Genomic DNA, 72,089 nt, shown 5'->3' with positions numbered 1-72,089 from the left:
ACCATATAGAAAGACTTATGAAAGCAATTATTGAAGAGGGATTTAGGCTCAAACTTCTAAAATGTAATTTTGCAAGAGAAGAGGTTAAATATTTGGGACACATTGTGGGAAACAATTCAGTTCGTCCGTTACATGATAATTTAATATCGATCAGAGATTTTCCAGCACCAGACACGAAAAAAAAAGTACGACAGTTTTTGGGAAAAGTAAATTTTTACCACAAATATATAAAAGATTCAGCTAGGTTATTAGAGCCACTACATAATTTACTTAGAAAAGATATCAAATTCCACTGGTCTTTAAGCTGCCAAACAGCTTTTGATAGGGCAAAGAATATCCTCTGTTCTGAACCTATACTAGCCATTTTTAACCCAAATGCTCCTACAACTATATATACAGATGCTAGTGTTCTAGGAATTGGTGCGGTTCTGAAACAAAAACAAAGAGATGGAGAAATGAAACCCGTAGCATACTTTTCAAAAAAATTGAACAAATATCAAAAAAATAAAAAGGCTATTTTTTTAGAATGCCTGGCAATTAAAGAAGCAATAAAATTTTGGCAATACTGGCTAATGGGAAGAAAATTTCTCGTTATTACTGATCATAAACCCCTTGAGGGAAGAGAACTTCGTACAAGACCAGATGAAGAATTAGGAGATATGACACATTTTCTTTCACAATTTGACTTCGACATTAAATATGAACCTGGAAAAGAAAATGTAGAAGCAGACTGCCTTTCTAGAAACCCAGTTTTGGAAAATATGAAAAATGCAGAAACATTCATAAGAACAGTAAACCTAGTCACATTAACTGAGATAAAACAAGACCAAAATAATAATCGACAAGTTATAGATACAATGAGAGGAACAATTTTGAACCAAGATATATTTTATAAATTAAGGAAGAATGAAAAAAAAATAATTTTATCCAAAGATTTTGGAAAAAAGTTAATAACAAAAGTTCATAAATTTTATGGTCATGTTTGTGCTGGTAAAGTAACAAACAAAATTAGAAATTTTTACTACATTAAGAATATAGATTCATTAGCAAAGGATATCTGTCAAAAATGCGAGATCTGCTGTAAAAATAAAACAAGAATCGGTCCAAAATATGGTCTTTTGTCACAATTGGGTCCAGCAAAAGAACCTTTTGAGATAATGTCCTTAGATACAATAGGAGGATTTGGTGGCAATCGTTCGACAAAAAAATACCTCCACTTACTTGTAGATCACTTCACCAGATATGCGTTTGCAGTTACTTCTAAAAATCAGACCACAGATGATTTCATAAAATTAATCGCCAAAATTCAAGATAAACACCCCATAAAAACATTATTAACAGATCAGTATCCAGGAATTAATTCCAAAATATTTAGAAATCATATGAAACATTTAAATATTCAATTAATTTTTACAGCAGTAGACAGTCCATTCTCGAATGGATTAAATGAAAGACTTAATCAGACCTTAGTTAACAGAATAAGATGTAAACAAAATGAAACTAGAATTCGAGCATGGACAAAAATAGCTGAAGAATGTATAGAGGAATACAATAAAACAGATCATTCTGCAACCGGATATAGCCCAGAATATTTGCTTTTTGGAAAAGCAGATCCGATTGTTCCCGAGGAACTGTGTGAGACAACAAATGTATCAAAAGATAAAGAAATAGCCTATAAAAATTCGGTACGACATCATGAATATAATAAAAAACTGTATGACAAAAATAGAAAATCCTATGAATTTAAAGAGGGAGATTGGGCATATGTAGAAAATAAATCAAAACTAAATAGAAAAAAACTTGACGAAGTAAGAGTAGGTCCATTTCAAATAAAAAAACAAATTTCAAATACATTATATGAAGTAGATATTGGATACAAAAAGAATGATATGAATTATTTCCATATTTCAAAATTGATGCCTTGTGATAAACCATATACTTAGACGGTTTATCATACCTTTTTGGTAGGGGGATGTAAAAGTAAACCTATGTTTATTTTAAGTGAAACAGCAGGGTTTAGTTATTTTTAGTTATTTAAAGTTTTAGGTTGTATGACTGTTTAAGTTTTATTGACATTGACACATTGTGAATTGTATGGTACAATTGTCAAATTACTTAATGGCGTAAGAAATAGCATTGTTCTTGATTCTCTTTTTAGGTTTGTATATTTGTTAAGTTATGTTAGTTATGTTATTATTGTTAATCATTTATATTGTAGAATTTTAACGATAATAAACTCTTTTTAGACGAATTCAAACTGCTATCTCTTCACATGAATAAGGGTATGATATTACACTTATATATATATATATATATATATATATATATATATATATATATATATACAGGGTGGTCCTTAAGTAATTGTACAAAAAGAAACAGTAGATTCTACACCTTAAAATATTACGATTTAAGCCAAATTACTTTAATAAAATGTTGATATTAAGAAAGATACAGGGTGTTAAAGTGCAAAATAAAAGTTTTATTTTTCGCTATAACTTTCATGTTTGTAAACATTTATGTATAAAAATTTACAACTGGGTACTTTTAAATATGAGAAATTATAATTTGATGCACACTTTAATGTAAGTGATAGAGGGCGCCACTTATGCTACATATGTGGTATAAATTTGCCCTTAACTTTTTTCCTCTTTAAGTTACCTGTATTTGGGATAAAAATTATTAAAGATACATTATTTTAACAAAAAAAAGGTATACTTATTAATAACTTCAAATCTCAACAGTTTTCGAGATAATCGCATTTTAAAAATCAGCTGCATAATTCTGATCTAAGGCAATTACTCCAGGCAACGAAGAAAAAATAGACAAAAACATTAATACTTCTGAATTTGGGTACAAAATGCCTTTAACTAAAGTTAATAGTTAACGAAATATTAAATAAAATAAATATATCATCAGGATAATTAATAATAGGATTTGACAAAATAACAGAATAATAGGATTTTACATCAATTATATTACGTTTTACGTTAAATTAAAGTCATAATCAAAACATTTTGTTTACAAACCAAATTAAGAAATAGTTAAACTAAATAACATAATTTTTGGTCAAAGTAAATGTTCGATATGTCCACCATTTTCTTTAATTCTTTTGTCAATATATTCCATAAAAGATCGTCTCATATTAAAGAGTATCATTGGTTCTAAAGAAACTGCTGCAGTATTTATTTCTTCCCATAGTTGGTTGCGAATGTTTATGAGATTCTTATAGACACGTTGTTTTAATGCGCCCCATACACCAAAATCAAGCGGATTAAATTCGGGGCTACGTGGTGGCTATAATGTATAATGGATGAATATATCGATGCCATTAATTATTTATATGATTACGTTACAGCTTACGAGTAACTATAATTACATCTCGAACAAATGGACTATTATGATTTACTAACGAACTAATATCATGCTGAACTAAATTGCCTGTGTGTTTACTATATTTATAACAATATCGGTTATTAGGACAACGATGATGTTTTTGTAAAATTGCTGAGTCTTTTAGGTTAGATTTGTAGGAAAAGTATTATAAAACAGGACACATATGTGTTATTCAATACCTGTGCTCTAGTTTCTATTTGTCCTAATAAAAATGGGTAAACAATGTACAATAAGTAGTCTTATTCAATATCTCACCACATTGCCAAGGAATATGATTACCACGACCAATCCAACGTTCAGAAAAGTTGTATTTAAGTTTGTTCTAACTGCCTTCTCTCTAGAATGTGGTTGTGTACCATCTTGCATAAACCACATGTTTTGGGTTTTTAGCATTTTACAATAGAGAAAAAGTAATACAACGCCATTATAGAAACATAAGAAGCGATAGCAAAGGGAAATTGTAAACATGATGACGGCCAACGTCTGAATACGGATACGGCACCTAAAGAAGAAGATGAAATATCTTTTCTCCAATAAGACATTTAGCACATATAACAAAGCATTTTGTGATGTTACATTATCATCTTTAAGTTGTTTTAATAAGAATAAACTATGAATTATGCTTATCTACAGGTATTCAGTGCTTTACCGCACAAATATCAAACTAAGAATTATTGTGCAGCTGACTCATAAAATACGTTTATCTCGAAAACGGTTGAATTTTCAGATTACTAACAAGTATACCTTTTCTTTGTAAAAATAATGTATCTTTAATATTTTTTAACACAAATAGAGCTATCTTAAAAAGCAAAAAAGTTAAGCGCAAATTTGTGCCACATATGTAGCATATGTGGCGCCCTCTATTAGTTACATTAAAGTAAGTATAAAATTATAATTTATCCTACGCAACAGCATCCAACTGTAAATTTTTGTCCAAAAATATGCACAAACGTAAAAGTTATAGCGAAAAATAAAATTTTAAATTTCCATTTTAACACCCTGTATCTTTCTTAATATCAACATTTTATTAAAGCAAGTTGGCTTAAATCGTAATATTTTAAAGTGCAGAATCTACGGTTTCTGTTTGTACAATTACTTAAGGACCACCCTGTATAGTAAAAAATACGACCGTTGATTAAATTTGGAATATATTCAATGGTTGAATAGCAGAGGTTTTATCGGTCAATAATTGGCAAATAAAAGTCGTCAACTACTTTATTGATTTATTCGAATACGTTTCGCTTTTATTTTTAAAAGCATCATCAGTTCACTACAAATAAAAAAGATTTTTAGAATATAAGTAAACAAACCAACAGGGTTCATACTTACAAATTGTTTTTGTAAGTATGAACCCTGTTGGTTTGTTTACTTATATTCTAAAAATCTTTTTTATTTGTAGTGAACTGATGATGCTTTTAAAAATAAAAGCGAAACGTATTCGAATAAATCAATAAAGTAGTTGACGACTTTTATTTGCCAATTATTGACCGATAAAACCTCTGCTATTCAACCATTGAATATATTCCATATATATATATATATATATATATATATATATATATATATATATATATATATATATATATATATATCTATATATATATATATATATATATATATATATATATATATATATATATCTATAAGAAAAAGGTTAATGCGAGTTAATAGTAAAATAAAGGTAAAAGATATCGGCATAGCTCGCAACAACGAAAAAAAAATATAATAAAATATTAATAATCACTACTTCTGTAGTGATCCTTTCCCAAGTTAATATGCTCCTTGTTCTGAAGCTATTTTCTTGTGGCATTTTAAATTAATTCATATTTAAATGGGAATAAGCCACAATTAAAGGTTAAAATACGTTTATTGACGTTTCAATTTCCACTTCGGAAATTCCGAAGTGGAACCGAAAATACAACCGAGAACGCATGATGGAAGGAGATGGTGCTCCAGAATCGGGGGACATCGATACTTAAGTGGTAAACCAACGGCATCATGGAGCACGGATCGACGACTCTTGGGTGTTCGGGTTGAAAATGGGGCAGACTGCTGCTACTTTTTTCATTGAGCGTAGAGGGGGCGACTTTAGTCCCCATTATCCAAAGGAAAGTTGCAGCAGGTTCCGTCATCCATTTTGATGAATAGCCCACCAAACCTAAATCAACTAGAATTGCAACATGGAATATACAGATTCTGCATCAGGAGTGCACACACAGGGGATCGAGCGGCCATGTTCAGGTGCAAAGATATGCATCATCCACGTCAACATTTTCAGTCTCATTTGAACGACTTCTGCTGAAGGATTCTGCGATAAGATGAAGAGGATTTCCCGCATTTTTATGGAACGTCAGGTATATAGATTAGGTTATTTTTCCAATTCTTAGTAGAGTGCCTACATGACTTTTTAAAGCTCGAATCAGTGACTGCGTTTATCTCTTAAATTAAGGTGAATGATTATTTGCTTTAATAATGATTAGGCGGTATAATTTTGTAAATAGATAGGTTACATATAATTTTTTTTGTGAATAGTTAGGATGCATTTTTTTTATTTATTAGAATCCCCTTTTATTTAATAAATTTTTTTTTTCAAAAAGAGTTTTCTTGCATTTTATAATTTGGCGCAAATCATTAAAAAAATTTTTAATTGCGATCGATAGACCGCACACTGTAATAGAGCACAGGTAATAATATGCACAGGTAGACCGCATCCTCGGGGTAGATTGCATACTATAGTGACACCTTAAAAAGTACAAACGTTCCTTGGAGTTTTCTTTTATTGAATTTAAGAGATATTTTGCCACGGGTTATATCATATCCCATCACATTACTGACCTAAGTTTTAAACACTGCACCGACGAAGGGTTAAAAAGACTATTTTTCTTTTTATTTCTCCTTTGCATTAATGCTTGTCTTTATATATATATTAGCGTTCTAACTTGCCTTTTTTCTAATTTACTAAGATACTCTAAGACCAGTGAAATCGTAACTAAATGTCCTCACAGATACGCATCTATCGTTTAACATGAGATACCTAATACAGAAAACTGTAAGTTTATTACTTATTAAAACGAAATTGCAAATAAATGGAGAGAATGAAAAAATATAATCTTACAAGTTAACCAATGAGTTATGGAAATTAAGTTATAAATCTATATAATAATAATAAAATGTATTAAGTTCAAGCTTCCATAAAAGGTCCGTTCGGCGGCCCAGAAAAAATATCTTCAAAGATTTATACTCTCACCATTCGACCACTTTGTCGTTTCAGTGTATATCCGTATCGTCGAATCGAGCGGCACATGTTAAATGGAGGCATTCACAAAATGTTAAAAGAATAAAATAAAAGAGCATCGGCCCGGTCGACAATCTTCAGTTGTTCATTCTCAGCCTCCTCCTCACTCAGCTTGTTGTGTGTATACATCCACAGCCACCCTAGTTCTGAGAAATTGAAACTTGGCCCAAACCAAACCAGTCATTTTTAGGTTAAGAACCTCACTGACGAAAATTGAGAGAATTTAAATTCGGTCTTTCTTGTAACGAATTCAGATTTATTTACCTTTAACTGTGCACCGAAATACAGGGGCGGAATTAAGGAATGTTCATTATAAAATGGTCTTTTTAGATAAGAAAGTATTTCAATACTGTTTACTGTTATTACTGCTAAGTAAGAAGTCAAACTGCGACGTATAATAACTAAACTATTATGTTTCCATTTGCATGATTTTTCTATTAATGGTTTCTTACGAGCAGCTCATGAAGCTATATGTCTCGCAGAGGGTTTGGTATTATACTTATATCTAGTCATCTAGTGCCTCTATGTTGGTGTTTTTTTTATATCATAGGCTTCCAGTTAACGTTCCCTGGAAGTCTCTTAGTGCACCAATTTGAAGTATATAATATAGAGTTTTATCCTATACCTCATAGAATTTGCATGCTCCCAAATATATTATATTCACTATTTTGCAATTATAAACGTGCTATTAATTTTATTATTGGTCATCATTATATGTTTTTTATATTTACTCTCTTTACTAGGATGTCTAGAGGTGTGAGATCAGGAATTATTTTCATATTAGCCATTAGGCTGCGTCTAATTTCACCTGTAATGCATAGGAATTTTTTTTAACATCAATTTTCCTTTGTCTTTTGACTATTTGGGCTTTTGTAGCTTGCCGATTAGTACTTTTCCATGGTTGTCAATCAAGTCCTTTGCCACACAGTTCTTCCAACTTCTTCCCGATTTTCCTCTACAACTTTTTCCACCAACTATCAACAGCTCTATCGTTCGTCTTATATAGGTACTATTTCTACGTCTGACGTCACCAAAGCATTTTAGTCTTTGTTCTTGGATTCTTTTTGAGACTAATGTTCTATTTTCCATTATGTAGGAGCCAAGGTATTTAAATTCTTCTACTCGTCCTAGCTTTTCGTCTCCAACCATTCCTCTTCCTCCCAACCACATATACTCTGTTTTCGACTTGCTAACCTTAAATCCTTCCTCTTCAATAGCCCTTCTTCAACACCTTAACTTCTCTTCCAACATTTCTTTGTTCTCATCTACTAACACGATATTATCAGCAAAGAGCAATAAACAAAGAACTCTCTCTTTACCTTCTTTGTCAATACATCCATAACTAGATTAAACATGTAGGGACTCAGTTCAAAGCCTTGATGTAAACCATCCGTCACTGGAAATCTTTTGGTCAATCCGACGCACATCCTTACTTTGGTGTACTCTCCCTCACATACAACATTCACGTACCTTACATACTTCTTAAGTTTCTACATTTCTCTCTTATACATCCATAGATCCGTCTAGGAATTGGATCGTACGCCTTCTTAAAATTTATAAATACCAAAAGTAGCTCTCTTTTCTTCTCATCGCATTTCTCTTTTAACTGTCTTAAAGCAAACAAGGCATCCTTTGTCCTCACTTACGGCATAAACCCAAATTGTTCTTCTTCTATCGATGTCTCTACCATTAACCTTCGCTCTATCGTTCTCTCCAAAATTTTTATCGTCTGAAATTATCAAGGATAAAGCCTACATAATATCTAACATGTGTTTTTCACTGAACTGTGCTCCCGTCTATTGTGATGGTTTTAAGTCTGAGAAATTCAGTCCTGTAAGTTTTGTAGGAATAAAATAGATTAATGAAAGAATTAAAAAAAAAATGAAAGGTGCAAAGAACCCATGAATTGTTAAAATCTGCGAGGAAGCAGAACTGCTAGTTTCAAAACATGACTCTTTCAATTTTCATAAAGAAATTAGGAAAATATTTTTGAGAAAAATAATTGTTACAAAAATAATTCAAAATAACTGAGTTGTAACGGATCATTTGTTTTTCATTTAAGTCGTGAATTCTTACAGTGCTGCAGTTTTATTTCGCTTACAAGATCATAACCGATAGAGCTATATGCTAAGTATTTGTACTACAGCCATCTGTTGTAAACCGGTACTGTACTGTAATGTACTGTAGCTATTTGACTTATTGTACATCTTTAATGCTGTCATGATACCTATTCTGGGATTCTGAAACCCTCTGTCAGCTTATACAGGTCTAGTGGATGGGACCATATATTTGGAGCCATCTGGTTACCTCCTCATGTAAAATACTATTTTAGTTTCTCTGCTACAGAGTTTGCAGTTTAGGTCTTTATGAAACAATCCGGTTGTATGTAGGTGTCCCTTGATTAGGCATATCCAGTAAGAATGGCTGTTATCGCTTTGAGCAGATTTACTTGTTTTCCGTAGTAATTCAGCCCTATTAGCACATGTCTATCCGATATAAATTTTGTCATGTATTTGGCCGGGTATGTTATCCCAGTAAGAGTTATGTTACCTTTGGATCCATGCTTTTTTCTGGTCGCGGACGGTGCTTTTTGTACGAAAATGGCCATCACCCAGCCAAAGTTACCAATATATACTTATTTAATAGTTAATAGAAGATGTGTGATACATCGATTGGCTTGAGTCCGATCAGTGTAAAACTGAAGAACTCTTACAGCTTCCATAAGATGACAAAAAAATGTATAAGATGACATCGAAGTATTCTTAGTGAAAATCTAGGTTTGTTCAATTGTATAGAAATTCAACTAGTAGACTGCACATAAGTGGAGATGTAATTTCCTCTCGTAGACAGCCTCTAGTAGTTACGATGATGAAAATTATTTTGCTCTATTTCGATCTTTACCAGTTCTGTACGAAGTAGCTGTGCCATTTACTTGGATGTTGTAATGTGTATGCATCTTTCATGCAGCTCTCTTATGCACACTTCATGTAGATCGTTGTCAAATGTCCATTCTGTGTCAAAAACGGCATATGCGACTATTGTTTTTTTGCACATATTATTTTTTATTTCATTCACTAATTGCATCAATGAGGTTTCTGTCAACTTTACCGCTTGCTACGCATGCTGTTCTACCGTGCACAAACCTATACGACAGTTAGCTGTCTTAACAGAACTGTCACGAATGTTCATACGAAAATATTAGAACTAACTCCTAGTAGGCTTTGTAAATACAAATCTTAGATTCGTATAGACGTAAAAGACTCGTAAAATCAAAGTACACCAAATTAATAAAGGACTTTCTTTATCATCACACAGGATAGACAGGGATACACAGGATACATAAGATAACCATACGTAAAACGCATTGACTATTTTAGAAAGTTGTTAAAGCTGAATAACTTCCCAAATCCAAACGTGTGCTGATGTACCTTCTAGAGACCAAAAGTAGGGATCTGAAAGTGACATGAACCTTTTTGAGAAACCAAGTAAACTATTTAGGGTAAAGAACTGGAAAATCTTCGGCTCCAAATTACTTGTCGATGGAGGACTGTAAAATTATGTGAGCTTCTGAATCGACAAAAAATTTGAGGTAACAGTAAACAGGTTCCATTGAAACGAAACACTAGATTTATGCAGTTAGATGAAAAGAAACCTAAGCAAGTTGGGGACACTAATTAATTAAAGCCTACAACAATCAATTTCACATAAGCAAGCCAAATGAAATATATGCAAACGAGAAAAAAACTCAGTAAGGACAGTAAGTTGAAAATTCAAAATATTACTAAATTTTAGGGGACGGAAGCTAGTTATATGTACACGAGACACTAAAATTAGAACCAGTGTCTTTTTTAGAATAGATCTATGTGCTAAAACAAATCCTTAAACTCTATCTATAAGAAAGTTAACACGAAGGAGAAAAAAAAATTCAATATATCTGTCGACCGCCTATTTCTTGTTCTGTTTCCCTCTTTATATTAAACAAATCGTGTATTCTTCTTTGGTTGCTTATAAAGGTATATTTAATTATATTATCCGAAAAACCTTTATTAAAACAGTTTTTAAATATATGATTAAAATAAAATATTATTTGTTTAATTCAATATTTATATTTTGGGGTAGCTACGAAATGCATTTGCAAAGTAATTAATGAATTAATTTGTATAACAATTTTTTAATATGCTTAATGTTGATTGTTTCCCAATAAATTGCCCTTTCCGTATTTATTTAGTCTATTGAAGGTGAAAAGCAAAACGGCTTCGTAGACCCTTGTTTAAAATTCCATCGACATACCGGACATTTCTCACGTTCACCTTTTTCAAACATGTTCCACAGCCGCCTTTTGTATTTTATACACAACCATCGACGAAATTTTGGGAAAATTGAATGGACCATTTTGACGATATGAAGGACCCTCGTTTTTTACCTAGACAAAACTACCCACAAAAACACTTTTTTGTACGATTTTGCTTCTACTTCTTGTATAATAAACACACAAAAAACGTTTATAAGGGCAATAGCTTGAAATGTATTGTGTTATATGGTATTATATTAAAAAATGACCTGAAAAAGATGTTCTATATATTAAAAGAAGTTTTGATTATATACGTCATGTTAATTGAACTGTAGTTTTTTTTCAATATTTTTAAGAAATCAGTCTAAAATATAGAATACTACAAATTTCTATAGTTTTAGAGGACTAAGATATTTGTTTGTAAAACAAAGAGAATAGCAGAAGGGCAACAGAATATAAAAAACTTAACTAAACTAACTCAAATATTTTTTTCAAAATGTTAAATGTTTTTAAAATTAAAAAGAAAGAAAAAGTTAATATGTAGTAGGTATATTGTATATCAAAATAAGCGAAACTGAAAACTAAGCTTTGATAAATACAATGAACTACTTAAGTAATTAAAATTTAGAATTATCGGCGTTTGGTTCTGAATGGTTCAGGTTAGATCCCCGCTACAAAAGTAGCTAGTTCAGTCTACATATCTATAAAAAAAATGGTCGAATTCATCTTAAAATCCTACATATATAGGCATTTAAAAGTTCTAAACGGTATATGACAAATCCGTGAAGACGTAAAGTTAGTTTGCTTTTTTTTAATAATCGCACAAAGTGAAAAAATTATTTTTTGCCCATAAACCGTTTCTTATACATTTTAGAGAAAAAATATTAAAATAAAAGTTGTAAATCTTAAAAAGTTCTTTAATATGTCTATTTTTTAAATAAGAAACCGAGAAAGTGTGCTAGATTTTAGTTAGATGAACCAATTAGTTTATAAGTTATTTAATTTGTTTATCTCGAAGATCTATTATTTAAACAATTGCACTTTGCAATTGACAAGCGTTATAGAAATCAGAGCAGTTAAAACATATCCCGGGACGGATATCGGTTCCGACCACAATTCTGTTATTGGTAAAATCTCAATTAAACTTAAGAAAATCAAACGCAGAGAGAAGATAAAACCTAGCCTCGAAAAACTTAAAGATCCAGCAGTACAGGCAAATATAGAGAAAATACTCAATGATACACTCAAAGAAATATTCAGTGAAGCATCCGCGGTAGCAGAAGAATCAGTAGAAAGTATTTGGTACACCTTAAAAACAACAATCACAACTATACAAACAGAACAACTACAAGACAATATAAGAAAACCAAAGAATACATGGATGACAGAAGAAACCCTAGAACTGATGGACGTAAGAAGAAAACCGCAATGAAGTAAAATATAAAGAAACCCAGAGAACCATCCGAAACAAAATCAGGAAAGCCAAAGAAAAATGGATGAACAGCAGATGTGAGGAACTGGCATACAAAAAGATTAAGGAAGTCACAAATATGAAGAAAAAATTTACTACAACTTTAGTAGATGATAACAACGATGACGGTACAGAATCTAAGCTTCAGTTGATTGTACCTAAAAGTAAAGTGTCAGAAGTACTGCGTCAATTGCATGACGGTGCATCAGGTGGACTCTGCAAAAGGTTCGAGAACGGTTCTATTGGGTAAACTGTAAAGATGATGTAAGAAGATGGTGCCGGAAATGTGAACTGTGTGCAACCAGTAATGGTCCAGTTGGTAAAAAGAGGGCACCCATGAGACAGTACAATGTTGGTAGTCCTATGGAAAGAGTAGCAATCGACATTGCAGGTCCACTTCCAGAGACAAATGATGGAAATAAATATATCCTGGTAGCCATGGATTATTTTACGAAATGGACTGAGGCCTATTCGATACCAAATCAAGAAGCTGCTACCGTTGCAGAGGTACTTGTTAAAGAATTCTTTAGCCGATTTGGTGTTCCTTTGGAGATCCACTCCGACCAAGGGAGAAACTTCGAGTCAACCATTTTCCAAAACGTTTGTAAATTGATTGGTGTCAATAAGACCAGAACGACACCCCTGCATCCTCAATCAGATGGAATGGTCGAGAGGATGAACCGAACGATGAGTAAACACCTGTCCAAAGTTGTAGCAGAACATCAAAGAGATTCGGACCGGCATATTCTTTTATTCCTAATGGCCTACCGCTCGGCCGTCAATGAAACTACAGGCCAGACTCCAACCTGCCTGATGTTAGGTCGTGAAGTTCGTTTGCCCTGCGACCTAGAGTTTGGCTGCAGACCTTCTGAAGAAGATGTTGCAAGCGAAGATTATGTCGACCTCCTGAAGTTAAGAATGAATAACATTCATGAACTTGCCCGACAACACATACAGTTAGCCAGTGACAGAATGAAAGATCAATATGATTCTCGATGCAAGAATGAAAGCTATGAAGTAGGTGATCTTGTTTGGCTTTATAATCCACAACGTCGTCGAGGCTTGTCTCCCAAACTGCAAAGACAATGGGAAGGTCCGTATGAAATTAAAAAGAGAATAAATGACGTAATATACCGAATTAAGAAGTTGCCGAAAGGTAAACCAAAACTAGTTCACATAAATCGTCTTGCACCATATGCTGGCTCAAATGAAACACAAGAAGCATGAACCCTTTAACATGAGATCAAAGATGACCGGCGACAAAGCTTTAATGAATTTATGTCAAATTACGCAGAGAGAAAGAGTGATAGATTCGGCGTGACCACAGAAGTTCAGCAGCATCTTTTTAGTGTTCCACATAACGTCTCTCCAGACCACTGTGTTGCCCAAGATATTGAGATGACTAAAGGAATCTCATCCGTATTTTATAAGAAATTCGGTCGTTTGGACGAGTTAAAAAACCAGCAGCCTAAAGTTGGAAGAGTACTGAGATTAGAAGATGGTTCTCGATCTTTGCTGTATATGGTGACCAGGAAGTCGTATACAGACAGGGCCAGGCTACGAGGATATATGGCGTGCTCTAACTAATTTGAAGAAAATCGTGTGCAATTATGACATCAAGAATTTGGCCTTGCCCAAGATAGGCCATGCACTAGATAATCTGGATTGGAAGATTGTCAGAAGCATGCTTGAAGTGATCTTCCGAGAAACCGGCGTAAGAATTACTGTGTGTTGCATTATTCCGAAGAGATCGTGTCCTCCAAAGACAGTGGACTGTTATTTCTTTCTGAAGGGTTCATGCAGAGCTGGAGAGTCCTGTAGATTCCGCCATCCTGGGCCTATATATAGAGTTACTGATCGGGACGCTCAGATTTAAGAGGGGAGCAGTGTTACGAACATGCTTTCGGCATGGCCCATGTAACGGTTGCAACTCTAAAAAGGCATTAAGAATATTCGCGATGTATCGAGTGCAAGGTAGAACAACACGTCACGTAGGCGAATTAGAGGTGGGACTACTCCAGAATATTCTCGAACATAAAACTTTTGGTATATATATGTAACGATGTTATGAGTTAGTTAGTTGATAAGAGAGTACCGAACTGTAAACTTATAAGTAAATATATTTATATAAATTCAAACCGCTCGTTTTATTTAATCTCGATACAGTATTTTATAGAGGTAACAACTAATTTTTGGATAGATATTTTACTAAAATTTATTTTTAGAAATGTTTTTCAGAGACATCTTGTTGGATATTCTAAAACTAGATGACTATTTGTTCGCAATAGTTATCACTGTAACTTAACAACCAGTACAGCCGTAAGAAATTAAAATGATTGCTGTCCTAAAAATAAGTATACTTTTTTGTACCAACAATGAGTATGGTTTCTTTATCAAACACGTACATTGTAAATTAGTGATCAAAAAAACTAATGCTCATTATTTTTTCCATATAATGTTTTTGTTTGTGTATAGGACGATATCTAAAGATACTGATTAAGTTGTGAACAAAAATATGTTCTAATTTTAAAAATTTTCCGAATACTTCAGAAACGGACGATCTTATAAATAGAGAACAACAAACATTTTTGAAATATCTAATACCGCAAACCAAACATTTACTAACTTAATCTGTTTTCAACATTGGCAATCTTAATTATATAAGTAATTATACAATTTAATTGTAATTAAAGGCTCTGACATTTTAGTTTGCAAATTGAGATGTTAATTTCTTTGAGAGGTATTTATAGTTGCTGTCCATAATAATTATTTTAATAATGTTAATACAAATAATTATTATTGATCGGTTTGAATAAATATATTTATACTTCTGAACGATACTAAAGGGATGGGGATTTAGAAAATTCAAAGGTTTTAATCGTCATGTGTTACATCAATAAAATCTCAACAACTAGTTGAGGCTATTGATAATATTACGGTATTATGAGGCTATTGAGGTATATTATATGAATTCCATGCGGTTAAAATGTGTATAGTGGCATTGTTTACGGGACAAAGAAAAAAAAAGAAATGTTTTTATACAAACTCATTAAATCTTACAAAATAGATGCATATCACACATACCATATTAGTCCAGTCGTCAGAGAGTTGACCCCTAAAAATCATACGAACAAGCTGAATTTTGCCGAGAATATTAATTCTAAGACCGCAATAAAGATTTAAAAAAGTTTACCACATTTACCCCCGGCCTTCCCGCTAAAACCACCCTCGGAGGGGGTAAAAAGATAAAAAAAAATCGATTTACCAAGAATCTGTACGACGCCGTAGCAAAAAAATGCTTTGAATAAAAAATGTAGCTGAGATAATTTTAATCAAAAATGTTTATAATCACTTTTTGTGTAGAATGAACCATTCTCTTAAGAACAACGTTAGAAGCGACCGCCGATTTTAAACGTCAGTTCTTCTTCTTTGTGTGCCGTGCTTGTATTCAATCGTTGGCTATCGTCATATTGACAAGCTGATGAAATGATTCTCGGTCGGCAGCTAGATGAAACAGTTCCTCGACCGTTCGACCTGTCCATTGTCTAATGTTACGCAGCCAGGACAGTTGTTTTCTTCCGACCCAACGTTTTCCTTCGATTTTGCCCTGAATGATTAACCGGAGTAAGCGATATTTAGTTCATCTCAATATATGACCGAAGTATTGGACCTTTCTCATTTTGATGATGTTGATAAATTCTCGCTCTTAGTGCACGGTCTCTAGCACGCGTTCGTTAGATATGTGTGCTGTCCACGGGATTCTGAGCATGCGACGGTAACACCATAACTCAAACGCTTCTAATTTGTTGAGATTTTTGATTTTTGTTGTCCAGGTTTCACATCCATAGAACAAAGTGGACCAGACGTAGCACTTCAATACTCTTAGATGTGTGGTCAACGACAGACTTCTACTGCATAATACAGAAGGCCAGTTAATAAAGTTTTTCCGTGCGAGTTCTATTCTGGTCGAAATTTCCTCGTCACTTTCAACCCTGCAGTCAATTCAGCTACTCAGATATCTAAAGTGTTCCACCCTTTCCAGGATTTTGTTATCTAATCTTAGCACTGAGTCTTCGATATTAATTTTTCCGACCACCATCCATTTTGTTTTTTTTGCATTGATTGTTAAGCCCTTTTCAGTGCATTCGTTGTTTACAGCATTCAACAGGGTTTGAAGATCTTCTAGACTCTCTGCCATTATTGCGGTGTCAACGGCGTATCTGATGTTGTTAATAATTTCACCACCGATCTTAACACCTTCGCGGCGATTATTTAACGGTATTTCAAAAATTGGTTCAGTGTAGGCAATAAACAACATCGGTGACATAACACATCCCTGTCTGACACCACGCTTAATAGAAACTTTAAACGTCAGTTACGCGCTCGAAATCATCAATGTTAAAAAAAAGTTGTATCAGCTCAACGGTAAAAATTCGATATTTTTTGAACAAAGTGTCCTATCGACAAAAACCAAAATGCACTTTAAAGGTAAAGAGTACAGCTTCCGTATGCAGTTTTTTTTTTATTTTGCCGAGAATAAACTCAGAATTTTTGTTTAAAATTATCTCAGTCACTTTTTTTATTTGAAACATTTTTTTCTAGGACGTACAGATTCATGGTAAATCGATTTTTTTGGGGTTTTCCTTCCCTTCGAGGGGGGTTTTAGAAAAAGCCCGGAGGTGAAAGTTGTAAAAACTTTTTTGCATCTTTTTCAAGATCCCAAAATAAATCTTCTTGGCAAAATTCACTTTGTTCGTATAATTTTTAGGGGTTTAGTAGCATTTTCGTCTCTGACGACTGGAGTATAATATGCAATATATTTGGGTATTAAGGTAGATATATATAAGACTACATCGCAAGACAACTTAAAGTAAATAAAGAGTTTTAAATCAAGCATACGTTTTGCACGGTTTTGCACGTTTTGCACGGTTTTGCACGGTTTTGCACGGAAAGCAACTGCTTCAAGAACTTGAAGTCACATTCAAAAAGATCATCAACAATGTAAATTTGGTACAAAGTCACAAGAAGATGAAGCCTGTGCAGTGTTTAAAGTATGTGAAGCCTAACATATTTAATTATACACGATAAAATTCGGTTTCAATTATTCGGAAAGTCTAGGAAACCCTACTAAAGTGGAAACTTTTACCTAACTAAATAAAGTTTACCACTTTATATATTTTACAATTGTGATAAAATTTGCTATTGACCCTACTTGTATTAAATTGCACATCCTATCTTGTGCTGTATATTATATTTTTAACATGTATTTTAAAAATTGCAATTTGCAATTGCCGTTGCTGTGTTTTTACAATATTTCTTCCTCCCAGTTCCTCCGCCAATATTTCAAATAAACTACGTCACTGCCTCTAATGTAAACATCATGCAAACGGATACAAGTCCGCTACAATTGATTGCCGAACGTTATTTCTGTCTTCCCGTACTAAAACTACTTGCTTACAAAACCCCACTCGGGTTGTTTTCTCAGAAACGAGCATTATTATTGTTGTATCGGTTTTTGATATCGTAAATTCCACCACTTCGGAGCCATACTTCCCCCAGTTTTAATATTTTCATTCGATACAGTCGGAAGAGTTGGTAATGTGAAATATGCCTTTGTATGACTTTTGTTGTTTCCTTTTAAAGCGTTTGGAAAGGAGCCAGTAATGACAAGAATTTGATTTTCCTGAGTTTTTAGAAGAAATTAAACCGGTTTTTTTTATTAACTGCATCAACCACTGAGGATTATTAGCGGTGGACAAAATACAATACACTACCCGTGGGTGCAATATAAAATTATAAATTGAGTGTAAAGGTCGTGGTATATTATCATGCACGTTGCGTTTTCAGCACGTAGCGTTTAGTTTCCGAAAAATATAATTTAAATGGTTTTAAATATGAACAATCCACACTGTCCAGAACGTATCGTATCAGACACCTAACGTTTCCGTTCAGTATATTCGAAAACAATATTTTACTGATGCCGACGGCTACGTAACGAGTCGTAACTGGTTGGTACGGATAATGTGAATTAGATGTCCGTCGTTTTCCCCTCGTTGTTTATTTAGGTATTTGTTTAATTTTTTTAGCTAGTTTTATAATTTTTTACATAGGTTTGTTGTGTTTTTCACCTCTTTATGAATATGTAGTTTCATTTTTAAGATATTTCTTTATTTGTAATAAATTATTTCTGCCACATGTTTATAGTCCAGTAACTTATAGTCCAGTAACTATTTTTGTAATTTTTGTAGCAACTCTCACTTGTAAAACAAAGTTTGTAAACGTATGACATGTAAGTTTTCTTTGTTATTTCTGGTATAAATCTTTGTAACTATTAATATAGTGTTTTTTGTGCCATCTAAACCGTATTCATTTTACAAATTCCCAATTGTCAATAGAAGCACGTGAAAGCCAAACAGGGTTGTACTGATTTGTATCATATGATTTTTAAAAATATTTACTTTTGAAACTGTTAGTGTAAGAATTTCTTGAAATTTAATCATTATATTACAATTAAACTAAACTCTAAAAAATAACACGACCAGTAAATAACTTAACAATAACTATAACATAAATATAACACAATATATTTACTTAAAAATCAACACGATACAATTTAAATTTAAAATGCTGGCAAGTTTGGATCTGTAACATGAGAAAGGTAATAAATTATATTTAATAGCCTCTTCACGAATGAGACGGCGAATATCAACAGGTGCTCATATTTACAGATGGGAATTTGTTAAATGAATGTGCTTTATATTTTTGTAACTGTTTGTAGAGAGACAATAACAATAAATGGTTAATTTATTTCTCTAACCAATTTGATTATTATTTATTTTAGAAAAGTCCCCTAACCTCTTTTTTTGTTTCTTATTTTAGGAAGGAAGAGCTTTTTTTTTCCTTTATCCAGCAAGACTAGGATTCCTCGAAGCGGCGTACATGTTAAATTGCTAGAGATCTTACTTGTTGTTTTTGTAACCCCTTTGTCTAGGAGATTCATATAAGTATCCATTTGTTTCATTTTGTAGTTGCCCCAATCCGACCCCTTGCCATTCACTTATGATCGATTCAGCTCTCCAAATAAGCCCTGAGTGCCGTTTGCACAGTATCGTTTGTTTTGCTTGCCCCATCTCCACCCCAGTAACTTCTGTTCCAATTTTCAAACCCCTATAATTATACCCTACGTGGTAGGCAAAATATACGGCACAACGCTACGGGACGACTAAAAAGATAAGTGAAAATTCTTTTCTCATTTAAGGTTTCAGAAAATTTTTTGTCAGTGAGTATGCGTCATCCCCAACAAAGAGAGAAAAGGTAGTAAATTTTGACTATTTGGCAATAAATCAGGGAGTTCTGGGAGTTCTGGGAGTTTAAGTAAATTATCTGATAATGCTTTTCTAAATGCAGTATAAGTCAAAACACCTCCGACTAATTTTCGTCCATTTATTCCTGCATTTACCATAATAAATTCATAATTCTTATTTACAACTTCCATAATTACAATACTAAATAACTTTTTATAATTGTAATAGTACGAGCCTGTCTTCTTCTGTAGGTGCCGTCTTCTTAGCGAAGGTTGGCGATGACCTCTACAAAGTCTTCCCTATTTTGGGCTTTCCTTATTAAACTTTGAAAGTCTAATCCTGTCCAATCTTTGATGTTGCGCAGCCAGGTCATTTGTCGTCTACCCGGGCCGCGTCTGCCTTCTATTTTCCCTTCTATAATAAGCTGAAGGAAGTTATACCTGTCGTGTCTAAATATGTGTCCAAGATAAGACATTTTACGCTTCTTGACAATTTCTGTGAGTTCACATTCTCTATTCATACGCCTTAAAACTTCTTCATTTCTAACGCGGTCGGTCGATGGAATTTTCAGCATACGACGAAATACCCACATCTCAAAGCTCTCTAAACGTCGTAACGAGCTGACTGTTAACGTCCAAGCTTCCACGCCGTGTAATAGTACACTATATGTGGAGGTTTACGAGGTGGAAGCTACGAGCCTGTATGTGGAGGTTTTTTGATTGCCATGTGCTTTCTATCGGCGGCTCCTACGCAATTAGGAAAATTCCATTAAACATTGAATCCATTGGCAATAACTTTCCATTCAGCTTCTGTTGTTGAAAGCTGCTACTAGTAACAGAAAGTTAATAGAGGATTGTATTTTCTTTTCAGCGTAAAAAGGAGGGAGCACCAAAAAAGAGGGCAAGAAATCTCGATGAATCCAAAGATTTATTAGTATTAGCACGAAAACGCCTTAAACAACTTCAAACGAATTATAAGAAAATTGCTTCTGCTTGCTCAGTAGAACTTCAAAAAATGACGCCACAACAAGAAATTTTTGCGAAAAGGACCATTTAAGACATTGTTTGAAGGTAAAATTCGACACTGCACAGAGATTCTGTGTAAATTAGCTTTTTTAGCAATACATCTATTCCGTATAGTAATATACAATCTGCAGAAGTCATGTCCATTATTACATTACACAACCTCTGCTAAGTGAACAACACACAAGTAATATGAACCGTTCAGAGTCCTCTACTGCTTGTCACTTCTTTTCGACTCATCAATAAAACTGTACATATATTATAAAATAAACGATACATATAAAATAAATTTTGTTTAGTGTTTAAATAGTTATTTATTGTACAAGACGATAAAATTCAACTTTATCTGCGAGAGCGTTTTTTAGCGTCGAGACGTCAGTCGAGACGCTAATTATGCTCGAGAAGATAATGCGATTTTATCATCGTGTGCAATACAACATTTTTTTCTATAGCAAGACTTCAAGTTCAGGTGAAAAATGGAATTTTAAAGAAAAGTGTAATTTTTAGCACAAAAATCGCAATTGTGTTGCTCCCTTGCTAGGGATATGAATTACTCTGTCAACAAAAATGTCAAACAAATGTTTCGTTTTGGTTTTTGCGGAGAATATTGTTGCGTTTTGTGTACAAAGTGAATAAATACGAAATGGACGGAATATCATCTGTTGCAGAATCTTACATTAAAGAGTCAATAATAATAATAATAAAGAGTCAGTACCTCGAATCAAGTTTTTAAGCAAACAAGTACAAGTTGTGATGCTCCAAAAATAGATATTTCCAATAATGTTAATTGTAAAATTTCAGTTGTTTTTAATCCTTAATGTGTTTAAATTTGTAAATTTTATTGAATAAAAAAAGTTAAAACATTTTATCTACTCTTGCTGTTAAAAGTGTCACTTTATCCACCCTTGCGGTTAAAGTGATACTTTATCTACTCAAAACAGTTGTTATAGCAACACTTTAACATTAGCTATGGAAAAAACAATATCATTTCCCTTTATGTAATCCTTTAGACAGTTTATTCTAGCTTTTAAGTCTCCATTACAATTATTCATATGAATTGTGGTGATACGGCACTTGTGAATTTTAAATTTTGAAAACTATTGTTAGTAGCTAAGTAACGTAATAAACGTCGACTTTTGACTTGGTGGGATAGTATCTGGCACCATAGTATTCCTTTTTTGAATTCCAGGTATACCCATTCCTAACAGTTCATTAAAGAATGTACTATCTAGTCGCAGGAAGTTTTAAAATCATTTGGTCTCTTCATCCTTTTTAAAGCTACAACTAATGCAATAGCCACACAACTCGCTGTCTTTTTATCCCATATGTTGGTAGCACCAGTTTCAGCTGAACTGAACTAATTTATTGTGCCATAATATTGCATCGTGTGGATTGGTCTACTAATGTTATTGTACAATATACTTTACAATATATTGACGTTAATATTGGCCATCTAGGGGCCGAGTTGAGGCCAAGTTTAGCTCTGTGGCTAATAGAAACCAGTATAGCCTTTGAATTAAGATAATACAATACAGAAAAAATACCAAAATGTAATATTAAATGAAATTGTATCATATATATTATTTTGGTCTTTACAATAATTATACAGTGAACGGCTAAATTATGGAATATTATCATTATTTCGAGAACCGTCTAGTTTTGAGGGAAATCCTGGAACAGGTCGATTTTTGTTATAAAATACTCATGTTATAACGTACATGGAGTAGAGATGATGTCACCGGTATAGGTGTAGTGACGTAATCGTTAATTTTTTTAAATAGAAATCGGTATAATGCGACACCTCACTTAAACGAGAATTTAATTCTGTATTTAACGACATTACATTTTTAACCAAAATATTTTTTTAATGGTACAAAAACAATTTTTTTTAATTTAAATTCAACTAAATTACAACTAATGATTTAATTAATAATATACTTTAATGTAACCAAATTATGCATAATAATTATTTTAAATTAAATGTTCGAAATGCCATCCATATCGGTTTTTTGACAATATGCGAATCTACGGACACATTCATCAAGTACATTGCGGATGACTTCTGAAGTAATTAGACTCATTTCATGCCTAATTCTATCTTCCAAGTTCTGTAACTTTTGATTTTATGTAACCCCACAGGAAAAAGTCTAGAGGTATTAGATCTGGCGACTTTGCTAGCCACTCTATAAAACCTCGTCTTACGATCCACCTCCTGGGAAAGCAATGATTTAAAAATTGACGTACTTCACGTGCGTAATGCGAAGGGGCTCCATCTTGTTAAAACCAGATATTTTCACTAGATAAATTTGGATTATTGGCATTTGGATACATGTTAGCAAGGACAGGTATAAATTGATTTCTCATATATATATTTAGGGATTCTACAGTATTCACTGCCTTCCCTCGCTCAACCGTTTCCATATCTCTCTGTTGTTCCATTCTCCATCGTTTAGTCCTCTCTTACTCATGGCGTCGTCTACTTCGTTCCTCCAGGATTTTCGGGGTCGTCCTCTTTTCCTTCTTCCTATGGGGCTCCATTCGGTTATTCTCTTTATCCATCTGCTGTCGCTAGTTCTTCTAACATGTCCATACCACTTTAGTCTTTTTTGTTCTATATATGTTAGTATGTCTTGTTCTATTGATGTTCTTTGCTTTATTTCGTCATTACTTCTCCTATCCATTCTTTTTACTCTGCAGCATCTTCGCAGGCATTCCATCTCTGTTGCTACTATCTTACTGCTATTTTTCTTGTTTATGATCCAATTTTCAGCCCCATATGTCATACATTCTGTCATTAATGATCCCTGCCCATACATTTACTTTCTGAGGATATTGCGTGTGTGACTCAGTCATCCAATGTGGGTTTTCTTGACTCCAATATCTGCAATTTTGACGATTCACGGTACCATGTATAAAAAATGTGGCTTCATCGGAAAAAAAAAAGGATTTGATTGATGAGATGTGGATTGCGGATACCCAAATCCTGCATAATTTCACAAAATTGAAGCCGGCGATCGGGATCGTCGTCGTTTAATTCCTGATGTAGTTGAATTTTGTAGGGATGGTATTTTGCTTTTTTTTAAATACGTAATACCGATCGTTGGGAAATTCCAGCTTATTCACCCATTTGTGTTGAACTATTGTGAGGATTGTCATGTACATTTAATAAAATATCAAGTTTCACATTGTCTTCAATTTTAGGACGCCCAGCATATGGAATATGTTTAACGTGTCCAGTTTCTCCAAATTTTCGGACTATTTTACTTACTGTTGATTGGCTAATGGGTCTGTCTGGATATTTTGCGTTGAATAAATTGCATACCTCGTTCTGTGTTCTTTTTTATCTCCGCATCCGCTACGAATTAAGATTTCTACTCGTTGTGTTTCATTTAGGTGAGCCATAATTTAGTATTCAAAAGTAAAAATTACAATTGACAACTGATGACAATTCACAAAACCAAAACATTTACGTCAATAAATATTACAGTAACTGTGTTTATGAGATAACTTTTTGTGTCCATTATTATTTTTATTTATTTTTGGTTTTTTAAGTATTTACTTCAGAAAGTCATGGCAGGAACCGATAATGGCATTTCGAACATTTAATTTAAAATAATTGTTATGCATAATTTGGTTACTTTAAAGTAAATTATGAATTAAATCATTAGTTGTAATTTAGTTAAATTTAAATTAAAAAAAAAAAAAATTGTTTTTGTACACTACACCCACACCGGTGACGTCTACCCTACTCCATGTACGTTATAAGATGGGTATTTTATACCAAAAATCGACCTGTTTCGGGATTTCCCTCAAAACTTGACGGTTTTTGAAATAATGATAATATTCCATAATTTAGCCGTTCACTGTGTACATTATAATAAAATACATAAAGCAGTAAATACCATCTAAATTGGTATACAAAATTCTTACATGACAAACAGATGCTTAAAAGAAGAAGATATCATTAAATTAGTTTATGAGAAAAACAATTAATCAAAATAATTTTCGATGTATTTTTAAATACTCTTCTTGACCAACAGATACAAAACTTATGAAGTTAATATAACATAGTAAAATATTAAGTCAAATGTAACTGCCAATTCTTTTATCTTCTCATGCAAATTAAAATGGTTTCATAAGTTTTATTGGAACACATTATATTAACATAGACCAAAGGACATATAAAGCAACAGTATAGTCCTTCATCTTAATTTTCGGTTTCCACAAACTTACGCCCTGTACATTAAACCAGCACGAATCTCTCGAAAATCATTAGAGCTGTCAGTGGAGCGAATCATTTCATTTCTCCTCTTAAGTATCCAACAGTGTAAATCATAAAATGAACATAACCATCATAGAAATATTTCCCCCAAATTTGATTTAGTCTATGAGACTCTTCGGCGAAACATTTACCCTCAAATATAACACGTATCATCCTAGGAGGGTTGAATTGAATGTAGAGATGGCGTGCTTAATACAGATAGTGGATGTATTAATGTCTAAATTAATTTTATTAGTCTTCTGCTCCATTTACTATATATTTTCAGTTAAAAGATTGCAACTTTGTCTTCTCTTTTTTCTATATCTTTCATGGCTTTCTGTTTCTGTCTTCCATATCTTTTTTGAAAGCCAAAATTGTATAACATTTCTAAAATATTTCATTTCCTAGAAGGTAAAGTACTTTTTCGCTTGAGATACAGCGGTTCGAAAGAAAACAACAAAAATAAAATGACTTCCTCTAAATCTCTAAATGTCACACAGTATAATTTGGGAAATTTTGATGATTCCACTAGATTTCTGTACCAGCTAAGACTTGCCAATAAACTGCAGAACCTCTAAGCAGAAAGATCAGTTAATGAACTCTATGAAAATACAAAAAGAGTTGGCTAAACATGGCCTGGAAAGTAATCTAGGCCTAACAAAACATGAAGTGATCGGTGATTCTGAAGAAGAATTTAAGCTTGAGAATGGTATGGTTAAAATTGTGAGAATTTTAAATATCTAGGTGTGGCATTCTCTAATACAGAAACATCTAATATACATTGATATTAAATTAACTTAAGATAAGAGAGTTATAAGGCAATTGAACTTAACGTCTGATTTTTAAGGCAACAATAGAAAGTGTATCTACATATGGATTTGAAGTCTAGCTACTAAATAAGAGACAAAGAATAAAACTGACGGCTTCTCAGTTGGTTTACTGTAGAAAAAGCTATAGAATCTCCAAGCTCGACCACATAAGGAATGATTAGAGTAGATGGAGGATGCAAGCAGAAGGCAACAGTCTCAATACCACTACTAGAAAGCAGCTTAGGTGGTACCGACACCTTTACAGAAACAAAGAGAGTGGTTGGTCGAAAATAGTGTGGCAGTGCGTTCCCGTTGGAAAAAATAAACGGGAAAGGCCAAAAATGACTTGGTGTGTTAAGGTCAAAGAAGCAATGATAGCGAAGGAATTAGGTCAAAATAATTGGATCATAGTGAGAAACGGCTTGTAACGAGTTGTAACAGACTTACTGTACATATTTTTCTCTTTTATCTGTCTTCGCCTTCAATATTATTTAGTTCCCCATTTATTACAATAAGGAATGGATGCCGCAATATATATTAAACTTAACGAATCAATGTCATGAAACTTATCAGAATAATAATTAAATATGATAAAAAACATGAATGGCGGAGAGACGTAAGGAAATAAAGGAAATGTACCAAAAACGTATTCTATTTAATATCCACATAGAAGTTAAGGAAATTATAGGAAACCGTTAATCCCCAACACTTACAAAGTGAATAGACAATAATATAAAGACAGTACTAGACACACCATACTTAGAAGACCTATGGACAACTATATTACTGATTTTTTAATGACAAAGATTTCCTTTCTATAACTAAAATAAGACAAAAATGGGGCCAAGTATAATGACGTTAGAAATGGAAAAGGTTCTAAGGAAGATAAGAAATGGTAAAGCAGCTGAACCAGAAGACATTTATCCAGATTTCCTGAAACTCATAAGCGAAGAAAACTTAAAAATCTAAACTAAACTGTTTAAAACTATTTACAACAGAGGATATATACCTGAGGATTTTCTAAAATTTATATTTTTCCCTATTCCTAAAAGACCAAGTGTAAAAAGATGTGATCAGTTACTAATTAGCCTAATGAGTAAAATAATAAAGTTGTTTCTAAAAGTTCTACATAATCGATTATCAAGAAAATGCGAACAAGATCTAAGAGAACTGCAAACGGGCATTTAAAAAGAATTGGGAACCAAAGATGCTTTGTTTGCACTGTCAATCCTGCTACAAAAATTGCAGGTATGCTTCATATATTAGACCAAAGCATTTGACTTTGTCAAATATAGTGAGCTATTAGATACTCTAGAAAGAAAAGAATTGGACTTGTAAGATCTAAAAATCATTCAATATCTATATGAACACCAGGTAGCAACAATACAGTTTGAAGGCACACTGACGAAAGCTGTTCCAATTAAACGTGGTGTGACGCAGGGCTGCGTACTAAGCTCTATGCTATTTAATATGTACTCTGAGATTGTATTTCAAAATAAACAAAGTCTTAGAAGATGGTATAAAAGTAAATAATAAATTAAGAAATAACTTAGATATGCCAATGACACAGCAACAATTGCAGAGACTGCTAAAAGCCTGCAGCGCCTGTTTGAAAAAATATAAATTAAAGGTGATCTATTGGGCCTAAAAATCAACATTGCAAAAACGAAGATATTAGTGGCAAACCGGTATTATAACCAACCAGTGCCCATAAATGTATACAGTATGGAAATAACCAAAGTCTCTAAGTTTAAAGACCTCGGCAGCTGGATCAGTGAATATCTAAATCCGAACTTAAAAATCCGAGTCCGAATTAAAATTATTAAAGCCAACTTTAAAAAATGGGGAGCCTCTTAACGATAGGTCACCCAATCTGCAAATAAGATACAATTCTGTGAACTGCTACTTATATTCCACACTGTAATAGAGAGTTAAAACGTGGACGATAAAAGTTGCCAATTTTAAAACAGACCAAAATAATTTAAAATGTGGATATGTAGAATGTTCCAAATATCTTGCACCTCCCACACCACCGACTTCTCCTCCAAATGAGTAGAGAACGTAAGCGTCTTGAAATTATAAAAAAGCAGAAACTTGTATATATTTCGTGCATGTAATGGAAAACAGCAGATACTTGAGATAACTTGCAGGAAAGTATCTCATAAAAATTGCCTCAACACCGTAAAGCGAAGTACTGAATACATAGCATTTTAACATTCTAGTTAGTAGCTGAATACTAATATCACGATTACAAAATAATTATTTTATTTTTATAAAGGTAGACCTGGCAATTTCAATACGTCTTTTTATCTCGTGATTTTGGTCACCTGTTTCATTGATGAGGGTTGATGAATTACAGTAAATATCTCTTAATAGCCTAAGATCCCATTGCTGGATCATTACGTTCATAATGTAGTTAATCAAACTCATATTTTTACATACCTACATTTAAAATTAGGAGAATACATTGATAATAGGTTTCCAGTTAAAAAGTGGCCGCAAGTATTTTTAATCCAATTAATAGTAATTAATTTTTGACAAAAATTGTATTTCGTTAATTTATTTTTTAAATGAAATACGCTGCCAGGACGTATATGCATGTTTTTTTATTTCAAATTAAAGCTAATTTTTTTCTTAATGTGATACTATAAGTTTATCTGAGAAAAAATAGTCTAAAATTAGGGTTGCCAGCTGTTAAAAACGCAAGGTATCAAAGATAAAATAAAAGACAGCTAACAAGCAACGCTACTGGTTTGAAGTTTCTGTTGTGTAAGTTTTTTAAGCATGCGTCGATCTATCTATATTATATATAAAATGCTAGGACGACAAGTCACACCGTTTGTCCAGTGAGGTAACAACGCCACTTAAAAAAGAAATCTGAACTACCCACATTTCACATCACATTTCAATCAAATTTTGTTCTTGAAACGATACGGTTAATTTATTGCTAATTAATTCTACAAATTGATAATTCAAATATTGTTAATCGGAAATTTTACTACTTCACAGTTATTAATTTTTTTGGTATAAGGTTGAGTGCTCGAATAAATGAACTTTGATAAAATAAAGGCAGATATCGAGCACAGTTTTATTAATTAAATCTTGCCCAAGTACTTTCGCTCACTAGAGCATCTTCAGAGGCATTTCGTCAGTTTTGGGCTATCCAACAATCCCAGAATGTCATAACTATAACATTAAACATGAAGTTGAACATAACACTACACTAAACAAGGACAAACAGTTTAAATTTATTTAAAAAATCGAAGCTAAATTCTGGTCGACAACAGGAGAGAGAATGAATCATTCAATGAATCACTGAACCCAAAACTGACGAAATGCCCCCGAAGATGCTCTAGTGAGCGAAAGTACTTGGGCAAGATTTAATTAATAAAACTGTGCTCGATATCTGCCTTTATTTTATCAAAGTTTATTAATTTTTTCACAAAAATGTTAAAAATATAGGTTATTGTAATTGTGAGGTAAGATACATATTTATATACAAAGACATATAAGATATATACACTGTGGCACGCCGACAGTGTTGCTCCGTCTACCGATTTTTACTGAAAGTCCGGTTTTGTGCAGATTATAAATAATATTTTATTAACATCGTTGTTTGTGTTCATTCATAGGTATTATTTGAATTATTAAATTTATACTTAAATACATTTATTATTCCAAATATTGTTTATAATTTTAAATTAAAAAGAGTGTATTATTAATATTTTATTTTTGAAATTCCTTTTTATTTTAATTTTTAGAAATCTACTTTTTTTCAAGCCGTTTTGGCAATAAAACAAAAAAATTTTTTTTTGTTAAATAATATTTTTAATTCCATATTTACATTTATAAATATGTACGTTTTGCGAATTGACATGCACTCTAGCTTTGTTTGGTTTTTACACTTTCAGCATTACGGCATGAATTGAGACTCCAGTCGAACAAATGAATTAATTATAAAACATCGCAACGTTATATAGAAATTTGCACTGGTTAATTGCAAATCAGAGGATCTGAGTTATTGAATTAAAAATCCTATGTTCCGTAAAAATTTTTCCAAATCTGTATGTTTATTATACGTCATTGGGTAAGATACACATATACACTTACTATAAAAATAAAATGACGTTCAATAAACGTTAAAGTTTTACCAAAATCAAATAAAATTAAAAAAACTTAAATAAAATTAAATAAAAGTAAACAAAATGAAATAAAATTCTATAAAATTAAATAAAAATAAATAAAAATAAACAAAATTGAATAAAACTAAATAAAATAATATAAAATTAAATAAAATAAAATAAATAAAATTAAATAAAATGAAATAAAATTTAATAAAATCAAATAAAATTAAATATTATTAAATAAAATTAAATAAAATTAAAGGAAATTAAAGGAAATTTTAAAAAATTAAATAAAATTAAATAAAATTTATAAAATTAAACGAACTCAAGTTAATAGAATTATTTAAAATTAAATAACAATTAAATGTAAAATTAAATAACAATTAAATAAAATTAAGTAAAAGCCATACTTGTAAAAGGGCTGCTTTACAATTTCTGCTTTATTCCCCGTGTAAAATTCTATAAGAAAATGCTCAAGGTTTATTCTGTTCATTTTTTGAGAGTTTTGTAGTGATAGTAGATTAGTTCGGATAGCGACGTATAATATATCATTGGAAAGGAGAGAGGGTAACAAATATGTTGAGACAGAAAAAACACATTGCCGTATTTCCAAAAGGGTATTACATCATATCTCCTTTGTTTTTGTTCCGATAGGATTGGATTAGTGAATATATTAAGATAGAAAAAACAAACAAGGCGACTACTAACCGGTCACTACACAGTGTCTTTATTAATAATGAATGTATAGTTACATACGAGATCTCATTGGGCACTTTGAATTCAAATAGATTTACTATAAGACAAATTTTGACATATTGACTTAAAAAAGGCCTATGGCTAAAAACAAAATAAACAACTGATCGAATCTTAACATGCGTCATAGCAAATGAAAGGGGAGTATATAACGAATATATTAAGCTAAAAAAAACAAACAAGGCGACCAGCAAAAGGGCACTTTACAGTATCTTCCTTAATAATGAAAGGGCACTGTAGATAAAAATAGCTTAACTATAAGACAAATTTTGATTTATTGACATTGAAGGCCTCTGGCTTCAGAGGCCCAAATAAACAACTGATCGAATCTTAACATGCGACATAGCTAATGGAAGGGAAGGAAGTAACTAATATTATAAGATAGGAAAACAAACAAGGCGACCACCAAAAGGGCACTACACATCATCTTCGTTATTAATGAACGTATACGACATACGACATATCACACGACACTATTGATGCTACTAGACATATTTTCTTTATGTAAATAAAGCATAATATAAATCTAAGGTAAATTTGATTTATTGACCTGAAGAAGGCCTCTGACTGATTACAAAAGAAACAACTAGCCTAATACGTTATAAACGTAGTGATCCTGCAGTGGGATCTTGTACTATTGTATTCTACTAAGTATTGAGCCCCTTTTGGAGAGCTCTTTTGTATAAATTCATTGTCTTTTGAGCGTTTTTTTCGATTAACGATGGAAAAATAATACGCAGTCAATAATTATAGTTGCGTAAAAAACTAATTTATTAGTAGCTTCAAATAATCACACTAAAATAAAATTTTACACAGAGACAACTAACATGTAAGCTAAGGTATAAATATTAAAAGACTAAGCAGACTTTTTAGACATATTTCAAATGCCTCATATTTGTTACCAAAACTCAAAATAGAAATTTCATTTACTAAATTTTAAAAATTAGTCTCTAATAGTGAAAATTCTCTTACGACTGGTCAATAGAAGTTATAGCTTTTATTGATCTCATAAGAATCCTAAAAAATTGCAAAAATCGCACAACGTTTATTTATTTAACATCTTTATAAAAATCAACTTGATTTGCTGCAATATACAAAAAGTACGTACGAAAGCTGCAATTTTCACCTTCAAAATGTACCTTTTTAACAGATTTTTGTCGAAAAGTCACTCTAATCAAAAAATATCCAATTTTTACCCTCGAGTTGATATTGTTGATATTATTTCACGCGTGTATTAGGAAGAATTCGGGTAAAGTGGTAATATTTTTTGCATCTTTTTAAGGGTCCCAAAATTGACATTGTCAGTAAAATTCAGCTTGTTTGTATGATTTTTAGAGGTCAAATCTCTGACGAATTAACTAGAAGGGGACAGCAAATATCTGCATATGACTGAATAATTGATAATCCTTATCATTAATTTGTTAACAGTCTTTTTCTTTATCTATTTATGCCTTAACTTCAAAGAGTCACTGGCGTAGTACAATAAGTTTTACATTTTATTGTAAAACTTTTATTGTAATGTAAGTACATTTATGGAATATAAGTAAGTATGATGACAAATTTTCTCTATCAGTTAGCAAATTGTTTCATTTAAAATAGTTATGGTTTGTATCCGAAGAAAAATCAAAAATAGAACTTCAAATATTTTAAAAATGCTGTTTAATCAGTACATATTAGACTTTTAATTTTTTTTAATTGTCTCGCTATGATGAGCTTGGCTGAAACTCATAATAATTTAATGAGAAAAGTGAGATTCTTCTTATAATTATTACTTCCTACATAATAAAATATATGTTTATTGCTAGGAACTACTGCAGATTCGAATACTCTAGAAAATATATATTTAAATGGACAATTCAGTCAACTGAAAATACCAGTTATTTTTAAAGAAACAGATTGTGAGCTTCTCCCATCTTTATACTAACGATATAGAGAATGTGGCAACACCCACAGTTCCAGTTAAAATAAGGACTACAAATCATAACAGCCCTTCGCTCTGTCATCAGCGTCGGCTCGTGTTCATAAATACTTATTTGACTTCTTTGTCCTCGCGAAGCTTTAAGAAGCTTAGCTAACTATCATATTGTTGTTAGTCTTTTAGAGCTTTTCTGAGCTCTTTCATATATGGATGGAGATCTTGGATAAAAAATTAATTTGTCATCTTGTTTACAGATAGAAAATGGTTTTGAGTAAATGATTTCCTAATAAAAATCCTGTATATATTTTTTAACAAATTCTAAAAATTATAGTTAATGGTTGAAATAAATTCTTCATGATTTTATCAAATAAATAATGATATATAAAATATCAAAATTTTGTAGTTACTTTATTGTAATTATTTATAAAAATGGACTACAGACTAATGTTTTTTAAATTAAAAACGAAAAGAGCAGTTTAAGTAAGTATTTACAAATAGTTTCTGATCTCGTAAAAGTATTAAAACAATAGTTAATCGTTTGGGTATTTAATTTTTTTTAGTCTTCTGCGATAAAGTTGCCAGTAAAGCAATAAAGAACTTGCATATTTGTGTTTTATTACATAATAATATTGTTTCGTTTAAAAATAAGATTTCCTGTCTCGTATAAAAGTATAAACCGTTTTGTTTATACTGGTGTATAAGTACTTACTTAATAAAGCAACATAATCATAATACTCTAGATCGAGTACTTCCTCGGTTTCTTCATTAATTTTACAACTAACAACCTACTGTTTTTCTTAACATTTTGTTCAGGTGATATTTTTGTCCTAACAATACAGATCATATGATTCTCTGCCAGATCTAAAAGGGAACGATAAATAAAATAATTTGATTCAATTCCAGTACAATAACCTAAAAATATAATATTTACACTACTTAATATAAAGCACTAAGTTTTATCATTATATACTTATTATGAGAATAATAAGCAGAATAACATTAATATAATAGGAGTATCTGTATTTACTTTTTTGCTTTAACTCCCCGAACTTCTCGCACGGAAAAAATTTCACCGTTTTGAAAATATGTGGTCACCATAAATTTGACCTTTGGAAAAACCCTCTTCGGCCATTTAAAAAAAAACTGTTTTAACAAAAACACTCAAATAGTATGAAATTTATAGTTCACAGCAACTATCTAAAGATTTATAAAACTGAGATACACCATAATATGACTACAAGTAAACGAATGTCAAACGGGATGAATTAATGGTGCCAATTCTTGAACATTCTCACTGTATGACGTCACGACCACTGAGGACGCAATTTGTACTGACTGCTATAGTTTGAATTTTCTCTCGATTTTAATCGTTTTTAGGAGCCAAACGAATAACAGAAACAACTGTTTTGTTAGATATATATTATAAATTATAATCTTTCATTATTTTGTCGAATGAGAGGACCAGCAATCTTCTATATAAGTAACTTACCACGTACTCTCTAACATTTTTCTCTATAATAACATATTTAATTTATTCATTTTGTGTTCAATATTAAAGTTTTATATGTAAAATTTGTCATTTTAGTGAATTTTGTGTCAATATGATTTTATGTTTGTTATGTGAATTTTAATATGGCGTTATTTACCTGTGTAAGTATCCAAACTTGTGAACCACAAGTAAAAACAGTGAGTATAATTTAATTAAGTAGTCCCACTTTATAATTTACATTTTTTACTTTATTGATTCTGGACTTCTGTCCAATTTTATTTAAGGTTCTTGGCCCATTAACTGGCCACATTTATTGTAGCTTTGCTGATAAACCATAGATCGTCGTGGTACACGTTGAGGTACAAGTTAAGGTATCTGGAACACGACAGAAGCTGTTCCATATTTTGTTGTTTTTCACACTAGCACAGGTTGATTAGTTGTTTGTGGTTTCTACTTTATTTTATTTGTCTCTACTGGAGCTACGCCAGTTAGTATATAGTTTAGACTCTTCTAGGTCTTCCAGTCAAAACTACTAGGTCTCTCCTTTTGAGGTGAAGGGTAGTTTTCTTCATCTGATATACAGCACAGAATTATTTTTTTCTGAATTTACGCCGGTATTTAGGGCCTTCAGGTAGGGATCTATTGGGGAGTATCACCGAGACGAAAGCCCTTATCTCCTGCCGTACTGCTCCACCATAGGCCGATCAGACACCAGCATATTCTAGTCTAAGCCTCAGATTCGTTTTAGAATTTTAAGCTGCTGCGTTAGCCTTTTTTATTTTTCTGTACACCGAGCCAGGGCTTGAATGCACATCTACTTAACCATTTGACAGTGTAGCGAATGGGAGTCAGGCTCCTGACCCGCTTGGCTATCTGACCGACCAGGTAAAGGATCCATACAATACATTGAAAAGGGTATTTTGTAGCAGAGACATCACAATTGCTTTCAAGTAAGTCTGCTTAGATGCTTTTTCTTAACCGAGTTATTCTACGAAATGTGAGCTTAAACACTTAACAGTGCCATACCCAATAAATTGGAGGCTTTTGAACGATGGAACTTTGAACAAAGAAATACTGAAAATAAGATGTATAGTTAGAAAGGAGAAGGAAGAGAAAATTGTGAACACTAATTGCATTAGAAAGTTACAATATCTAGGATATACCACGAAAGGTAAATTTTATAACTTGCTCCAAGCAATAGTGAAAGAAAAAACTCACTGAAAAAGAAATCAAGGAAGAAGACGTATTTCCTAGTAGAAAAACTTAGGAACCTGATTTGAATGTGCTTCCGTTTACTTGTTCAGGGTAGTGGTATAACAAATTCCGACTTCTGTGATGATTGCCAACGTTCTAAGAGGGGATGGCAAATAAGCTAGAAGTAGAATGAATAACGTATTTAATATCCGCCAGCAGTAATTAGGGTAGCGGGTAGACACTTTTCTACGATCCTGGTGAAAAATAGGTCTACTTCAGGGAAGCGTCCCTGCCCACGCGAGCCACGCTTTGCTCTCAAATCCTTACTGAGAGAAATCATGTCCCATTCCTTTATCCTTACAAAATCTAGTTACCTACTTGCTATCCCTCCCTGGTGAAGGACAGCAGCGATCATCAGTACCAGTTCAAGGCATAGAGGAAATGATCCTGGACCGGCTGGAAACTGGATTACCACAAGCATGACTGGAGCAGTTTAAATGGTTGTGGTACTGCGATGGGGAAGGCAACGAGAAAACTACCCCATTATATTTTCCACAAATCTAAATGGCAGACGAGAAAAAGAAAATGGCCCTTAGTCCGGGGCACCCCTTAAATGGGGAGAGGGTGCGAAGATTCCCCCGTCAACTACCCAAGAAAGTGCACAGAGAATACAAATATATGACCGAATAGTACGCATTGCCACCTGGAAGGTACGCAGCTTATTTATGTCCGAGAAACTGGCAAACACTAAAGCCGATATGGTAAGACTAAAAATAGACATCGTGGGGATGAGTGAAGTAAGATGGCCTGGATCAGGAGTACAAAACACAAAACATGGATACATATACTATTTAGGTGGAACTAACCCAGAACATCAATATGGAACTGCTATATTCGTGTCGAACAAAATTGCTTAAAATTGGTCGTGGTGCTGAAGGAGACCACATAGGAGCATGCGGTCTAGGTACCAAAAATAATAGAGGAGATAGACTTGTACAATTCTGCGTAGAAAACAATCTGTTAATAGCCAATACCTTCTTCAAACAACATCCTAGAAGGCTATACACATGGAAATCACTTGCAGACAGAAAAGACAGAATTGTTAGAAATCAAATTGACTTCATTTTGCTCAATAACACCTTTAAGAAGTACATACAATCTACGAAAACGTACCCTGGAGCTGATATACATAGCAATCACAATCCAGTTATAATGGATTTTAGATTAAAAAGATTTCTCAAAGTCAAAAAGAAAACAGTGACAAAAAAAATAGACATCTCACAACTGAAGAACCCTGAACAGAAAAAACAAATAAGTATCAAGCTTGAGGAAGAAATAAAAACGATCGAAAACTTGGTACAGACAGACACTGAAGTAACATGGACTGCTCTAAAAACAAAAATAACAAAGATACAAGAAGAAGACATCGGGTTCATAAAACACAACAAAAAACAAGAATGGATAACGCAAGAGATCAAGGACCTCATGGACGTAAGACGAAAACATAAAACAAGCCAAATAGAATACAAGCGAATCAACAAAATCATTAGAAAAAAGTGCAGAGAGGCGAAAGAAACAACTTCAGGAAAAATATGACATCTTTAATAATTATAAAAAAGTAAAAGAAATGACAGGTAGACACAAAAAGAGACAAGCAACAATATTAAAAAATGATTATAACGAAATAATTATGGGTACAGAAGACAAACTAGAGAGATGGAAAGAATACATACAAACTCTTTTTGACGACGATAGACCTTGTTCTCCACCAGATAATCGAATAAATCAAAAAGGCCCAGAAATAACCAAAGAAGAAGTGATTCACGCAGTAAAATCTCAGAAAGATGGAAAAGCCACCGGTCCAGATAATATCAATGTCGAAATACTAAAACTAATTGCAGATAACGAAAGTAAAAGCCTAGATTTAATAACAGCACTATTCAATAATATATATGACATAGGTAAAATACCAACAGACTGGCTAAAATCAACATTTATAGCATTACCTAAAAAAAAATATAATTCCTCACAATGCGATGATTATCGAATATTAAGCTTGATGTCTCATGTCCTTAAAACTTTTCTCAGAATTATCCATACACGAATTTACAAGAAGTGCGATTTCCAGATGAGTGACACTCAATTCGGATTTCGAAACGGATTGGGAACACTAGAGGCTCTTTTTGCTTTAAATTTGTTAACGCAACGATGCAGAGACATGAATGTAGATGTATATGCATGTTTTATTGACTATCGAAAAGCATTTGACTGCGTTAACCATCAAAAGATGATCGAAATTCTGAGAGCAACTGGAGTTGACGAACAAGACTTGCGAATTATCTCAGAACTATACTGGCACCAAACGACAACAATTGAAATAGAGCACACAACATCCGAAGACATACAAATCCGACGAGGAGTGAGACAGGGTTGCGTCTTATCACCGCTACTGTCTAATTAAGATTAACGGAATCAGCATAGACAACATCAGATATGCTGATGATACCGTCTTAATAGCAAGCAACGCACAATCACTACAAAATATAATACATGCGGTAGTTCACCACAGCGAAATGTTCGGTTTACATCTGAACGTTTCCAAAACTAAAACTTTAGTATTTTCAAATACACCAATAAACGTACAGGTGTATGCCAAGGGTCAAATAATAGAACAGGTAAATTCCATAAAATATTTGGGAGCAAATATCAATAGTCAGTGTAATCCAAAAAAAGAAATCCTATCAAGAATCGAACAAGCAAGGAAAACATTCATGAGCATGAAAACATTTTTTACAAGATCAGACCTTAGTCTACAGCTTAGAATCCGAATGATCAGATGTTACGTTTTTTCTGTCTTGCTGTATGGCTGTAAAAGTTGGACAATGGACTCTGAAATGGAAAAAAGAATAGATGCCTTTAAGATGTATATATATAGACGAATGTTGAGAATTCCATGGGTACAGAGAGTTACTAATGTTGAGGTACTTACTAAGAATAATCAAAGAGAGGAAATTGCAATACTTGGGTCATGTCTTGAGAGGCGAAAGATATGAATTACTTCAAGTTATACTGGAAGGAAAAGTACAGGGCAAAAGATCAGTAGGAAGACGCCAGAACTCGTGGCTGAAAGACCTGAAGAGATGTTTCGACCGCTCATCCGCAGAAATCTTTCGCGCAGCAGTTTCCAGAACTACAATTGCCATTTGGATCGCCAACCTTCGAAAGGAGACAGCGTCATGAGAAGAAGAAGCAGTAATCACGAGGTACAATACTGGCTGAGAAGAAAGAATATCGCCTAGTGATTCTCTGACATAGTTTGAATTTATATCTCTTAATCAAAATTACTAAATCTGTATATAACAACTGTGAAATATATATAGTACACTACATAAAAATGATCTCCCCTCCTAACATACTTACTTGACTATAACTGAACTAGCAAAATTCTTTTAAAAATTACATGGCAATAAAAAATGTTATATTTAAAATTAATTATGTTTTAATGCTATAATATCGGCTTTTTTGAAATTTTACCAAACACTATTTTAAGAAACGGGTTGGCTATATCTTTAAAACTAAAACAGAACACCGAATTAGAGAACCAGTAATAGATTGATTGTATTGAAGGTTACAGTTGCTGACTAAAGTGAATATTGAGAATACGAAGAATCTGATCAAGATTTAGGGTAAAGGAGAAATAAAAGAAAAAATAAAATTATGTACGGAAGAATAATAAAAAAAATAGTACAGTAGACGGTCCAGCAGACTAGCGCAAAGCTTTATACCATGTTTTCTGTATATTTGACAATTTAATAAAATTAACTTTAACTTGAGAATATTCATTAGAAAAATCATAGCATGTGATTCGTCTTTAAAAAGACAACAAGATGCAAGGATAACAGTAAAATTCTCTTGTTAGTGATACCTCATACTTTTATCCCGACATGGTCAGTATTTCGTTTTACACTTAGTTTACTCTCAATAAAAAGCAAACTCTGATTTTATTTGAATATTATTTAAAAGCATAAATGATATCTCCTTAATATGTCATTGACTTACTAATAGTGGTATTTTCTTTTATTTATTTCCTCTTTTAATATGGTTAACCAGATTCTACTGCATTCTGCTGAGGAATTTGTCACACCATTGGCCTCATTTAGCATAATTAGAGCAGCTTCATTTTGTTTTTCTTTTAGGACTATACTTGAATCGTTCCATTGAACCCTCTGTTTATTTTCTCATGCGTGTTTACATATTTAAGATCTATAAAATTTTCTATTTTTAATATAAGATTGATGTTCACGTATTCTAATATTTAATGGTCTTGATTTAATGTTCTTTGTTCATTCTTGTACATTGTTAGGTCTAGTTTTAGGTAAAATAGATCTTAACGTGTTTGTTGTTTTGAATGTGCGAGACACTTTATTTTTGTGGAGGACCGAAAGTTCATAAAACGAATACACCACTTAGACCTATTTGTAGTACCATAAATTTTGCTTGTAGTAAACTGTCAAAAATTTTATATTATATAACCATTTGAAAATAAAAATGATTAAAAAATACAAAACATTTTTTAAATAAATTATCGAATACTGAATTTAATTTCAATAATATTTTAGTAAGTTTTGATATAAATAGTTTATTTACAAATGTGTAATCAGCTATGACTTTAATTAAATATTATCAAAACAAAATTAGAGTCTGATGATACATTGGCAACTAGAACAAGACTAAATGTATCAGCTTTAATGGAGTTATTGACATTATGTAGTAATAATACCTATTTTGAACTAAACAGTGAATTTTATAAACAAAATTTTGGTCTAGCAATGGGCTCTAGTTTATCTCCATTATTAGCCAATATATTTATGAAAGATTTTAAAACAAATATTATTTCTAAACAAAACTTAAACCCATAGTATAGTGGAGATATGTAGATGATGTATTCTCAATATGTCCTCATGGATCAGAGTTGTTGGACACATTCCTGAATGATATAAACGATAAAGAAAAGACAATAATATTTACCATAGAAAAGGAATATAATAACACACTACCATTCCTAGATGTTTTAATCTCAAAGAACGATACTGGATATAAGACTCAGGTGTATCGAAAACCAACACACGCCAACATATATCTAAATTAAAAATCAAATCATAATATCATTATTAAAAAAGGAATTATTAAATCCTTATACGATAGAGCCAACATTACTTGTTCTAACGAAAATTCGTTCTCAGAGGAGACATCTGTTAACACCTTGTTTTTTGTTTTAAATAATTATCCTTTATCGTTTATAACTAAAGAATTTTCAAGAATCGACCAAAAGGAACAGAAAAATTTAGAACGAGATCCTACAGCATCCACAAGGAATAGTACACGGAAAATAACAATACCATACATACATGGATTATCAGAAAAACTTAAAATGATAGGAAATATATTCCACATTTTAACAACATTTAAAATAACAAACACATTGAGATCTAATTTTATCTACAACTAAACCTAACAATAAACAAGAAACAACAGAGAATTGTATTTATAAAATACTATGTGAATGCGGCCAATTTTATTTAGGTGAAACATCAAGACCATTAAATAATAGAATAAGTTGAACATCAATCTTATGGTAAAAATAGAGAATTTTTTGACGTGACAACGTCTTAAATTAGGTTGTGGCTCGGAGTCATTTAAGAAAAAGTGTAACGCCCGCTCACGTCTGTTACAGTGAGTCGCCGAACGAGAGAGAGGCCCGCCGGACCGGCGAATGCCTTGCGTCTCTCTCCCACTCAAACATGATCGGTCCGCTGCGCGCGGCACTAGAGAATTAGGCGCGTTGAATCGCTAAAGTTGAAAATCGTTGAAAGTATCGTCAGCTGTATCTGTAGTGAAAATGTGGAGTGCTTAGATTCGTCATTTTCAACAACTACAACAATAAAGGTAAATAATTGTACACTTATATTTCATTATCGTAAACTATGATTGATTGATTAATTGTTAGATTGACACAAAAGTTGAGAAACTGAGTTTATAGGTTATGTCATACTATTGACAAATGTTGATAGTGTTAAGTAAATTATTAGTTTAAATCACTCTGCAATCAATCGTAATTCAGTCGATTGAGAAGAAACAGCGCGTATTGCTAGTCAAACATTTAAAATAACAAATTATAACTTCTAACCTGTCAAAACAGGGCGACCAAACAAACGAACTAAACCGACCAATCACCACGCGCGGAGTTAGAATTTGACTGTGTTTAGCAAGAATTTCAAATTCCAATTTTAGTAAATGTTTTAATTTTCAATTTTACCATTTACATTTACAAATTTTAATTAATTTCAAATTTATTTAGCAAAAATTTGAACCTTCGATCTGAATAAGTGTTTTGATTTTCAAATTGATTCTTTAAAATTAAAAATATTAAAATATATATAATCAGAAGTGAACGTCACATAACATTATCTGTACTTATTATTATTTAATATGTAGGCAAATACATGTGACCATACTTGGTAGACACAATTGGAAATAGTAATTTTTTATAACTGAAAAAAATAAATATATAAAATACTGGTAGCAAACAACTTCAATGATCGATATCTCCGCAACTAATTGATATATCGAAAAAATTTTCAAATAAATTTTGTAGAAAATAATAAGATCAATAATATAATATAAAATAAATAATACATAAAATAATATATAAAAATATAATATATAAAATATAAATAATATATAAAATACCTAATAAATCGGTAATGCAATTCTTATTTTCATTCAATTCCTTGTTCCTATTGTGCAATTTAATAATATTCATATCAATAAATATTCTACCGAGAAAAAGACGTTGTCACGTAAAATCTTCGCCCGTAAAACCGACTTTACAGGCAACCGATTTTTTTTTTATTTAGCTTTACGTGTCTCGACAGCGTAGGTCACTGACACAGGTACAATTTTATTACATTACATTACAAGAATATACAGTAACATTACAATTAATAAAGAAATACATTAAATATTGGTACAATTATTATCAAATTCTAAACTACATTTCTTTTTCTAAATATCCTGGTAAAGCTTGGTTTCATAGAGGAAATTAGTAAGGTTTTAGCACGAAGTCAGTTCGGCTTTTTATCTAATAAATGTACTAGCGATGCTATGTTTTCTGTACTACATGAGGTTTATCAAGCACTAAACAATAATCTTTATACCGCCACTGTTTTTTGTGACTACGCCAAAGCTTTTAATTTGTAAATCACGACATTTTGATAAAAAAACTAAATTTCTACGGAATTCGAGGTATTTCTTTGAATTGGTTCCAATCTTACTTGAGGAATAGGAAACAACTAGTTAGAGCAAATGATACTATCTCTTTTGATATCTCTTTTGAATTTGATAGATGTCAAATATGAAAATAGCATGAGAAAATAAACATAGAGTTCAATGGAACAATTCAAGTATACATATACCCAAAAGAAACATAAGGTAAAAAGAGAAAAATCAAAGAAGCGCCTCTAATTATGTTAAATAAGACCAATCGCGCGCAAACTGCTCCGTAGAATGCAGTAGGATCTGGTTACTCATATTAAAAGAGGAAATCAATAAAAAGAACATACCGATATTAGTAAGTCAATAACATATCTACGATATATAATTTATGTTTTTAAATAACAAACATATAAAATCAGATTTTGGTGTTTATTGAGAGTAAACTAAATGTAAGACCAAATACTTACCATGTCGGTATAGTATTATGAGGTTTTTTTATGGATTTTTCCTCATGATTTACTATGGAATCACTAACAGGAGAGTTTTACTGTCATCATTGCATGAGGTTGTCTTTTAAAGACAAATTACATGGTATCTTACAATAAAGTCGTCCCAGGAATGCAACTGAGCCATATTGGCAATATCATTATTTTAGAGTCGTCCACTTTAAAATGTATAATATATGTCTGAATTGTCAATATAAATGAATCAGACACAATTAAAATATTAGAAGAATTTTTCACCAAGTAAAAAAAACAAAATTTGTTTTATTTCTTAATGTTATGTATTTTAGGAACGATTTCCTAAGTAGAAATTAAAACGTCCAAAAATAAAATTATTTTAAATTTAAATTATGACTAATTTACAAGAAAAATGGTAATTGTATTTGTATGAAATTACAACGTGTCATAAAAATTTAAACAGATGATTCAATCTTGTTATTCGATGAAATTTATAACATTTTTCAAATTTTCAACATTGGACAATCGTTACGAATCGAATTCTAGTATTGATTTTTTTTATCTTTTATTGACAAGCATTGTTTTAATTTTTTAGTTTTCATTTAATGTCTATATTTTTTATGCAGATTTTACTTTAAAAAAGACGCTCGCCTCAGCATGTTACCTTAGAGAAAAAAGTAATACAACGCCAGTATAGAAGCTTTTCTTCAATAATTTGCATATTTTGGCCGCTTTCCTTGTATTTCGTTCACTTTCCTCCTATTTGCTGATCTATATGCTTTCTGCACTTTTATTCTAAGTAGTTATTTTTCCTTTTGTGTTGTTCTCTTTATGTTTCTGTATTTAAATAATATTACCATTATATCTATCTTAAGTTCCATTACTTTTAATAAGAACTAAAATAAGTCACCTACTTGCACGCAAAAAATTCTAATAACCGAGCATGATTACTACCTGTTAATACCTGTTCAGTATTCAAGTGTATATACGGGTCAACTGAGCTATTTACAAAGAAAATTGGTTTAACGTGGAACTAATAGCAGTAACTTCTAATCAGTACGGAATTAATTAAGTTTGTATCCCATCCGGTGGCTCGGCGTTTATCAATTTGGTAGAACGCATGATGCTGTGTAGCCCTACTACCTAAGGTCGATATTGTTTAGCATAACTTTTGACACGGATCATGAATTGATAATGATACAAGGATAGAATATGAATTGTTAAAATATATAGTAATACTTTTAAATATTGTACGTCAAGTAAATTCTCTAGAGAGTTGGGAAAATAAAGATAATTTTAAATAAAAATGGCTGCATTGCAACTTAAGAATACTACCTATATATTTTAGGCAAAATACGAGGCTTTTTTAATTGAAACCCTTCTTTGGTCCAGAAAAAATTCATTGGAAAATATATCTATAAATAATTACCACTAAAATTAAGGCCCATATCCCGTTGTTTCATAAACCGATGTATGCTCTGCTTAAAGAATTTTGTGCCTGTTGTTCGAAGAATTCTTTTACGGCATTTTGTATTTCGTTCGACTGAAAACGATTACCTTTTAACGATATTGTCAGTGACGCAAACATGAGAAAATCGCAAGGCGATAAACCGGGATTATAGGTTGGATGCTCTAATCTATATTAATAAAAATGAATCGCCGAAATGTTTGTACGGGTATCACTGCAGAACGACTGCACCAAATTAAATAATTCTTTATTTGTTGTTTTTCATATTACCAATAGAAGGTTTGTGTAAAAGATAATTTTCAAAAATTTGTAAGGAATGGCTTCAGAAAAAACTTTTCTCTCATTTTACATCGCAATATAACTAATAGATGGAGGCATACTATGACTAACAAATGAAATCGGATTAATAAAATAAATTGTATTGTAACAACCAACTGAAAGTTGGAAAAGGAGTTGATTGTTACCTTTCAGGGCATAAAGTTCCCTTTTTCGAAGTGGGAAATTGTAGTTTTCCTCGACCTAGTGTCTTATTAATTAGAATGTTAGTTACAAATCCATTTTAGATGATGTTTAAAAATTTTATTAATAAAATTCTTATACTATTTTACAAAAAGAAGTTTCTACTTGATTGTAAGTTTTTTTTTAAACTATGGTATACAGCCAACCACCGGGAATTCCCCTTTTAAATATCAAATATATCAGTTTTATAACAAATGACGTTGCAGGGTTTAATAGCCGTATTTAGAGTAGACTAAAAACTTATTCCCCCATTTGTGATCAATGTGGGTGTGTGATAGGGAGACGCACTATCAACCATGCTGTTCAACCTAGTTCTGGTTGAACGTGTTGCTTAGGATTTGTTTTTGGACCGGACAGTACTGTTACGACTGAGTTGTCATTTCATCTAACTACAGACACTTCAGCTTTTTTGTCAAAAATGAAATCTGACGACCCTCTATCTTTTTTAAAAATAGTTTTAGGTGTTTCCAGTAGACACTTTCAATCCTGTATTTCCGCACTGTACCATTTACATAAATTCCCTTCTCTTTCAATATTGTAAACAGTTTATAAGATGAAAACAAATTGTCAAAAAATACCCTGTGGTTCGAGGGAGTTTCGACAATACTTAGTTATTTTAATACTACATCGGCACCCAAACCTAAATCTAAATTGATGTGCTACCATCACCGTAGGGGATAAACTGTAAGAGGTATTAATTAGATGAGCAGAGGCACTATAACTTATACTTATACTTTATAAACATTTTTCCCTCCAAAATAGGTTACCATTTCTTTGTCTATAGATTTTTTTTCAAATTTATCATTTTTGTGTAACACCGTACTATTACTTGCGTGAATATACTTTTTAATATGCCGAAATTTATTTCTACTTATGCAGTTCCTAATGAATGTAACGTTATTATCCTGGTCCTTGCTCCAGTAAATATCTATTTGTGGCAAGGTGTGATATCCTGTAAGAATATATTCCCAAAAACATTTTTAGTAATGCATTGTTCAAGTGAAAATTGTGACAATTATTATCGTGGGCATATTTTATGGTAAAATTAACCATAAGGTTTTAAACTTCAACATCAAGGAAGAGCTGAAACTATCCGTAAGGGATTTTTCCGGCGATACGTATCTCAATTTCTATCCCTTTTTCAATTTCATGTGATTGTTATGCTGACTAAAATGTTGGATCAGTTTTTGTAGACCATTTTGGAGTTGTCACATTTCATACTTTACGTTTTTTATTTGATTTGCTTGTATTTGCTTCTTAGTAGAAATCCCTACAGAGCCGCCAACTTTAGATTTACTTGTGGAAGGTTCTAGAAGGACGGGGACGAAAGAAGGACGAAAAGAAATTTTAGATGTACCGGCAATCTCTCGAAGCTCATTGTCACCTACAACTCCGTTTAGATGATAATAAACTAAAAAATAGTAAATAGGTTACCTGTTGCAACATCATCACCAATCATTTCTTCATCTCTCAATTCGTCACAGTCTTGAGGTACTATAGCTATTTCTGCGACCCCATCATCATTATCACTGAAATTCTCTCCAACTCGGCTTTTAATTCCAATAAACTTAGAGCCCTTTAAGGGCTACTTTGCTAAATAGACATATTATCTACAACACTACACAGCCCCACAGCCCTCGATTATAACAAAACTGAATAACAGAATACCCGTCTATCTAACACATATAATAAAGAAATATCCCATCAAATGAGAGTCACGTGTGCGCAGTGAAATTCCTGACCGGACAGGATTCGAAGTCGACTTCCGCCAATGGTTCGTTTTCGAACCATTTTTTTTTAAAGACGAGATTTGATGACAAAATGAAAATGTCGGATATTTAGAAAATATTTTGACAAAGAAAAAATTAGTTTAACAATTAAACAAAATTAAATTTAGTGTTACATTTATACCTTCTGGTTGCTCAAAAAAATGAAAAGATTTTTAAAAATTAATGTGTTGTCAATAAAAAATTTTACAAGAAAATGGTGGGTTTTCGCACCGTTGGCGCTAAATCAGTTTAAGACTGTTTTCAATCTTCCAAATTCAGCCCATGCTAAGGGACATCTCTGCTATTTTAATTAGACGATAGGTTAAGCTTTGACAGTTCGTATTTTTTGTCGTAAGTATATATACGACTTAACCCTTTCTATATTATTATTATCCAGAGTTATGTTCTTAGTTGTATATAGAGATTTGTTGGTCAGATATTTAGTTTTTGCTAGATTTATTTTTTGGTATCTATTTCTTTTGATTTTGTATTTAGGTCTGATAGGCTATTGATTATGTCCAAAAAGAAGGCTAAAAGGAACTACCTTCAAATATCAAAAAACCGCGGAATGCTACCATTTATAGGGATGCGTTTAAGCGAGTTTGCGGCGCAGTCCCTATGGAATACGGTGCATTTGGGTCAATTCTGTGCACTTATCGTACATATACAGTTACAAAAGTTGTTCAAAATAAATTTTTTGTATCGAGATGTCACCTTTAAAGTCAAAAACAATTTTTGTATATATTCAAAAAACGAAGCAAAATACAAACGAAAATTTGCAACTTTTCTTATTTGTCCCATAACTTTTTTCCACATGTATAGATATACGTATTGCTTTGCAAAAAAGACTGCTATCCTTTTTCTTCAATATGATGTTTGGTTAAAGTTTTTAAGATTTACATTATCTGAGATACGATTTTTTAAAATTCGCCAGTGATACCATTTTTGGACCGTTTTCATTATTTTTTCGCAAACATTCTTCTATAATTTTTTTCTACGCAGTTTTAGATAGATGTAATGGTACATTTTACTTTCTCTCTCTAATGGCGCTACAGCCCGAATCGAGCCTTAGCCTCCCCCAAACTATGTCTCCAATCTTGCTGGTCACGCGACGCAGATTCTCACGTATAAAATTTTGCCCGTCCGCTGCCACTTCATCCTTACGTTTTCCTTGGCATCATTTTTGGTCCTGCGCTCTGCATTTTACTATCTAGGGCTCTTTTTGGCAATCTTTTGGTCTCTATTCTCACTACATGACCAGCCCATCAAAGTCTCTGAAGTTTAACGAATTCTGAGATTGGTGCCTCTTTAAACAGTTGTAGAGATCATGATTTTACCTGAATCTTCATAGCACGTTTTTGTTTACTTCTTTAACATGGTCTATTATAGAATAGAGTAGAGAAGAGTAGAGTAGAGTAGAGTATTTATTTAACTACATAACATATACAAATATTGTTTGTAGCAAGTCAAAAAGAACATATATAGTATTAAAAAAAGCACTGGTCAACAGCAGAATAGATTCTAGATATAGGATATTAATACATAATATATATCAATACGCTGAAATGGTAGTCACGATGGATAACGGAATGAAAACGAGGCCAATAAAAATCAACCGAGGAGTAAGACAGGGAGACACCATATCTCCAAAACTATTTACTGCCGCACTTGAAGACATCTTTAAATCACTAAGTTGAGAAACGAAGGGACTATCGATAAACGGAAAGTATTTAAACCATCTAAGATATGCAGATGACGTAGTACTAATAGCCGACAGCTGGAAAGAACTGAAGAAGGTGATCGATGAGCTTCATACGGAATCCATAAAAAAAGGACTGAAAATGAATCTGAGTAAAACTAAGCTAATGTCGAATAAAGATGATCAACCGACGATAACCATCCAAGGAACAAAAGTGGAACATGTAGAAGAATACATATATCTGGGTCAGAATATCAAGGTAAACAAACAAAAACCAAACTACCGAAATAAGCAGAGGAGTAAGAATGGGATGGGCCGCATTTGGAAAACTCTCATACATACCGAAAGACAAAAAGATACCCCAAAACCTTCGAACCAAAGTGTTCGATTCTTGTATCTTTCCCGTTCTCACTTACGGAGCTCAAACCTGGACATTCACAAAAAAGAACATGGACAAGATTCGAAAAACTCAGCGAGCCATGGAATGACAGATGCTTGGTATCTCACTTATAGATCGGCAAACGAACGAAGCAATCCGGAACAAAACAAAAATAAAGGACGCCCCGAAACAAGCAGCTAAATTAAAATGGAAATGGGCTGGACACAACGAACGTCTCGAAGATGGTAGATGGAACAAAGAAGTCGGAAACTGGCGACCGTACGATGCGAAGAGACCAAGAGGAAGACCTCAAATGCGCTGGAGCGACGATATCAAAAGAGTCGCAGGACCAATGTGGAAACACCTAGCACACAACAGGGATGAATGGCGAGAAATGGGAGAGGCCTTTATTCGACAATTCGGATAGAAAAAGGGCTAAAAAAAAATTAAAAAAACGAATATAAAACGTTAATTAAATAATATATACAAACAAGAACATATTATATTAAACAGAAAAACATTTATAGCAAAGTTACGGTAAGCAGTTCAGTGGATGTTCTGCAATGAGGCATATATTCTTCTGAGCAGTAAAAACAATGTTTTAGAAGATATTTTTTTATAACTTTATCGAAACTATTACAGATTAGATGTTTTATACTTTTTGGTAAAATATTGTAAGTAATAGTTATAATTAAGACTATTTTTTGATGAAAGACTTAATCTACAGCGATTTGTTCGTAGGTAGTGACAGTTTCGCGTATTGTGAACATGCACATCATCAGACTGCTTTATTAAATGAGCACGTTTTCTGTGAATTTCAGTTAAAACTTGAAATACCAACAGAGTAGGTAGCGGCATAATTTTGAATTTGATAAAGAAAGGTCGGCAGTGTTCTAGATAACTAACCCCTGCTAAAATCCTGACAGCTTTCTTTTGCATTCTAAAAATTTGAAGTGCATTTGTTAAATTTACCCATATAATTACACCATAGTTTAGATGAGAGTGGAATAAGGAAAAATATGTCATTTTTAATGTTACAAAGGTGACAACCCTTGCTAGTTGGCGAATAACAAATTATAATGAACTTAATAGTTTTTTCTTAAGTTGTGAGATATGAGACGACCAGTTAAGTGGATTATCTATGGTTATTCCCAATAGTTTAACACAAATTTTGCGTTTTATCAGAGTTAAGTTTTAGTTTGTTTGCAGCAAACCATGAGCTAGATTTAGTAGAAACTTCCTCATGAGACATTTTTAAATCATCATTATTTTTTCCTGATATAACGTATGTCGTATCATCTGCGAATTGTATGGTTTTGTACGGAGATATAAATTTATTCAGATCGTTGACATAAATAATAAACAAAAGAGGTCCTAAGACCGAACCTTGTGGGACTCCATGTTTTACGGATAGAAAATCGGAGAGATGACCTTTAGACACTACCTCCTGGTGTCTGCCACATAGATAGGAAGTTATAAGCTTAAGAGGGATACCTCTGATTCCATAGTAACTTAATTTGTGAAGCACAATGTCGTGTGAAACGCAATCAAAAGCCTTCGACAAGTCGCAAAGAGAAATTGCTATGCGATCACCTCGCAATTGCTCAATCACCTCGCTCACAACATTAAATACCGCGTTCGTAGTAGAACGAATACTTCTGAATCCATATTGTGAGTTGCTAAAGTAATTATTTGACTCAAAATAGGAATAAAATTGTGGTTTGATAACTCTTTCAATCACTTTCCCAAAAGTAGAAACAATGCTTATGGGTCTGTAATTGTCAGTTTTTGAGGAATCATGTTTTTTGTAGATTGCTAGCACTTTTGAGTATTTTAGTACTTCTGGAAATACTCTGGTTCATAGAATTAAATTAATAAGACGAGTGAAAGAGTAGAAGGTTCTGGGACAAATTTTAAGCAAGATATGGTTCTTCAAAGTTTTCTACTTTTAACGATTTTTGCTTTTACGGCTATTTTTTAAATTTCTATAATTTTTTTTTGTTGTAGATTTAGGTTAGAGATGGCGGTTTTTGACAAAACAACGGTTTTCGGTTATACCGGCTTTTTTTGCTTACGGTTTAACCTGGCGGTTATAACCGGCCATAAAAACCGGTTTTCGGTTTTTTTAATCCAATAGGTTACAAGTTTGCAATTTCAGTTTGCTTCTGTATTTATAAAATAAAATAAAATTTGAATTATAGCTTTGTTTGGAATAATTACTTGAGAATAATATTTATGATTGGGATCCAAAATAATAACTAACCTAATCCTAATCACCGTAAAAACCTAATAACCGGTTTTTACTTTAAAAATAAAAAAACGGTTATACCCGAGACAAAAAAACAACCGCTAAAACCGGTTATTGCAAAGTAAAAAAACCGGTTTTCGGTTAAAACCGGTAGGTTTTTCCCTAAAGCTTATTTTATGTACGTTAAAATTGTCTAGTGCACAATATTCTAGGAATAACGATAACCAAGATACGGTTTGTCAAAGTGTGATGCTTGCAACGATTCTTACTAACTTTAATAGACGTTTTTTACTTCTTAGTTACCACTAACTCCTTTTCCTGTACATTTTAGTATATACAAATCGTTGCAAGCATCACACTTTTACGAACCATATCTTGGTTCTAGAATATTTTACAATTTACTATTTTAAAATAGGTACAAAAAATGAGTTTTCTTTTTTATTGAAATTATACTTCTATAGGCGCGCTCAAGGTTGGAAATTTGTATGGGAGTGAATCTATGAAATCATTACATATGTAAGATAATGAGTAAGAGAGAGACAGAAGATATATTTTCTCTCTCTTCCTCTCTCTTCCTCTCTCGAATATAAAAATGTTCCTTTTGTATATATAATTTAATATTATATATATTATATAAAGATATATATACATATAATCTTATACATATAATAAAATATTTATTAATATTATTATTTATGTGATATGTTTTGTATTATTTATTAAATGTTCATAATTATATTATTCTTTTGTATTTCAAAATAATAATCTCAATAAATCACTGTATGATCCAGAACTGTCAATTTTGAAATACATTTGTGTTATGTCCTCGGTAGTGTAGTAGTCAGTATCCCCGCCTGTCACGCGGGAGACCGGGGTTCGATTCCCAGTCGGGGAGGACTTTTTTGTTAATATTATTACATTATTGTCATTTTTAAATACTTATGGATATTGCATTTTAATTTGTATTGTATTATTATATGGAATTATGTTGCACTGTATTGTAGTGTATTTTTTATGTATATTATTGTCATTTTTAAATACTTATTAATATGGCAGTTTAATTTATATTGTATTATTTTAGGTCTAAATTTTGGTATTTTAAATATCATTTTACCGTTTTCTAAAATAAAATTAGAAGACTTTTCTAACAACGAAAAACAAACTTGTACTAAATATAAGCAAAAGCCTAGCTCGTATATGGAACTTGCTTTGCTAAAAGACAGTTCAAATCGAGAAAAGCATATCTACAATAATACTCATAACATTTTATGCCCAAACACAAATGCTGAACAAGATGAAAACATAATTGTATTTTTATAATAATAACAAAATAAACAATGAATTTTACTGCAGAGTATGTGTAAAAAAAATTTGCATTCAACCCCTTTCATACATACTTATATGAAAATAAAAATATACATTTTCATCAAAATATTGATTCAATCCTTCATTGTTAGAAAGTTGTTATTAATTCTGTTTCTCTTTCTGATATGTCTTACCTATAGAATTACATATGTAATGATTGTGCAGATTGAAGTTCAAATAAATTTGTAAGTAGGAAACTTTAAAGAACCGTATCTTACTTAAAATTAGTTGTACAATCCTCTACAATAAACCATTCAATTTTTATCCTTTCTGTTTTTTATTCTGGTTTTACTTCGGAACTTCTACTTCATCAACTCTATGGTTGCTTAAGGCATTGAGGATTGCAAAATTTCTATGTTGTAAAATGCCTTCTCGTAATCTATCATAGGTATCCACAGTATTATATTGTATTCGTTTGATTTTTAGATAAGTGTTCTTATTACTTGTATATAATCTATGGTAATGTATTTTTTAAATCTTGCTTGTTCCTAAGACTGATAATTATCTAGTTTATTTATTTGTTTGCAACATAATTATCTGCACAAACAGCTTCTACAAGACTGATGACAGGCTAATAGGTATATAGTTTTCTAATTTATATTCATTTCCCTTTTTAAATATCAGTATTGTAAGAGCATTTAGCCCAAGCTGTGGGTACTCCAATTATTTCTATAAATTTATAAAAAAAAATTTTTCGCAGTTTTATTATGTGTTGTACACATACATACTGATAAAGTTCAACAAGAGTCACTGTTGCACTACCGAAATGTTGTTCTTAGACAAGACCTTGCGGTTAACTAAAAATATGTCAATATTGCACGAAATAATAGATATGATCTACTTAAAGTCACACTAACATTTGCAATAACGCTAGCAACAAATTTGAAAAAAGCCAGTATACATTAAAAATTTAGTCAGTCATTTGGAAAAAAATGAACGAAATGGATCATAATTAAGAGATTTTGTGGTGTGTCATTATTGGATTCAGCAAGCAACTTTTAGATTTGACAACTATGGTTGCACGACGCTGGATGTATTATCTGTGATTCACCGACTATAGTTCTCATAATCGATGTATATTTGATTGTAGTCCCTATTTCTAGTATTCGGTTGATATAAATTAAAGGGCGCTTACGTTATTGCGGTGGTCCATCAGACGAGATCTAATTTATTGCCGAATGCTAGAGTTTTGTAATTAATCGGTCAGTGGTGGAACGAATTATGTGACAAAAGTTTACAGAAAAATTCTAACAGGTTTAAACAGCAATTTTTATATTCTCTGGTACTTAATTTTACCTATTGGCAAGATAAAATTTTATACGACAAATATCTTAAATTTTTTAATATATAATAAAAAACTATTATTTGCTTTATTAGTAAAAAATTTATAAATTTTTCAATGACTTGTGCAGTATTATTGCTTTTAAAAATAATCCTTCTCGAGAAAGAAACAGGAATTAAAAAATAATTTTAGATTCATTTTAAAACTTATCCTAATAAAATAGCCCAGTTTGGGGCTGAATGGAGATGGAATGGTCACTGAAAAAAATATTAGGCAACGTCTTTTTTTTCTTTTTCTTCTAGCTTCATAACCGTTGTCGATTGATGGAAACATATATATATATATATATATATATATATATATATATATATATATATATATATATAATTATCGGGAAAAAAACGAAAGGAAGAACTTATAAAACAGTCATCAGACCAATAATGTCATACGCGGCAGAAACAAGACCTGACACACAGAGGACAAAAAGAAACAGCAGAGATGAAAACACATACAAAAAAATGGTGGTAAGACACAATGGGACAGAGCTAGAAGTATTTAGAGATATACGACGTAGGTGCAAGGTGGAGAACATCAAGAACTGGGTAAGAAATAGAAGAGTAGAATGGAACGATCATATAAGCCGAATGACAACAAATAGAGTAGTAAAGACGGCAAGGGACGGTTCCCCAATAGGAAGACGATCAGTAGGAAGACCACCAAAACGATGGAACGACAAATTACTGGAGGCACATTGAAAAACAAACAGCGTCATGTCTAAATAAAAAGAAGAAAAATAAGTTTTTTGGATATAATTTTAGCTACCTTATTCGCTATCATAGCATTATTGAGACTAGCTCTAAAAAATGATATATTCGATTTTCTGTATCAGGGTATTAAGATATTAAGTTGTTATTCGTCTTCTGCCAGGACCAACTTTACTGTGGGTCTTTATTTGTATGATAGGATGCTAAAAATATTATTTTTTTAGAACTGTAATTGGATACCAGATTGTCAGAAGTTGTCATCCATTTCTTATTCCTGATTTGATTTATTATATTGCTACATCCTGATCTGAATATTACGTCGATCAGGTTTTCTCACAGTCTATAATAACCCTTTCTGGCCTGCGTCTTTATAACGATGTACAGAGAAGAAAGGTCCACCAGTGCCTTCATAGCTGTTTTTGATGTGCACCTCAGAGACTTTGTGATTCTATAGCAAGTTTTTGCACCTTGCTTAGTTTGAGAATGACACTATTTTGCTGCAACTTTGACGAACTTACTACTGATACATATATAATTGTTGGTTTTACCATGATATATATCCAATACAAAATGTCTGATTTTAAAACCCATGTGAAGAGGTTTATGGTAAGTTACCATAACCATCCAAGCAGAACTTACCATCCAAGTCAAGGTCAACAAGCCATCCGCATAGCCTTGAACATGTTTCGCGTTGCTGAGTCTAGTTATCAGTCTATCAATGGCCAAATTTCACAAAAGAGGAGATAAGACTTTCTCCTGCAGGCAGCCTCTCGCTACCTGTACTGAAACTCTTACCCCTAGTAACGTTGCTTGTATCATACGATTCATGCATGTAGTCTATTTATCTGCAGATTATTTTGTCTATCCTTTTAGACGAATTGCCTTGTGATTGTTTAGTAGGAGAAGTGGCCGAACCACGAGATTTACCGCTAGTTTTTCAGAACGTACTTTACCCCCCCAAAAAAAGTAGTTTTTTACCACCATAAAATTTACCATTTCTATCGAGAATCCTACTCTACATGTGTACTTTTCCTAACAGTATAATAGTCTTTCAGTACAAATGAAATCAGTCAGATTTATCGATCTCAGGTACTTAGTTTTCTCCTCTTCGTTTTAGCCAGGTTTGCGTGTAAAACTACAATTTTGACTCTACATGATTATTGTATGAATTATACATACTTTTTGTAAAGAAGATCATTTCCCTTCTATATAAGTACATAATACATGTCAATCTTAGAACCATAAGATATCCATGTGTCCTGTTTCAAATTTAGGAAAATTTATTTTAACTGCGCTTTATCATTCTGCCATTCTAACATCCAAAAGTACATTTGCACATTCATTTTGGAAAGAGGCTCTGTAAAAAAAATAGCCTAAACATTTCTATAGTCAGTTCTATCTCTTCGCAATGACTTCTCCACGATTCTTTTCTTAATCTTTCTAGTCTCGAATTATATTCAGTCAGAGCTTTGGAATAATCTCTCCACTCACCTGATCTATTGGCTTGATTAAATTTCTGTCTTTTGATTTGCTAGGTTGGTATTTTACTAGGACACTTTCTCCAGGGCCTCCTGTTGGAGTTTCTTTCTATGTCTGAAAATTTGTTTTTAAACGTCTTCGTGCTAACTTCTTTAAGTTGTTTAGAAAATATACCTGGGTTCAGTGTTTGCCTTATTTTATCGTTTAACCTGCCTAAACAACGTTCTAGGTATGCTTGATATTCTTATTTGATGCCCCATACCCTATTTGACACATGTCATTTTTAAACAGTTCTGGGCACGTCGATCGTGACCACTGCGATATCAATTTTTTCCTTGGGTTTGAAGTTATGAAAATTGGCGTGTTTTGTTTGAAAATTGACATTTATTACAGCTAATTCATAGACCTTAATAAACTGTAGCAATGACTTATCTCTGTGATTAATCTTTGTGCTGCTCCTGGTCAAATGGTATGCATTTGCATCAAAGCCGATGATAGTTGCAATTCATTTGTCCTGTAATAACTTACTAGCTGTTTTGTCTTCCTCAATGGAGGTTGTTTGTGACGATCATATATATGGAAGGTATGCTGATCCGAGAATGATCTCCTTTCTAATCCTTCTCTACGTGTTTTTAGTCTTTACCGTCGTTAAACCTCTGGGACAAAAATTCATCAACAGCAGTATTTTATGTTATTTTCGCAAATGGGGATATATTTGAGCTTTCTGACGTTGGACCCTGGTAAACCCAGGGCTCTTGGATCAAGACTACATCTAACATAGCAACAGTAAGTTCTGCCAAGGCTGCCTTACTCTACTGAAGGTTCGCCTACAAGATTTTGATTGGAGTTATCGAGGCCTCTGATTGTATTAAATGGTACCTTTGCAGTCTGTAATATGCCTCGAAATGAGCATCTCTCAATGCTTTATAAAAGACCTCGTCTATTGGGAAGACTAATATTTGTTTATCCTCTCAATCTTTTAATTTTTGTGACACCAAATTCATACAATAAATAAAGCGGAACAGACCGTGACGCTGGTAGAAAATACAAATACTCCAAAAATTAGTTCGTAGAAACCTTCTAAAAAATGTGTAATTGACAATATGTATGATAGTCCTATAATTTTAAGAGGTATAGAGAGAAAGGCTACGATGATTACCTTTTTCTTTTGATGCTCATTGGGTGAATCTTCTACTATGAACTGCGAATACTTGGTAATCTATTATTCCTAGTATTGAGATTTATTATTGAGTGGTTTAACCAAGCGTCTTAGACTTAAGGCCGCCCAAAGTTAATGACTACAAACACTTGCTTTTGACATACATATTTCGAAGGATTTATTCGTTTATGAGCTTCTCCTATCGATATTACCAATTTGATTGGCTCTACTGCGCTGCTGTAGCCTACGGTAGTACTAAAACTGCTTCTCTGGTGACATTGATGATTGATTGATGATTGATTGATTGATTAATGAATGCACTTGTTTGCATAACATAGCAGCATGCCACAATAATGATATTGTGTAGTACTTACCTTTAAAAAATTTTCCTTTTACATATTTTTTTTTTTTAAGTACACTCATAAATAAAATACTTCTCACAACAATTTGCATGTCTTCCACGTTTGTTTTGCTTTTTGTACTAGACATGGCATATTATTATTCCTATCCAGATTTGGCCATAAGGCTCACACTCTTATTATTATTATTACATATTATATTATTACTTTGCTAATTTGTTTTTTTTTTCATGACCCATTTTAATTTTCAGAGGTAGGTAAGGTAGGTAATTTATCGAATGAATTTTTATTATCGATATATTAAAAGAAATTACGAAGTCTTATAGTCTTTATCAGATTTATCTAATACGAATTAATTAATCTTACAGTTTTGAATTTTGTAGTAATTTAAGCTAATAATAAATACAACGAGGTACTTTCAGCAAATTGGAAAAATACTTTTTGTAGCCAATCCCACGCTTGACGTAGACATTATAAAAATCCAGGCCCATAACTCCAAATAAAGATAACAGTAATAGAAGGTTGAATGTGTGTAGCATAACGAGCAAATCCATATTTAAAATCTGGATGGAATGGAAAATATTCCAGCATTGGCAATTTTCACACAGCAGAAGCTGCTTTTACAATACCGCAAAGGTTAAACGATGGCGCCTCCCCAAAAAGCATTCGCCAGTGCCGTCCTTTATTTATTTATGTTTTTTTTTTGTTACTAGAAAATAAAATTTGAAATTGCTACTGTAAAAAAACCTATTAAGAAAATACGAGCAGACCTCGATATTTAATTCATAACGTGGTATGGAACCAACAAATATGTCAAGATTCATAAATCACATGATGATCTTTACTGACACCTAAAAATGTCAGCAGTCTTGTAAAAGGCTAAGTAAAAATACGAAAACAGTCTTTCCTACTTTTATGTTAAATAGAAGTTTCTTCAGAATGAAGATCGAAGAGAAAATTATATATCATTTAGGAAATAGTCACAAGCAGCATTGGAACGAAGGTGGATTCATAATTGGGAAAGGAAAAAATTGAAAAATCTGTCATCAATATTTTTTTAGACTAGGAATATGCTTTTCTCTTCTTCTTTCTGTGCCATGGTCGAATATCGTGCGCTGGCTATTAAATTGGCTATACTAATTTTATTGGCGTTAGCTCGGAAAACAAAAGCAGATTAAACGATTCCCCCAGATATCTAAGCCATGACGTTTTTTTTGAATTGGCCTTTTTTTTCGTCCATCTTGCTTTGAATTAGTAAATGGAGTAAATTATATCTTCCTGGGTGAAGTATAGCATGGCCAAAATATTCCAGTTTGCGATTTTTAATTGTTCTTATCAGTTCCGTTAACCTTTGCCAGCCGCTACAAAACAACCTCATTATGAACTCTATTCCAATTTATTCGTAGGATTTTCCGATACCTCTAACGTAGAAGGCTCCCTGCTTTCTGAGAATTGTATCTGTTGAAGTCTAACTTTCGACACCATATAACACAATAGAGAACACATAACAACTTAATAATCTAATTTTCAGTTTCACAATGATCTTGTTTCTACACAAAATTTTCTTCATCTTAAAATATGCAGCACTGGCCTTCTCTATACGTATTATATTTTCTTTGCTCATGTCTTAGTTCTCATTTAGATTACAATCAAGGTAAGTGATACTGTTACTTCTGGTTATATTGGCATTTTAATAACAAACATCACCTTTTTCTTTGTAATGTTTAGCTTTAATCCATATTTTAATACAAACGTGTTGTGGTAATCCTATTAATTAGATGTTAAAGTTCTTCCTAACTATAAGCAATTAAGACCGTGTCATCCCCGTGCCTCAAATTATCAACATTGACGCCAATATTGTTCATACCAGATTGAACAATATACAATGCTTTATTGTAAACGAACTTCAAATAGATGTTAAATACTTATGGGGGCAAAAAGTAATCCTGTATTACACCTCTTCGTATTTGAAGCTGTTGAAAATTATCTCGGGAATTCGTGGCCCGGTTGATGCCAGTAAAGATTTTTAATAAAACCTAAGTCTGTATCATAAATACCTACCTGCTGTTGAATGGCTATAATTTCAGTATGTTTTAGTTGATCAAAGGCATTACCATCAAGCAGGTACCATAAAGTGAATACTAAGTACTGCTATGGTTCCAACGTTATTGCAAATTGTGTGTCACTAACTTGTATGTTGTTCTTGTATTTTTTGGTACATGCTGAGTGCAAAATTTGAAGATTTATTTTTAACACATGGCTAATTACGCTGATGGTTTGGTAGTCACTACATCTCTTTGTATTTGCGTCTTTAAATATTGTCACAAAAGTCAACAACAGCAAATCCGTTGGTATATACTACACTACTGGCCCGACTAAAAGGTAGCTTAATAACTATTTACCTATTAAAATTATATGAACGATCAGCTGACCAAATTAATATGGATATCAAACTGTGTGATAAAATTCTACAAGGTTTATTACAATTAAAAAAAGGAAATAGCAATAATAGTGGAAACTTTGAATGCAAAAGTAGTGATATAATTGTGATATGAGTCAAAGAGTCAAAAAGTATGATCAAAAATAAATTTTTACCATTATGAATTGTCACACTGTTTAAATTGTCATCTTATAGACTATATACATGGAACTCATCCTAAGAGAATTTATAGACAGAAAACAAGAGAGCAAGTGTAGAAAATATAATACGAATTAAAGTGTAAGAAGAAAATGGAGAATGAAAAAATTACAGGAGAAATAGAATACAAAATATAAACGAGCATATGACTTACCAAAATAATTTCCATATACTATAATTAAAAATACAAAATATGAAAACTGGGAAAGCTCCAGGCTCGTATAATATTTGTAGAGAGATTATAAAACTTATTAAAAACTTATCGAGATTCTTCTAGACGAAGAGTATTTTATTGGAGGTGATTTGAATCAACATATCGGTATAGAAAAAGTGGGAATAGAAATTGTTCACACAGGCTTGATGATGGGAATAAGAAATTATGAAGGAAAGAGTGTTATTAACTTTACAGTGGCATGAGATTTGACTGTCATTAATAAGACTGAAGGCCATTATGTTACTTATAGTAGCGGGGGAAGGGAAAGTCAGATAGATTGTGTACTGTGTAGAAGAAGTCAGCTAAAAGAGGTTATCAACTGTAAAGGGATAAGGGGTGAGTGTGCAGTTAGTCAACACCGACCAGTTATAGTGAATACGAATATAAAGGTGAGGCGGAAAGAAAAGCAAGTGGGACACCAGTAAGTAAAGTGGGGAAGTTAAAGGATAAGGATTTGGCAAGATTCTTTATGAGTAGATTGCTGGAAAAGCTTGACGAAAAAATACTGTAATTTACTAATGCAAAGCCAACTGTAAATTAGTGGTGTGAGTGGGAAAAAAAGTGCTAGGAAAAACATTTGGTAAAGGGTCTCCTAGAGAGAAGAAAACTTGGTGGTGCAACGATGGATTGCAACAGAAGGTTAGAGAGAAGAAAAAGGCTAGAAAGAGGTATGACAGGTCTAAAAGAAAGAAAGATAAGTATATATACAAGGTAGCAAAGAGAGAAGCAAAGCCCGCTGTAGCTACAGCTAAGAAAAGATCATCTGCACAGCTGTATGAAGAGTTGGAAACAACCGAGACGTTAAATAGAATAAAGAATGGTAAGAAAATAGGATCTTATATAATACCAGTGAAGGTTTGGGAAACTCTAGGAGAGGAGGGGATTAAAATTTTGTGGCAATGCATGAACAGAAAGTGTGATGATATCATTGTATAAAGATAAAGGGGACATTCAGTAGAGATATAAAGTTAATGTCGCACGCAATGAAAATTTTGGGCAAGAACCGTAGAGCGAAGATTAAGGAAAGAGATATCGATAGAAGAAGAAAAGTTTGGATTTATGCCCCGGAGGAGGACAACATATGTCTTGTTTGCTTTGAGATAGTTGGTAGAGGAATATAGCGACAACAAAAAGGAGCCATTTGGTACACACTATATGTATGAGGAGTGTACACCAAATTAAGGACTTGTGTCGGATTGACCGAAAGTTTTCCAATGACAATTTTTTGAATCAAGGTTCTTCATTGAGTCTCTACCTGTTTAATCTTGCTATGGAAGTACTGACAATAAAAGTAAGGGAGGGGGCTTCTTTGTTAATGCTCGTTGTTGGTGATATCGTGTTAGTAGAGGAGAGCAAAGATATGTTGGTGAATAAGTTGGAGGAATGGAGAAGATTTATTACAGAGGAAGGACTTAAGATTAGCCAGTCTAAAATGAAGTATATATGGTTAGGAGCTATAAGATGGTTAAAGGCTTAAAAAACACTAAGAAGAGTAAGAGAATTTAAATAATTTGGTCTCTACATAAAGAAAAAAGGGTACTAGATCGAGAAATTGTCACAGGATACAGGCTGGTTTGTTTGACTGGAAGCGAATGAGTGAATTGTGTGATCGAAATATTGGGGAAGGGCTGAAAGGAAAAATATACAAGAGTGTGGTGAGACCTGCGTTGATCTTCAGCTGTTAACTATGGTCTGTAAACAAGATGTAGGAAAAAAAGATGGGCGTAGCTGAAATAAAAATGTTACAGTGGATGTTGGGTAAGACTATAAGAGACAGGATCAGAAATGACTTGATTAAAAAAAAGACTACAGTCTCAAAAAATATTCAACAACAAAGACTGTAATAGTTTGGTTATGTGATAGAGCTGTTAGAACTTGATGGAAGCAGAGGTAAAGGGAAACCAGGGAGAAGATGAAAGCACTGTGAGGCAGTAGACTTGAGAGGGAAAGGTTTAGGTAAAGAAGACTCGATGGACAGAAAGAAGTGGTACCGAAAAGTAAGAAACAGCGACCCTAAAAAGAGAAAAGCTGAGAAAGAAGCAAAAGAAGATAAAACTAATTGAAAAGAAAAATTTACTAATTGCTCAAATCATTATAAACATGTACAAGACATGCAAAATTCCTAGCGAATGGCCAACATCATGTGAAGACATAATTGGAAAGTACGGCCTTGAAGTTAGAAATGAAAGAGGCGACCTGCTGTGAGAATTCTGTCAGGCGAACGGTTTTGTCGTCATGAACACATGGTTTCAGCTCCCACCTCGTAAGTTATATACTTGGAAATCACCAGGAGACCGTCCAAATCGAATAATTAGAAACCAAATTGACTACGTTTTAATAAACAGAAGATTTCGTAACGCTATCAAAAGAATCGCAGCACATCCAGGTGCTGATATTGCATCCGATCATAATCCGCTAATAGCAGATGTGAGGTTAAAACTAGCAAAAATTAAGAAAACAAATACAAACACCAGCACGCCTATAAATACAAGAGAACTAATGAGAGACGAAAATCTGAAGAAGAGTTATGCAAATCAAATTAATGAAAGAATGCGAATAATAGAACAAAATGATGATATCGAAGAGATGGTCAATGATATTAAAGGAACGATTTTGGCAGTAAACAGGGAAGTAAAAACACAGATCAGAAAGAGAAAGCATAACGAATGGATTACGGACGAAATTATGGATCTAATGGAAAAGTGAAGGCAACATAAACAACAACGTAATCAAGACAAATACAAACAGATACACAAAGAAATTCGCCAGAAAATTAAGAAAGCAAAAGAACGTTGGATGGTGGAAAGGTGCAACGAAATAGAACAATTGCAGGAAAAAGGAGATAGTGTTGGACTACATAAGAAGATCAAAGAAATATCGAATATACACAAAAGCCACCACAGAACAAGAATACGCAACGACAGAAACGAATACATAGAGTCAGAAGAGGAGATAGTAATGGCGTGGAAAGAATACGCAGAAAGACTTTTTAATGAGGAAAGACCAACACAACCAACGCGCCAACTTTCTTCCGAAAACTTATCAGGGCCATCAATAATGCGAAGTGAAATAGAATATGCAGTTAGAATCACAAAGATGCATAAAGCAACAGGTCCAGATGAAATTAATATAGAAGCAATAAAACTACTAGACGAGGAGAATATCGAAATCTTGGTAAAGCTGTTCAATAGAATTTATGATACTGGTTACATTCCGCGAGAATGGCTGCAGTCATCCTTTGTGATGATCCCAAAAACAGCTAATGCCACAAAATGCAATGAACACCGCTTAATCAGTTTAATGAGTCACTTGCTGAAACTCTTCCTTAGGATATTACACTCAAGAATGTACAAGATACTAGAAGAACTTAGCGGGTCAACACAATTCGGTTTTAAGGGAGGACTAGGAACAAGAGAGGCAATTTTATGTTTGAACACCTTAATACAAAACTGTTTAGATCAACGAAAATATGTCTACCTCACCTTCATCGACTACGAGAAGGCATTTGACAATGTTAAACATGATATCATGATGGAACTACTACATAGGGCCAACATTGACCAGAAGGAGATCAGAATTATTCAGAATCTATACTGGAACCAAATGGCAAAGGTGAGGATTGAGCAAGACCAATATACGGATGAATTTGAAATCCGGAAAGGTATCCGCTAAGGCTGCATACTCTCTCCGATGCTTTTTAATTTATATGTTGAAAATATATTTGCGGAAGCATTAGAAGACACGGAATTAGGCATTAAGGTGAACGGCATACCAATTAGCAACTACGCTATGCGGACGACACAGTGATTATAACTGATAATTTGAAAGATCAGCAGTTATTACTTGATAGGGTGAATAGCATAGGTAAAAAATATGGCCTCAAAATCAACATTTTGAAAACGAAATATATGGTCATTAGCAGAAACCCTCTAGAAAACCCGATAATATGCATAGGTGACGATCGCATAAAACGCGTGAAAACTTTTAAATACCTTGGCACCACAATCAATGACCAATCGGATCCACAACAAGAGATACAAACCCGAATACAAATGGCAAGACAAACTTTTGTGAAATTCAGACCGCTCCTATGTAATCAAAACCTAAATTTCGAAATACGCTACAGAATGGTCAAGTGCTACATATGGTCTATCTTGCTTTATGGCATGGAAACGTGGACTTTGAAAAAAACATATATCAACAAACTTGAATCATTTGAAATGTGGTTATTGAGAAGAATGATGCGCATACCTTGGGTGAATAGAGTTCGAAACGATGACGTCCTTAAGAGAGCCGGCGTGGAAAGACAACTCTTTGAATTAATTAAAAAACGCAATATTGGTTACCTTGGGCACATATTGAGAGAAGCAAAATATGAAATACCACAGTTAATTCTCCAAGGGAAGATCGAAGGTAGGAGAGGAGCCGGCCGCAAACAATTATCCTGGTTAATGAATATTAAAGAATGGACAGGAATACACAATACAGGCGAGCTATGTCACGCCGCCAAGAACAGAATTCTAGTAATGAGATAGTCGCCTACGCACTTTGGTGTATGGCATGTTAAGAAGAAGAAGGCCAACATCAGTTGTGGTTCGTCTAGCAAAAACTATCAACCTCTAAAATGCATCGATATGCAGTTTATAAGCGTGATGCTACATTCTCTGAAACTATTTCAAAAAATCAATAATTAACAGAATATATGGAAATACAATGAAGACATAGGACTGAATTAATTTGGCTTTAAAAACAGTCTAGGAAATCGAAAAACAATGGTTTAGTTTCATCATAATAAGGTAGACGTATCGTGATCAGCAAAAGACATCTACTTATCCTTTAATGCCGACGAAGAAGCTCTTTCACAAGCGGACCCGATTTAGAAAATGAAAAATCAAGGGTGTAAAAACTTGCAAATATTTGGGAGTAATTTTCAATAAGAAAGGGTAGTATCGATTAAATCAGAGCGAGAATAAATAAGGGTAGAGCAATTACATGAGCGTTAAACCCTTTTCTCTGGCAAAAGTTAATCAGAAAAGAAACAAAAAACATTCAAAAAACAGTATTGCACGAAGTGTACACTATACGGTCAGAGATTTGGGATGTGACCAAAGCTTATAAAATAAAATAAAAAGCAAACTTATGCGACAACAAAAAATAACAACCGAAATAAACTATTTAAGATAAAGTTATGGTAAATCAAAGCTAGAAGTAAATCAAAATAAAGCTAGATCTTAATATAATCAAGTATATTGGGAAAAGGCAGTTGACATGGTTTTGACATGTAAAGAGGATGCCAGATGATAGATGGTCCTAAATAATATTAGAATGGACATATCCCGAAAAAAGAGAGGACGTCCTCAATTAAGTTGGTATAACGATATCGATGAAGCAATGATAGATAAAAACCTAGAAGAGGCAACAACTTATGACATAAATACATGGAAAATGGGGTTGGAGAGATGGCTATAGCCGTAGAAAATTCGTTATATATAACTATTTTCTCAATAGCAACCTGAGATTCGTCCCATCTGAAATTCAGTCTATTGAAAGAACGTTGATATAAACTATTTAAAGTGTAGTAAATATGGAATGTAGTACGGATTTGAATATAAGTTCTCAAAATACATTCAATTTTTTCATTGGCTAAACTGACGGGCTGGTCGATTTATCCCCTCGTTTCTGGTCCTGACCCTGCTCCCATTCCCCGAATTCCATTAAATTTGGCCCCACGAAAGGCAGTTCCGCTTTAATAAATTCAACAACGTGCCATATAAAAACCTTTTCGAAGTAGCTTCTTGTCAATTTTACGTTTCTGTTATACTTACACAAAGCTCTATATACAGGATATATTTTAAAAGAATATATATTATTATCCAATCGTGCTATGTAAAGCTATAAGTTGCATTACAGTGAAGAAATCGTAAAGGTAACCAATTGTTTGACGAAAGTGTCATGATTATGTTTATCCAAATTCATTATCTCTATTTTCTATTAATTTGTAATGTCTAAATAAAATAAAAACTAGTGTCCACCTGATTTAAAAAAAAGCAGGTGTAGTAAGGAAAGATTAAAACAGAAAATAAAAATTCATCGGTATTAATGTAGCAGGAGACTGTACGAAATAAATCTCTTTAAACTTTTGGTGCTGTAATGAGGTAATTCAAATAAAAAATATCACTTACAGGTTCACTGAGAATATTTTAAAAAACTCAAAATATTCAGGATATGAGAAAATGAAAAAAAAACTTCTTTTTCTCCAGTTATACATTTTTTGCTGAGTAGTATAACCGGTCTAGACCCGAGCAGTCCATTATGTTAATTTCTGAAATTATTTAAATTATTCCAATTATTTTCGTAACCTAATCTATTATCAACTCATTAATTTGCCGCTTAATCGATTCCTAAATTAAAATACCTAGTATTTGCAGTATTTTTTTCATTTAATTTTGTGTTTTTGGTTTTAAAAATCAAAAACTGCAAATATGTCTTTAAAAGTCTAAAATAAACATTTTATATATATATATATATATATATATATATATATATATATATATATATATATATATATATATATATATATATATATATATTAAACCTAGAGCTAAGATTAATACTATTATAAAAATTAATATTAAACTCACCAGTCTGCCGGGTTGAACCGCATCGATATCCATTTTGCCGAGCTTTCGACATCCTCTCTGATGTCTTCTTCAGGGCTTCCGAGGTCTCAGTCTCCCGAGCCCCCAGACACTACTAAACTCACTAGTCACTGCACTACTGTGGTACAGTACAGTATACTCAAACTACTTTTGTCGTAAGAGGTACGAAAAAATTATTTACGCAAAATTTGAATCACAGATAGGACCATACTCTAACAAGATTTTTAAATATACAGATCCACCCATATTGACGGGGTGGAACAACTTTATCTTTTTTTAATGGAAAACCCTGTATATTTTGACATTTTTGGACTCTTTTCGATGGTCATATTTTTAAATATAAGTCTTGGCATTGTTATACGTAGTAATTTAAAGGATAATTATGTTTTCTTATTATTTTGTACAAAATTAACAACCGGTAGACTTGTAGAGATTTGATATTAAAAAATATATTTATGTTTAATGGATTTTTAATTATAATTTAATATTGTCTAAAATTATTAACATATCGAAATATTTAATTTCGATTTAAAGGGTTGGTAGAAACTCGGAATGAGTATTTTCTAAGTTTTCTTAAATAAAACATCCTGTATTTTAGTATTGTAATGAAATGTTAATTTATGATACTTTATTATTTATTAAGAATTTTCTATACCTAAATGCTATAGTTTGTGAGTTATTTGTAATTGTTTGTGCCAAACAATAATTGCAACAAAAATTAGGTGAAATTTTATTACGTTGGCCGTAAAAAAATACATAATAATCTAGACTTTAATAAAATAAAATATCAAAATACCTAAGTAGTTAAAAGTGAAGTAAGCTTTAGTATATAAATAAAGTTAAATGTAAAACAAAATATTTACTTAACAAAAATATTGTTAAATTTCTAATAAATATTCAAAATGGCCTACGTCGACGTCAATATATAATTGCAAGCGATCGCCAAAAGAACGACTTAGCTGGTGTTTTATAAACCTTATAATCATTTTTAACCCCAGAAAATAAAATCTACCTTGTTTAACTTTGGAGGTCATGGAGGACACATTCCCGCTCCCTTCCTTGTATATTCACATTTTGTCACATATGCTCAACGGTACTACTTAAAATACGTGATCCTTAGAAAAAAAGGGTCCTGTGACATAATTTTCGGGAATTTCAGCCCAAACATTTAATGATCATGTTGTTTGACTGTGGGTGCACCTTGCTCGACTGCCCATTCCACCTTGCTGGACTGTCCACTCCTTTAGTTAAACTAATTAATTCCTATCTCTCTAATCGGACGATAAGGATCAAAGTAGCTGACCATTTATCCACCCCCTTTACTCCACAAACTAGAGTACCCCAGGGCTTAATACTTGCACCAATATTATACACAGTCTACATCCCCGCCCACAGCATAGATCGGAGACCCTGCTCCTGTACGCTGATGGCACTGCTCTCCTCATATCAGAACCACACAGAGAGCGTGGACAATTACCCGTATTCGAAAAATTTCCAAAATTTCTTAGACAGAGTCATTAGGTGGTGCAATAAATGGAGAGTGACCATAAATCCCTCCAAAACCCAATTCTGTCAGGAGAGGACCTTGATAGGGTGAGAAAGAGGTTTATTCTCTTGGCAGTTCTATCCGGCAAATGGGGCGGAACGACATCTAAAACACTATTGCACACCTACAAGACATTTGTCTTGAGCCGTTCCAATGTATGGCTGGTAACCCCTGAAAGTACCTCCTTAGCATGCTTGGCAAAGTTCACCCAAATTCCTCTTGTGCGTTTCAGAAACATCGCCTACACAGGCACGCCACCTTCTGACCCCCCTGCTCCTTAGTAGTCCACTACTTCTTAACTCGAACATCACTCAACACGTTTCTCCTAGCCACTACTCCTAGAAAAAAAAAACAGGAGTACCCCTTCCTTGAAGAAGCATAAGCTTAAAAAGGTAAAAACTCAGACTCAGTGGGTGAAAATGTGTTGTAAATTAAAAGTTGAGTTTCAAATAGTGGAAATTATGTCTGTTAACAATACCATCCTTGTGAAAAGTAGATTTGTCTCCAAATAAAACGTATGACAAAAAATATGTATCATTCTGAATTTGTTCCTGCGCCCACCGAAATTCTATTATTTTATTAAAACATTAAGCTCTTGGTATAACTGTGCCTGATAGTATAACCAGCAAATTATTGTAATTTATTCACAATTAATATTTGCTATTTTCTCTAATTTATTTGTAGTCAAAATATTGCATTTTTTCTTTCATTATTATTCTAATTTCATTTAACCAGCGACCTCTAGTTTTATACAAAACATTTGGTCCTTCGAGCAAATTGTTCTGTCATTGCTATTCCACAATATTTCAGTAATTCGTTTGGTATCTCGTCTTTACCCGCTGCTTATCTGTTCTTTAGCTTTTCAATTATTTTACGAACTCCCTGTACATTTATATTAAGTTCTTCATTTGTGGTAATTTCTGATGTTTCCGGTTCTGGTGTCGTATATTCTTTTGGTTCGTTTAGTTTCTTTACCTCAGTTCTTTGACCTCTTATAAAGCGCCATATTTTATTTTGCAGAAAACAAAAATCATGTTTCATTTCTTTCGAAAAGCATCAGTGATCACTGTTTATTTTTCTTAAAAGGTCATATGTTGCGTTTCTTGTTGTCTTGTCATTATGGTATGCCTCTTTTGTTTAGGTTGACATGTATTTCAGGTAAGCTTTTTCCTTTTCTTTACATTTTTTTTTTTCATTTCTGTACAAAATCATAGAGTTCTTTGCCTTAAAAATGAATTATTTTTATTTATATTTCTTTCGCCAAGAACTTCCTTGACCGAGGCTAAGATATTAGACATAATTTTTGCCCAGCCTTCTTCGACCCCATCACTTTCTGAGATATATGTGTTTCTGCTTTTTTCAGTTATTCTTTTTTCAATAGGTATCTTGTGGAGTCATCCTGTAAGTTTTCAACATTTATCTTTGAGGTATTTTCTGGTTATTTTTTTGTTATCACATAATGTATTTTCATTCGAATTTATTATAATACCAATTTATGATCGCTTCCTATTTCTGCTGATGTTAGTGCTCTTACATCCAAGATTTGAGAGGGGTGTAACTCTTTATTCGATAGAATATAGTCTGTCATAGATCTTTGTCCATCAGAATGTCTCCGTTTTCGTTTCTGATATCAGAAATCAGAAATTCTTATTAGTTGCCGAGCAGCCCCCGTAATATATATATATATATATATAATATAATATATATATATATATATATATATATAATATAATATATATATATATATATATATATATATATATATATATATATATATATATATATATATATATATATATATATATATATATATTGGATGGTGTTTTGAGCGTAACATCTATATCAGTTGTTTTCACAACTTTAGTAATACCTAATACCTTACTGTGTTGGGACTTTCGAGTTTGATAGATATGTTTCTAGGACTTTTGGTATAAAAACGGAAACCGTGTTAAGATAAAAATTCAATGAATCGTTCAGAATCACCTCCATGCTTATGAGAATATCTAGTTGATTTAAGTTCTTGATGAGAATGAGAAAAATATGAAATACAATAAGATTACCATATCTTATTTTAGACATTTTAACTCAAATGAAATTTATAAATTCGTCATTGTGACCATGTGAAATACTAAGAATATTATAGGTAATCAAAACTACATACAAATATTCTAATCAAAGTGTTAGATAAACCGAAACTCTTATTAAGGACTTACTGCATGGTGTGTAAAGAAGAATACCCACAGTACAATAACACCCTGTATACATATACAAACTAAAACCGATATAAAATGCTTTGTTCTTTCATTAACGGCCGGACTGCACGCGGTATGAGCAGCCGTTTAATGATACATAATTTTTCCGAATAACTGGTTTTCTATTTCTAGAGACAGCACTGTCGGGCAGCATAACGATGCTGGGCAAAAAAATCAAATCGTGGTGGCGGCATGCCTTGCTATGGGTATCAGAGCTGCCCATTACGGGGGCAGGTGGGGCTAAGTACCCCTCTTTATAATTACACGGTTGCCATGTAAAGCTACCTGTTAAATTTCAGCTGGGTTTCAGGTATAAGCTTTTGTCGAATGTATTTAAGAATTGAGAGAAATATTTTTTTTCTTTTTAGAAATTTAATAAAAAAATATATTAAACGGGAAGATACATATATATATATATATATATATATATATATATATATATATATATATATATATATATATATACATATATATTATCATTTTATTACATTTCTTAAAAGAAAAAAAAATATTCCTCTACATTCTTCAATACATTCGACAAAAGCTTATACCTGAAACCCAGCTGAAATTTAACAGCTTACTTACTTTATATGTCAAAAGCGCCGAACTTTCGACATCCTCTCTGATGTCTTCGTCAGAGCTTCCGAGGTCTCAGTCTCTCGAGCCCCGTCACTACTACACGGATCACTTTTCGTAATGCATTAAGTTATCTTAGGAAACTTCTTAACCAAGTTCAGGAAATATGGTTTATTCTGGTTCAACGCTTTCCCGAATTGTTTCATTAAACCCAGAGAAAATAAAAGTTGAAATTTTTATGGGCCCTCACTTTAGCTAACTAATGACTGACTCTGGTTAAAGGTTAAGGTTAAAACAGAGATGAAGAAGCTTTAAATCAATTATTAAGGGATTTCTTGGGATAAATAAGAAGTAAATGAACTGTTTATAAATTTCCAAAGCCTGCGTTGTGTTATGGGTTTAAAACTTCATTTTCTTCACTTACCCATGGACTATTTACCCGAGAAATTTGGTAGATTACAGTGAAAAACAGGGTGATAGGTTCCATCAAGATATTAAATTTTTGGAGCAAGATTATCAAGGCAGGTCGAATACTACTAAGATGGCTGACTACTTTTGTAACCTCAAGAAAAACTGTAATTCAGAGGAATCTACATCTACTGAAGAAAGAGTGAGTTTCTTTCGATTCCGATTTATTATAAGAAGATTGTT

Source organism: Diabrotica undecimpunctata, chromosome 4, assembly GCF_040954645.1.
Source record: "Diabrotica undecimpunctata isolate CICGRU chromosome 4, icDiaUnde3, whole genome shotgun sequence".
NCBI lineage: Eukaryota > Metazoa > Arthropoda > Insecta > Coleoptera > Chrysomelidae > Diabrotica > Diabrotica undecimpunctata.
The sequence above is the reverse complement of the archived record's forward strand: the minus strand, read 5'-3'. Positions refer to the sequence as shown.